The sequence below is a fragment of the Panthera onca genome, chromosome B1 (assembly GCF_046562875.1).
Source record: "Panthera onca isolate mPanOnc1 chromosome B1, mPanOnc1 haplotype 2, whole genome shotgun sequence".
Classification (NCBI taxonomy): Eukaryota; Metazoa; Chordata; class Mammalia; order Carnivora; family Felidae; genus Panthera; species Panthera onca.
Window position 1 is genome coordinate 675,397 of NC_138342.1, and position 67,996 is coordinate 743,392.

At 60.1% G+C, this 67,996-nt stretch overlaps 2 protein-coding genes and 1 long non-coding RNA gene across 5 annotated transcripts; 2 read left to right on the forward strand and 1 right to left on the reverse strand.

The window, feature by feature from the left end:
* The first annotated feature begins 4,487 nt into the window (after positions 1–4,487).
* UVSSA (UV stimulated scaffold protein A) lies at positions 4,488–39,008 on the forward strand. 3 transcript variants are annotated; one of them, XM_081795457.1, is made up of 15 exons: positions 4,488–4,651; positions 6,267–6,366; positions 7,342–7,672; positions 8,229–8,349; positions 9,029–9,403; positions 10,263–10,375; positions 10,509–10,637; positions 18,650–18,761; positions 24,556–24,694; positions 25,086–25,211; positions 25,828–26,011; positions 26,423–26,546; positions 29,346–29,520; positions 31,123–35,586; positions 35,830–39,008. In XM_081795457.1, exons 2-14 carry the CDS (start codon positions 6,269–6,271, stop codon positions 31,214–31,216), a joined length of 2,121 nt encoding a protein of 706 aa, XP_081651583.1. In that variant the 5' UTR covers positions 4,488–4,651; positions 6,267–6,268; the 3' UTR covers positions 31,217–35,586; positions 35,830–39,008. The 3 variants fall into 3 exon arrangements, with proteins under 3 accessions (XP_081651583.1, XP_081651584.1, XP_081651585.1); XM_081795458.1 differs by lacking the exon at positions 4,488–4,651 and adding an exon at positions 5,489–5,763; XM_081795459.1 differs by lacking the exon at positions 4,488–4,651 and adding an exon at positions 6,878–6,971 and having other exon boundaries at positions 6,266–6,366.
* Positions 39,009–44,516: 5,508 nt separating this feature from the next.
* NKX1-1 (NK1 homeobox 1) lies at positions 44,517–48,170 on the reverse strand. Its single transcript, XM_060655979.3, has 2 exons — positions 47,702–48,170; positions 44,517–45,566 (listed from the first exon to the last, which is right to left on the reverse strand). The coding sequence occupies exons 1-2, from the start codon at positions 48,168–48,170 to the stop codon at positions 44,677–44,679; spliced, it is 1,359 nt and encodes a 452-aa protein (XP_060511962.2). The 3' UTR covers positions 44,517–44,676.
* Positions 48,171–52,669: 4,499 nt separating this feature from the next.
* On the forward strand, positions 52,670–60,690 carry LOC132693366 (uncharacterized). The gene is made up of 4 exons (XR_009616763.2): positions 52,670–52,984; positions 55,552–55,622; positions 55,826–56,002; positions 60,018–60,690. It is a non-coding gene; the product is annotated as an uncharacterized LOC132693366 (long non-coding RNA).
* Positions 60,691–67,996: the final 7,306 nt, after the last annotated feature.

A 67,996-nucleotide genomic window follows, 5' to 3' on the forward strand; every position in this document is an offset into this window, starting at 1 on the left:
ACAGAACCCAATGTGGGGCTCGAGCTCATGAACCGTGAGATCATGACCTGAGCCAAACCCAGCTGCTCAACCAACTGAGCCACCCAGGTGCCCCTCTTTTTCTGGCTTAAGGGGAAGATTAGAGAACTGCTTTGGGCCTTTCATTTCTACTATAAACCTCCCGTACATTCTTATGTTGTTTTCATTTTCGTGCATTTCAAAATATTTTATAATTTCATTGTGATTTTTTTTTTCCTTTGACCCATGGATTACACAAGTCTGTTAGCTAATTTTCAAATACTTGGAGACTTTCCAAATCTTTTTGTTATTAAGTTCTAATGTAATTCTGTTAGAAAATCTACTGTGTATGGTTTCGACCCTCTTAAATTTGTAGCGATTTGTTTTATGTCTGCCCTGATAAATGTTCTGTGTGCACTTCTAAACAATATCGTCTGCCATCGGGTGGAGCGTCCTGCCAAGTGCAAACCAGGTCAAGTCCACGATGGGCGGTTAGTATCTCCTACCCTTCCTGATCTCCTCCCTGCTGGTTCTTAAAGCTTACAGATGAATTTGTCTACATCCCCTTTACGTCTGCAAGCCTTTGCTTCATTTATTTGTAACTTGTTATTAGGAGCAAGCACCCTAGCTGCCAATATCTCTTATAAAGTCCACTTTGTCTGATGAGGGTCCAGCCACTCTGGCCCTCATCTACTTAGTGTTAGTATGTTACATCTTTCTTGATTCTTTTGCCTCCAATCCAAGTCAAATTTGAAGTGAGTTTCTTGTAGACATTATACACTCGAGTCTTTTTTTTTTTTTTTTTTTTTTTTTTTTTTTTTTTTTTTTTTTTTTTATTTTTGGGACAGAGAGAGACAGAGCATGAACGGGGGAGGGGCAGAGAGAGAGAGGGAGACACAGAATCGGAAACAGGCTCCAGGCTCCGAGCCATCAGCCCAGAGCCTGACGCGGGGCTCGAACTCACGGACCGCGAGATCGTGACCTGGCTGAAGTCGGACGCTTAACCGACTGCGCCACCCAGGCGCCCCACACTCGAGTCTTTTTTAATTCAGTTGGACAACCACTGCCTTTCAATTGAGGTGTCTAGACCATTGACATTTAATGTAATTATTATTATTGCTGGATTTAAATCTGTGGCCTTTCTATTTGTCCAGTCTGTTTTCTGTTCCCTTTTTTGTCTTTATTTGACACCTCTAGACTATTTAAACATTATTCCTTTTTTTAAAAAAAATATTGTTTTAATGTTTATTTTTGAGAGAGTGAGACAGAGCTTGAGTGGGGGAGGGGCAGAGACAGAGGGAGACACAGAATCCAAAGCAGGCTCCAGGCTCCGAGCTGTCAGCACAGAGCCCGACGCGGGGCTCGAACTCACGGACCGCGAGATCATGGCCTGAGCCGAAGTCGGACGCTCAACTGACCCAGCCACCCAGGTGCCCCCACGTTGTTCCTTTTAATCTTTGACTTTTTAGCTACACCTCTGTAGTTCAGTGTACATCTTGAACTTCCCACAAGGGCCTTCAGATACTGTATAACTTCATGTAAACACAAGGATCTGAGAAACTGACTGCCTTTCTCCCTCCTCTGTCCTTTGCCCGCCCCAACTATGGCATATTTTCCCTCTACGGACATTCTGCACCCTATGATACACTGTTACGCTTTCAACGAGCAGCCAATGATTTAGAAAAGAAATTTAGAACAAGACAGATCTTCTATTTACCCATATTTGCCGATCCCAGTGCTCCCCCCAGCTTTTGTACGTGTAGGTTGGCGTCTGCGTTTGCCTTTCATCTGAAGAGCTTACTGTACCAACGCTCCCTCAGTCGACCTGCGGACGAGGAATTCACTCGGCCTTTCTTTGTCTGAAAGTGCTCTATTTCAGCTTAGTTCACGTTTGGAGGGGTATTTCGTGGCATACGCAGTTCTGGGGCGACAGTGTTTCTTTTCACTCTAGGTTTCATGCCATTCTCTTTATGCCTGTGGTGTTCTGGCCAAGAACCGCTGCTTGCTGTTTGTACCTTCGTACGAGGCCCCTTCTCTTCCACTGCTGTTCGTCGCTGCCTTCCCACACTTTGATCGTGACGGCCTTGGGTGGGCTCGCGTTCCTTCTGCTGGGGTTCGTCTCTGAAAGTCCCAGTTGGTTCTACAATATCTTCCAGGCCTCAACATATTCACCTGAGCTAATTCTATGTATTAGGCCTTCAATACTGGCGCCTGTTGGGTGCCTGATATCGTGAAACAAAACAAAGATGCCTGTTCTCGTGGAGCATGTTTTCAGAGCAGAGAAGGTACTAAGATTACAAACCTCGTGTGACAGGAAGTCTCAGTGCTTTGAGTGCTGCTAAAGCAGAGTTGCCTGAGGAAACGGCAGGAGGCTTGTTACACAGCCAGCGAGGGCCCCGGCTGGGAGCGGCCTTCCAGGCAGAGGGGCTGGCCCCCCAGAAGCCGGCCCCCTGGAGCAAAGCAGCCAGCTGGGGGCAGCACTGAGCTCCACCCTGGCTGGGCGAGGTGAGTGGACTCGAGGGGTGTGAGGACAGAAGTGGGGGGACAGGAGGCGGCTGCCGGGCCGCGGAAGCAGAAGGACTGACATCCCATCAGCTAAGACGAGGGCGGTGGGCAGGAGACGGGACCGGGCCGTGCAAACATCACAGGGCACTGGGGTGGACGCGGGTGTCGCAGGAAGAGGATGGGGCGCGGGGCAAAGCACAGATAGCTGTCTCCAGGAGTCCTGCTGCAAGAGAGCCCCAAACCCGGAACGGCTGGGGGAGGGGCGGCATGCACACAAGGCTTTGGTTAGTTAGGACAGGAGAAACTGCTCTCCTGCCGCTGAGAACAGTCTAGTGGTGCAGGAACACCAAACCACAGCAGACACGGAGGGAGGCTTGCTCGGAGTGGACCGCGGGCCGGGGTCAGGCGCCCCGGGAGGGCCGGCGTGCTTTCCGCTTTCCTTTTCTCTTCCGACGGCCGCTTTTTTGAGAGAGAATTCATGTACCATAAATGCCACCGTTTGAAAACATACAACTCAGTGTTTTGTAACAGTCACGCGCCCCCGTCTCCACGCATCTGCCCTTTCTGGACGTTTTACGTAGGTGGCATCACAATATTTGGCCCTTTTGTCTGGCTTCTTTCAGTGCCCTGCTTTTAAGGTTCATCCACGTTGTGGTGTGAAGGACAGACCCTACCGTCTACTGATGGACATCTGAGCCGTTCCCACCTTTGCCACTGAGACCCCCACTGCTGTGGGCCTTCAGGTCCAGACGGTCCTGTTCCAGTGGGCCCTGTCTTTGGTGCTTTCCTCCCGTTCTGCAAGCACCGGAGAGCCTAGAAACATCCAACCAGCTCGCTGTGCACCGGTGGAGACCCCCTCAAAGAGCCCAAAGCACGGGGGTGGGGGCCCAGTACCTGGGGTGAGGCAGGCCTTCCTGAAGAAAGGGCGAGACAGGAGCCAAAAGGGGTGATGGCCCCTCAGCCCTGGGGTGGGGGACACACAGCGCGCAGGCTCTAAGCAGGGGCGAGTGAGGCCACCAGCCTGGCCCCTAGAGGACCCTGGGGTGCAGCAGGCCGCACAGGTGAGGAGGAAGCAGCTCACCAGGGCCGGGAACGTGTCAGGAGCAGACCCCCAGGGCCCTGGTCGGCCCGCTGGCCCCCGAGCCCACAGCCGCGGAGCCCGCGGAACCCCAGGTGCGCACAGGCCCGGCGGCTCCGGGCTCGGGCCGCGCGAGGAGCGAGTCGCAAACCCGAGGTGTCCCCAGACTGAGTGAGGGGCCCCCGCGAGGCCAGCCGCAGCCTGCACTGCTCAGGGACAGGGGCGAGGGGTGTCCTGGGGAAGGACGGAGCCCGGCAGGGGCCCAGGCCAGCGCCTCCACTAGGGGTGCGGGCACCTGCGCGGCGTCCGACCACAGGGCGGGGGACTAGGGACCCGTGCGCCGGCAGGTTGCCGGGGCCGGGTCGTGCCGCCCCTCCCGCGGCTGCACACGCTCCTCCGGGGACCGCCCCTTTCCACGCCGCCGACCCCCCACCTCAGCACCAGGAAAAGCCCCGGCCGGACCCCGGCCCCGGGGGACCCCCCGCCCCTCGACCCCTCTGGGCAGCACGTGGGAAGCGGGGGCGGGGGGGGGGTAGTCTCCGGCGCCCCCGGGAGAAACGTGCACCGGCTCCCACCCGGGCCATCCCGTCGCGATGGCAAGGACTGGTTATCGCAAACCCCTAGGCTACCGCGGCATGGAGACCGAGCTCGCACCCCTCGGGCCCGCTCCGCGTCGCCCTGGCAGCCGGGCACACGGCCCCTTTAAGGACTTGCTGCGCCCGCCCGCTTCCTTTTTCTCTCTCTCCTAAGCCGTCCCGACCTGCCGGGAGCGCGCCTGCGTCACCGCGCAGGCCTCGGCCCCTCCCTGGCGCTCGCGCCTCCAGGGTCAGGGAGAGCCATTGGCTGCCGAGCTCGGGGGCACGTGACAGGAGGCGGGTTGGGCCTCCGCCGGAAGGGGCGGGCTAAGGTGACTGGTCCGCTGGCGCTGTAGGTGCGGTCGTCGCGGCGCTGACCTTCGTCCCCGCGCCGCCTGTGCCAGGGCGAGCCAATGACTGTGGTGATCTGCGGCACGTGACAGGGGCGGGTTCTCCGCCGGAAGGGGAGGAGCGAGGCGAGCGGCCTGGTTTCGCGGTACGTGTCGCGGTCGTCGCAATGCCGGCGAGGGGCTGCGGCCCAGCCGGGGTTCGGAGGGCAGGCCCATTTCCCCCCCGCCACAGACCTCCACGCCCCGCCGGGCGTTTTCCCTCCTTCTCCCCGGGACATGCCCTTCCACCCCGGGACTCCCCGTCCCCCTGCTTTCTTCCCGGGACACCGTCCTCTCCTCTTTCTCTTCTTCCTCCCTGGGACGCCCTTCCCTCTCCCTCCTCCCCTGGACCTCCTCCGGCCTCCCCGTCTGCGTCCTCCCCCGCCTCCCCGCCCCGCCCGCCTTCTCCCTGGGACACCGTCCTTTCCTCTTTCTCTCCTTCTTCTCTGGGACGCCCTTCCCAACCCGTCCTCGTGATGCCATCTCCTCCTTCTCTCCCCTCCCTCCTCCTCCCGGGGACACCATTCCCTCCTCCCCGCACACCGTCCTCTTCTCTTCCTCCCTCCCAGGGTCGCCCTTTTCTCCTCCCCGCACACCAATCCCTCCTCTTCCCCTTCCTTCTCCACGGACACCCTTCCCTCCTCTTCCTCGTCGGGATGGGGATGCCATGCCTTCCTCCTCCCCGCACACCATTTCCTCCTCCTCTTCCCCTCCCCTGGAACACCTTCCCGTGGTCCTCCTCCTCCCTGGGACTCCATTCCCCCCCCGCCCCCCCTTTTCCTTCCAGGACATTCCCTCTTCCTCCCTGAACACTGCTCTCTTCTGGGATGCCCCCTCTTCTGTCCTTGGCTGTGGTGCGCTGGGCTTAGAAACACTGGCAAAGTCCCCCCGGAGGGATCCATGATCAGTGGGAGGTGCTGGGAGGGCGCTCAGGTGAGCGACTCCTTGCTCCTGCCAAGTGTGCATTGAGTGGAGTCAGTGTCCCTGACAAACGTTACTTTTCGAGAGCTCCTCCTGGCTCCCTGTACACCTGCTGGCCTCCCCCCTCTGAATTAAACAGCCTGGGGCAAGCCTGGCATCCTTGCTGCCCCCAGTCTCTGTCCACGCTTAGTGGCTGCCTTCCCCAGGCCTTCCTCCTCCCAGCCCGCATTCTCCCCTCACCCCCACCCTTCCCTCTTCTTTGTGCACACCTGCTAGGTGCTTAGTATTGGAGTGCTAGGTAGGTGCACCTCTGCTGGCTTGCTCCTAGCCATTAGGCTGGCCCCTGAGTGGGTTACCGAAGTCTGTAGCGAGAGGCTGCCTCGTGGCTTGGGAGTGAATAGTTGGAAAGGGAAAAAACGCCTGTCACGTTTGGGAAAAGCTAATCTAAATTTTATTTGCACGGTTATGTTCTGTCGCTAACACGTGTTGCTGAGCATCCATCGCTGAGCTCTGATCTGTGTGACTGTAGAGCTCCAGAATTAGTATTTTGTTGTTGCGCTTTTCCTAATTTACCATCGAAGAGGTCTCGTTGGCCGTGCCCGGAATATCACCTCGAATTGTTACGTTTCAGTATCGAGGCCATGTACCAGAGGCAAGGGCGTGGGGAGCCCAGCCTTGCAGCCCCCCCCCCCCCCCCCCCGGAATGCCCAGGAACCGGTGGAGCCCAGTAAACGTTTAATGACCTAGAGAACCGTGAAGTGCTAGGGGGTCATTTCTCGCCTCTCCCGTACCTATTTCTAGACATGGATCAAACACTTTCAAAGTTGGTAGAAGAGCTCACGACTTCAGGAGAACCCCAACCGAGTCCTGAGAAAATGAAGGAACTGAAGAAAATTTGCAAGTATGTCTTTAGGCTCAGGATGTCGTGCCGATCGATTGCTGGCTCCTGCAGCCTGTGACACCCGGGGGATCGTGGGGCTTCCCCTGGGTCGGTCAGGCCTTCCGCCACCCGCGCGTCTCAGCCCTTCCCTGCCCCCCACCATCACCTCTCCGGAGGCTGTGTCCCCAGGACCCTGCAGCGTCCAGGTCTGGCAGGCGGTCACTTTGTGGGGCAGCGGCCCCAGGGTGGGGGAGTGCGGCACGAACGCTTTCTAAAGACTGCCGGTTGGGATCCGCTGAGAGCTTAAGTCAAAACTCGCCCATCGTCCTTATCTTGTATTTACAAAACGGGAAAGTTGAAGTGGCTTTAAGTAGCGAAGTCTTTGCACGTTGACAGGATTTTCGGCTCAGGTCTCGCTGTACGTCCCACAAAACTCCAAAACGGCAGTGGGTTTTTCTGCAGGGGAACTAACTGGGAAGAGCGACAGGAGGGCGGGCCCCAGAAGCCCCGTGACCTTTCCCTTTTGTTCCAGTCACGTGGCTGCACCTGCAGGGGAGGCTGGGGGCGGTGGTGTCCCCTGGAGATGTCAGCTCGGACTTTGTGTAACGGGCCAGGTGGTGAATACGGTAGGCTCTGCGGCCCATAAAGTCTCTGCCGTGACCACTCAGCTGTGGGCGGTAGCGGCGAATGAGGTGAAGGTGCGGCCGCGGTCGTGTCCCAGTAAAACTTTATGGGCACTGACGCTGGATCTTGTGATTTTCACATGTCATCAAGTATTATTCTTTTGATTTGTTTCAGCCGTTAAGTAGCGTAAAAACCGTTCTTGGCTCGTGGGGCCCGCAGAAACAGGCAGAGGCCCGAGGCAGCATCCGTCCGCCCTGCTGTGGACGGAGGGGGGGGGGGGGGTCGGGAGAGGGTGTGTCCCCACGCAGAGCACTTAGCGAAGCGTCCCCGGGGAGTGGGCGCCCGGCAGGCCAGCACGGCTGCTCTCCCCAGGTCTTCGGAGGAGCAGCTCCGCCGCGCCTACCACCTGCTCATGGCCCAGCTGAGCCGAGAGCACGCCGAGGTCCGCCTCTCCGCCTTCCAGGTCATAGATCAGCTCTTCGCCCGGTCTCATCAGTTCCGGGTGCTGGTCGTCTCCGACTTCCAGGAGTTTCTGGAGCTCACGCTGGGCACCGACCACGAGCAGCCCCTGCCGCCCCCCAGGGAGGCGGCCCAGAGGCTGAGGCAGGCGGCCGCCAGGGCTGTCCAAGGATGGAACGGGAAGTACGGCGCGGCCTACAAGAAGCTCGCCTTGGGCTACCACTTCCTGAGACACAGCAAACAGGTGGGGCGGCCTGCCTGGCGTCTCCTGCCGGCCAGCGTGGTGGAGGGGCTCCCGGGAGGGGACGGCAGCTCTAAGAGGGGGACGTGTGGACGGAGCGGAGCCTCCGGTCCTGACTTCCACAGGAAGCGGAAACGAGGGAAACGGGTCGGCTTCTCGGACGCGGCCCTGTTCTGTGGCCCCGAGCTTGAGTCCCGCCTGGGTCTGCTGTGGGCTCTGGCGGTCCTGGCTGCGTGAAACCCGCCCTCCTCCCCGGCAGCTCCCGCCTCGGCCAGCGCCGCTGGCCAGTCCCCCTGCAGCCTGAACGTGCTGCTGCTCGTCCGGGGCCCCGGGGGCCATGCTGCTTTCCCACGTGGCATGTGCTTCGCCGGAAGTGCTGCTGGCCCTGATCCCGTCGGGGGCCAGTCGTTGCTGATGAGCGCTGAAGTGCTGAGACACGGGGCCCCAGGGGCACGGAGGGTCGTGTGCCGGTGCCGACACGCCTCCTTCTGGGCTTCTGTCTGACTTACTGTGTTTTCCACGTGTCTCGTGTAGTCCAGCCTAACCTCTAATTCCTCAGGTGGATTTTGAGGACGTGAGCGCTCGGACCCTGGCAGAAAGAAAGCGGGAGGAGGAGAAGCAGAAACGCTTGGACAGAATCTACAGGGAGAGGTGTGAGCGGGCCGTCAGGGACATGGAGGGTGAGTTCTCCCCACCCCGTGGGGCTGCAGGTGGGTAGACCGCCGGCCTGACCTTGGCGGCAGCCCCCGGCCCCTCCCCAGGAAGCTCCGGGTGGGCCCGCCTCTCCTGCGCCCCCTGGTGGTGTTGTCTGAGAACGATGCTCCCCATAAAGGTCCCTTAGGTGGGGCAGGGGACAGCTCTTGCTGGCACCCCTACTTCTGAAACCTGACCCTTTTCTGTGCAGCTGGCCCTTTCCACGAGGGGCAGCCAGGGTGAGAGGAGCTCGAGAGGAAGGCCCCAGCTGGAGGCACTTCTGGGCCCCAAGGCAGGTGCTGGCTGGAGTGCCGTCCGGCTGGAGGGCTGGGAAGGGTGTGCGTCCCCACGGCTCTCAGCTGGCCGCTCTCTTCCGGAAGTTCCGCCCACGGTGGTCTACCCCGCTTGGTACTCACGGGGCGCCCGTGAGCCTCCCAGAAGTCCAGGCGTGAGGGTGTTACTGAGGACGTCACGGGGCGGGTGGTGGGGTGCCGCACAGTCGGGTGGTTTCTAAGAGACGACAGAGCCTCCGTACGCCCAGGGCTGGCCTCTGTCTGGGGCAGGAAGGAGGGGCGGGTGGCCCTCCCTCTGACCCTGGGCTCTGCCTGAGGGGAGGTGCTGCTGCTTGTCATCGCGACCCAACAGGCAGTTCCCGCATCTTTGCAGAAACGTCTGAGGAGATCCGGTGCTGCCTCACGGAGGTGGAGAGCTGCTTCAGGCTGCTGGTGCCGCTGGACTTGGCCGAGAGCCCGGGAGCCGCCTTGCCCACCGTGGCCTTCGGTGCGTCTGAAGGGGGCGCCCCTTGCCTGGCTGGTGCCGTGAGGCCTGGGGACGAGGAGCCCTGTTGCAGCAAGAGCCTGCTCGCCTGTGCCCGCCTTCCGTCTCCCCCTCCCTGGACCGCAGGGGACTCAGGGGAGGAGGACGAGGACGACGAGGATGACGAGGACCGGCATGAGGACAGCGACGGTGACGAGGAAGGGTTTGTGCGGCGCCACGGACTGGGCTCCCACAAGTACACGCTAGACGTGGAGCTCTCCTCAGGTAACCACCGGCTCCCTTGGGCTGGCCGTGGGCCCTAGGGGTGCTGGCAAGAGCTCAGACTTCTCGGGACGTGGCAGGGCCGGTCCTCCAAGGTTGGGGTCCCGGGTGACTTGAGGCTCTGGGTCCCACGCTCCACCCGGGGTGCTCCTCGAGAGGGGCTGATGCGGCGGCAAGGGCGGGGCTGCTGCCACAAGTGGCCTGGAGCCCTGCGGGAGGCTGTGGGGCCTGGTCCCGGGCCCGTCGGGATCAGAGGGTGGCTGTCCGCCCTGGTCTGGAGGAAACGTGTTTGCAGAGCGGCTTCTCGCCACGTTGGCGACGACACAGGTGTGCTGCACGGGACCCGCTGTGGCCTGGCCCCCTGTGCGGAGTGCTGGGTGGGTTGAGAGCCCCTCGGGGGTGTTTACAGAGGAAGGGCAGTCAGGGCACGGAGCTGTGTGAACACCCCACACGCCCAGGCATCTTGAGCCCCACCAGCCCCAAGGAGCTGCCTGCTGTCTGGCCGGGCCTGGGGGAGCACGAGGAGGGTACCCGGCCGCAGAAGGGCTAGGGGGCAGGACACGGAGGGAGGACCCTGGGGCCGAGCTGAGGCTGGGGCCTCCGTCCTGAGAGCTGTCAGGGGAGGGGCTTCAGGGCCGCCACGGGCAGGGCGCATGGGCTGGGGCGCGTGTGTCTATGAGGACACCGGGCCGGGCGTTGGGGTCGGGCTGAAATGATTTCCGCCAAAATCTTAAAGTAGTGAACGTCTTTCTGTGGCATCAGGCGTGGGGTCCTGGGCGACGCACAGAAGTGCGGGTGGTCCCTCCGTGGTGCTGGGTGACCTGCCCTGCTTCCTCCGGTGACCCCGTGTGCTTTGATCCAGACGGCCTGAGGGTGCGCGAGGACGAGGACAACCACGCCGTCATCCAGTCTGCCCGGGACGCGCTCAAGCTTATCCGAAACAAGTTCCTGCCGGCCGTGCGCTCCTGGGTACAGGTGAGGCCCGTCTCCACCGCGCACACGTGCTCAGGTGCAGGCCAGGGTCAGGGTTGACCTGCAGCGGCTGACCCCCGGGGTGGAAGGGGAGGGCGCCCTGGCCTGCCCCAGTGATGTGCCTCCTTGTCGGCAGCTGTTCACCCGCGCGGGGATTCGTGGCAGGCACTTGGAAGCCGCCATCAACCTGAAGGCGGAACTGGAAACTGCCCTGAGGAGATCTGGGGAGCTGGACATCGGACCTGAGGAGGGGCGCAGGGGGGAGGTGAGTGCTGCCCGCGGGCTGGGGCAGAGGCGACAACAAGGAGATCTCCTCTTTGGCCTGTGCTCGGTTATCTGAGCGGGAATGACTGGGGCTCAGAGATGTTCTGGTTCTCGCCTCATCGGGTGCTCAGTTCCCGAAATGGAAACTTTGGTTTGGAAGGTCAGAGGGCGCAGCTGAGGCCCCCTGGCCGCTGGAGGGCTGGGACGGGGTCTGGGGCAGGAGGGCGTGGCAGGCGAGCTCGGGGAACAGTCAGAAGGTTCTGGTCGGGAGGGAGGTCCCAGGGCCCCGGAAGAAGAGGAGGAGGAGGCCAAGGGCTGAGCTGAGACCTAGGCCAGCCCTGCTGTCCCCTGAACCTCCCCGAGCGCCCCAGCGGAGCCTCCCGTGAGCTGGTAACAACCTTCCAGGCTTCGGGGTCTCATCCTGTCGCCTGCGTCGTAGCCAAGAACACACAGAGTTAGGATGCCTGCGGCAAATAGAAAATCAGGACTTTTGCTCCAGGCTTGTGCAGAGGGCGGTGTCCCTGGTAGTGCCCCACGGAGGAGCTCCCTGGCCACAGGGCAGGCTGCACGTGCGGCTGGTGCCTAATTTGGGGAGGGTGGTCGAGGCCGGGTGTGGCTGGTCGTGGCGCCTCACAGATACTGTGTGGTTTGGGCGGGGGAAGCTGGTGCTCTTGAGCGCCGTGTCCCCAGGCAGCAGGGACAGGCCCGCACTTGGTGATGGTGCCCGAGTGAGGGCCGCCAGCCCCTGAGACAGCAGGCATCATGCAGCAACCCTGAGCCTTAAAGACCGTGACTTCCGGGCCCCCCTCCGGTGGGTCTGGGCCAGGACCTGGGACTTAACATCCGAGAGGGATTTGAGAGCCGTGTCCTCTGCGGGTGTCCTCAGAGACTGGCCGCGGGCCAGCAGGGAGAGGCAGCCGTAGCCAGACCACGGTGGGGCGAGCACAGCACCGCTATCTCAGAACCGAGAAGGCAGGCCCCAGAGTGTCCTTCTCCGCCGGGTGCCGGGACCCTGAACCTGGGCTCCAGCCTGGGAGCCGGACACCAGCTTCACCTGCAACCCCAGGACCCCGGAGGGAGGAGGGCGGGGCTGCGCTCCAGGGAGACACAGCTGTTGCTGGAGGAAGCTCTAGGGTGGGAAGAATGGCGTTGCCGGGCTGGGAACAGCCAAGTCCAGAGCCACCGAGACCTAGGACAGACAGTGGCCGACACCCCCGGTCTCAGCACCTAGTGACCTTGCCCCCTCCAGGGCCACTAGACGCCCTCCAGGCCGCCGCCCTTCGTGTGGGAGGGGCCCGGGAGGGGGGTGACTGCGCAGCGGCCCCCAGGGACCGGCAGAGGGCGATCTTGCCTTTCTCCCGCAAGGCCTCAAGAGGGTGAGGAAAGTTCCTGACCTGGCGCTGAGATCCCAGCCCGGCTTCTGTGGGTACAGCATTCCACGGAGGACCCTGCTCGGGTGTGTGCCCTGAGTAAGAAGTTAGTTTTGTGAAAAAAGATACTCTTCTTGCAACGAAAGAAGGTGGTTTTATGTTGTCGGGAAGGAGGTGATGTGGTCAGCTCGTTCCCACACGTGCAGAGGGATTTCTTTTTGAACGTGAGGTGACCCGGGGTCACGGTGCCAGAGCGCAGGCTGGCCTGAGAGCAGGGAGGGGTGCGGGGGCCGTGGGGCTTCCCCGCGTGCCCCCTTCGCGGTGCTCTGGGGCCCGCCTCTTTCCTGCCGGAGGCCCAGCTGGGCTGGCTCCCCGCTTTCCCTGTAGCAGGTGCCCTCGCCCGCCCTCGGGGGCAGCGGAGCCTGGCGGGGCGGGCAGAGCCACCCAGGTGCCTGAAACTGGCAGGCACCACCCTCGCCTCGAGGCTCTAGGGCCCCCAGGGGAGGAGAGGCCGGCTGCTCCGTCCGCGCGGCTGCTGCAGCCCCGCCTCCTGGGGGCCCACGGGGCTCAAATCTGAGGGCAGGCTGCGGACAGCAGCCAGGACGGGTCCTTTCTCCAGCAGAGGCCCCAGGCCGGTGGAGACTGAAGGGCTCAGGCTCCCCGTGTGGAAGGAGCCCTGCCCTGGGTGCCCTGTGGGTGCTGGGCTGGGGCTGTGCCCCCTCCCCCCACCCGCGATCCAGTCAGAGCCTTGATGGTTCCCTCGCTCAGGCAGGACTCACACCCTCGCTGATGTAGCCCCCCCATCCCGGGCACTGTCCCCAGGCAATCCGAGGGAGTGTCTGGTGGGGGCAGGTACGCCGCTTGTGGCCCAGCAGGTTGGGGGATGGGAGGCCCTCAGTCAGAGGCGCCGGCTTCCGTTCTGAAGGCTGGGGGGCCGGCGAGGTGGGGGACCCGCCGGAGGAGGGGCTGTGGGTGTCCTCCGAACAGGACACTGTTCCTCCGGCGGGGGGACAGCAGGGCGCCGAGGCTCAGGATGGCCCCGGAGGGTGGAGCTGAGTGTGGGAAGGTGACTTCGGAGGCAAGGGAGCTTCACCGCCTCTGTCAGCCGGAAGGACACTTGGCAGACGCTTCTCCACGAACTGATGTCAAAAAGGCACCGCTCCGGGAATCCTCGGGGATGGTCGTCCGCGCCGGCTGGTGGGCCGTGGCGCCCGGAGGCTGAAGCGCTCGGGGCTGGGGGGGGTGGGGGCTGAGTGGCAGCGCCCCGCTCAGGTGAGCGCCGCTTCCCGGAGTAGCCGCGGCCGTATCTGCACATCTGCTCCCGCAGCGGCGCCGGCCTCCGGGGAATTAGGAGCCAGGCGCGCTCCGCCCGGTCCCAAGTAAAACGTCTGAGACTTTGAGTCACTGGCCTGGGCCGTCCCCCACGTCCCCCACTCAGCCGGGGCTCGCCCTGGCGACCGCCTGCACAGTGGCCGAGCCGGGGACGCCGATTCGGTGACAGGGATCTGAGTGTCTCCGAACTAACGACCGGTGTGTGGGAGGCCAGGATGGACGCTAGAGCGAGCGAGCGAGCGAGCCGGCCAGGAGCCTGTGACTGCGGAAGCCCGACCGGGAAGCCCGGCGGAGGTTCTGCATGTCAGAAGCCATCCTCCGGTTGTTTTTTGTGTTGCTGTTGGTTCTACAGACTGTTTTCCTTTTGACGTAGTTCCACCTTTAATACGTGTAAGTGTTTGTTCTATAGAGCGTATCTCCGTCCTGCGGGAAGCAGGCCGGGGATAAATCCTGAACGGATCAATGTGGAGCGTCGTCGGGTAGATTTAGTCTCCGGCTCTGCTGTCGTAGGAGAGGTGTAATAATCCGTGGCTGCTACATTTGTTAAACTGATAAAAATCCTTTATAAACTTTTAAATTGCCTGCGGTTTAATTATGTGGCCGAGATCACCAATTATTCTGTTGTGTAATTAACAAAATATTAATTTCCCACCAACCGATATGTCTGAAAAAATGAATTTCAAGCACCCGTTTATACAGACTATCCGCGGTATGGTTTTTAAGAATGCCTGGGTTATGTTTTCTCACCGCTCACCAGTGGCAGCCACATGGTCTGAGCGGCGGGCGCATCGTCACTCGTTCTAAAAGCAGATGGGGCCCCGTGGCTCTGTGCCAGCGTCCCCAGCAGACCTGTCTGAGGGAGGAGGCCCCTCGGCCTGGGGCTCCTGCTGCTCTGGTGTCGGATAGGTTTTCTCTGCTGCTGGAGGCACGTGAGTGCTGGCTTCCTGTAGGTGAAAAGGACAGAGCAGGGAACCCAGGGAATGAAATGTTGAACGAGTCAGGCACCCCAGGGAGGCAGGGAAACTAAATCAGCTGGCGGTGGGGACCTTGTGCTCGGCAGGGCCGGTAAACAGCCTTCCTGGTGACGCGGTCCCCTCCATCACGCTGAAGGCCGAGCCACCGCAGCAAGGGGCTGCAGGCCGGGGGAGGGATCTGGACGCCTCCTGCCTTTCTCACGAGGACTGGAGCTCCCGCTCAAGCGCCCCCCTGCTCAGGGCCAGCCGTCTCCTGGGGGCCCTGGGGCCCAGCCCCGCGGTGCCTGGCCCCTCCTGTGTGTCTACACCGCACACCCCTTCCTCCGGAACACCTTCAGGTACCAGCCCTTGAGTCCCCGAGCACGCTCTGAGGTAGATGATGGTACCGCCCCATTTCACAGATGAGAAGACGGAGTCTGGGGGGAGTTGCGTGAGCCTCGGCCTTTGAGGGTGCCGGCCGCCTGCCGTTTTGCCTGCGAAGTTTGGGCTGAGGGAGGAGGGCGCGCGCTGAAGGTTCTCCTCTTCCCGTGTGGACACGGCTCCTTCGGGCGGTGGGAACTGCCCGGTCTAACCAGCAAGCTGCACCCTCCGCCAGATGTGCTGTCAGGTAGCCCAGGGGAGCGCATCTCGCGGCCTGCTGAGTCCAGCGGCGAGCCCCAGCGTGGCGGCCGAGGGGAGGGTGCCCACGTGGACCGTGGCACAGACCCGAGTTACCCACCCGGGTCTCCTGGTGACCCTGCAGGGCCTCGCGCCCCAGCCTCGCCCTGGCAGCGGGCCTGCCCGTGTCCTGTGGACCCGCGGCGCGGTTTCTTGCACTGCCAGCAGGCTGGACGCAGGGCTGGATCAGACCAGACGGGGGGGCGGGCCCGTGGCCGTCCTAGAACCCGGTGACGCACTTCACCAGCTCTGCTCTCGCTGAGCGGGGACCGTGCGCTCTGCGGCCCGAGTGGTGTCGCCGAGGGTCCCTGTGTCCTCACTCTTGCCCTGGCCAGTCCCACGCCCCGCTGTCCTCTGCCCTGTGAGCGTGCGTCCCCAGCAGCTGGAGATGTGCATGAGATATTGGCCTGGCTGGGCAATTTGCACGGCCTTCCAGGGAGGGCATTAGCATATAAATAGCAGATGCGATGACGGCCATCACAGCTGAGCACGTTTAATTTTTAGTTTATAAGATAGAATGGGGTTTTAAATGCATGGCCATCAAGCCGCCGAAAGACAAATGCAGGTTGGAGCTCACTTGTCTGACGAGGCCTTACATCATTTTTTTTTTAAAAAGGGAAACAGACACACATAAAACTGAACAAAAGTGATTTCTTGGGTGAAAAGTAATTGAGATTGCGCACCAAGTTAATTAGATCGTACAAAATTTATTTAACGGTCCCAGCTGCATCTCGGGCGCGCGTTTGGCGGGCAGACCCGCTCCCGGAGCCAGGTCGCTCGTTCTGTTCCTCCTCAAATAATCAGTAACCCCGATACCCCCACTGCTGTAAGCTGATTGCGTTGTATATTTTAGCCGTTTTATTGCTTGTTTAATTACGATCCCAGAGGCTCATTTTTCTAAATCCTTTTAACTGTGGGTGCGAATCCATTTGTATAAGACCCGCGGAAGGCCCGAGGCCCTCCTCTGCGCCTCCCCGTGGCTGCGGACAGGCTGTGCCCGGGAGGTGTCTATCCCCCATCCCTCGTCCCTCGGGTCTGGCCTTTCCCCAAAAGGGCGACGCGGTGTGGGAGGGGGCGTCCCAGGGGCCGCAGGGCTCTGTCCACCTGCCCAGGGGTTCTCCGTTAGGGAAGGTGGGGGGGACGCGGGGGCTGGTTTCTCGAGAGTGTTCGTGGGGTTTATTGCGACAGGGAAACTCAGCTTCTGGCAAACACAGAACAGCTTATGAGCCCACTCGGTTTTGAGGACCACCCACTTTCAACTGGATGCCTCCTTACAGGACGATCCCAGCGGGCTCCCCTCCTCTGCCTCCTGCTCCCAGTGCCTCCCCTTGCCTCATCCAGTGCTGGTTTCTTACCAGCCTGTGACCTTTGACTTTGAGGGGAAGTCCTGTCCCGGGACTGGCTCCCATGGGCTCCTGCCTGCCGGCCTCAGTTACCCCAAGCCGTGCTGTTTCGCCAGCGTCTCGTGGAGAGGGTTTTCTGGCCTGCCTGGTGGCGGTGCTCCTGCTCTCTGAACAGGCGTTTGTGTGAGGCCCCTGGGCAGGTCACACAGGTGTCACAGCCGCAGTGACTGTCCTGGATGTGGCGCCCCCTCCACCTCTGGACACCAGATGTCACTGCCCTTTGCTGATGTGCTCAGGGCCCGACATCCAGGGTCACTCTGAGCTCCAGGGGGTTCAGACAGCCGAGCGAACACCGCGAATCAAAAGGAAGTGGAAGCTTTCAAGCGTGGCTTCGATATTGGCGGCAAAGTCCGTGTCTGACTCTGCGTCGCTGTGGTTTGAGTGGGCCACCCGCCACCAGCGGACCGGAGGTGAGCACCCTGCGGTCGAGTCAGCCGCGTTCTTCCGGGGGACCTGGCTGCACAGACCCAGGGGGCGGCGTTCTGGAGGTGGTGTGTGTGCTGCCTGGTGCGACCTGATCAGTGCTAATTTAAGAACAAAGAGCAGCTCAGGGCTCCGTGTTTCTTCACAGGAATAAACAATTTTAGTTGGGGAGAAAGAGGGCATAATTCCTAATAGTTAGCTAAGCAGCCGAATATTTTTTAAGAAATGAAAATTTAATAAAAGCCCCTGGTGAAATTCAAGGGTGTGAACAATAAGCATAATATTTTATGAAAATGACCCCGTATTTAAAACCCAGCACTATATGTTATGCATTGTAGCACCCAGTGCACATCTACCTTTTAGAAAATTAAAACACATAAATTCTGTTTAGTGTTTGATACGCACTGCACTAGCCGAGAACCGTAATGCCCTAAAACCTTGGGCTGCTTTCCACCTTTCATAAATTCCTGGGTAGATTCTATACAAAAATAATTTTCAGGTCCGCGGCTCATTGTTATTCAAACGTGATTGATCGTCGTCATTTGCCCAGCTCGGGAGTTAAGTGCCCCTGTCATTTCCAAAGAGCATAATTGGGACGTTTCACAGGTCAGTGGTGGAGACAGGCTTCCCTTTTGATCAGTGTTAGACTGATAACAAAAATTACAGTTTCCAGTGATTAATGTCTCCCGTGCTTCCCAGATGCACAGCCGTGGGTTGTACCTAAACAAAGTGCATTTGCATCTGATTATGCCTCTCCGGGCGGGCGGTGGCTCCTGCATGGGCGTCCCGGGCCCTCAGGTACGGCCGGGTCACCGGGTCGCTGCTGGGGCCGCCACCAGGCCCAGCTGTGCGGGCAGGCGGGCGCTGCCGGCGTCTGTGACTTGGCCGGGCCTGGTGTGGGGCCAGCCCGAGGCCTCCTGTCCCCTGGGTCACTCAGGCTCTCCGTCCCCTGCTCAGGCCTCCGCTGTGCCTCTGAGGTGTGCTATTGAGAGAGGTTTTGGTGGTGCAGGCGTGTGTCACAGGGCCGTTCTTCCAAGGCTGCTGCTTTGTACCTTCAGAGGCCTGGCAGTCTGCATTCGCGCGACGGGGGCCTCCGTTCTGGAAGTCTCCTCCACTTGGTCTGAAATCGGCTGCGGCCGTGGTGCAGAGTAGGCCGGGCTCCTGCTGGGATCCTCTCCCTCGCGTCCTGTCCTAGGGCCACAGGGGTCACTGAGAAGGGGGGCGAGGAGGGGGCTGCACAGGACCAGCCTCAGAAGCCCGATTCCTGGGTGTGCGGCAGCCTCCGCCTCTGCTCTGCCACGGACTGGGTGCTGCAGAGGGTCCCGGTGCCCCAGGAGCGAAGCAGGCCCTCCGGGCGGGCTAGGGAGCAGGTGGCCCCGCCCAAAGGGAATGGGCTCTTCGGTGGCTCTGTCATGAGTGACTCTTAAGGGCAGGTTATTCCAGCAGCACAGGCACACCACTGTCCCCGGGGGGCCTGGCTTGAGCTGGACGCCACCCTCAGCTCGGCCCGGAACCGGGGGCATCTTGCCTCTCGCTGGGGGAGACGTGTCTCACGGGGCCCTGGGAGCACGTCTGTTCCGTGAGACCTTGAAGCCGGGTTTCTTGCATGAGTTTCAAAGGGAACGAGATAGTGGGGCAGGTTTACGTGTGGCTGGACGTGGACCCCAGGTGGCTGGCCGGTGGAGGAGCCACGGGGCTGGCCTGAGCTGAGGCGCAGGGCCTGGAGGCCATCTTTGGTGTTTGGTGCTGCCTCGAGCCCGTCGCCGAAACCCAGCCCGGAGCGAGGTCTCCCCCGGCAGGATCGGGAGCCTCCGGGCCTCTGGGCTGTTCTCACACACAGGTGTGTTTCCACAGACGGGCCCAGCGGTCAGGGACGAGGACGAGGACGAGGACGACGACTTCATAGAGGTCCCAGAGAAGGAGGGCTATGAGGCTTGCGTCCCCGAGCACCTGCAGCCCGAGTGTGGTGAGTGCGGCCGGCGGTGGGGTGGCAGGAGCCAAGGATGCTGGGCCTCGGGCATGACCTCTCGTCTGGGGTCTGGGGCCCCCTGAGCAGGGGAGCCAGCCCTGGTGTGCGCCCTGCCTGGTGACGCTGCAGATCTGTCACCAAAAATCACACCATCTTCCCCCTTGTGCCCAGGGCCCCTCTCCCAGGCCGGCCCTGTGCTGGGCTCCTGCCGTCCCCGAGTCGGGCAGGTGCCACCGCCCCTTCTGGGGGCACAGTCAGGCCGGCTCCGCACGAGGGGCAGCCCTGCTGGGGACACACGAATCCGGGGTGGGGGGGGGGGCGGCTCCCACGTCCAGGGGCTCGATTCCCGCTTGCGGCAGGGGCACCGGGCGACAGAGACTGCTGCCTCCTCCCTGGTCCCCGGGCCCCGCGTGGCGGAGCGCCCTTCCCTCCTTCCTGACTGTGGAGCCGCGGACGGTGGCGGCACGTCAGGCCCAGGACACCTGTTTGCCGTGGGGCAGAGCAAGGTTGCTCCTGGGCAGTGTCGCCCTGTGGTTTCCTTGCCAGCGGCCCAGGGTGGTGGCGCACGGGGCCGACCCCTCACGTCCAGAGGAGCCAAATAACCGCAAAACAGGTGGATGTCTGCCCGAGGCTGTGAGGCAAAGCGCAGGTGTGTGAAGAGTGTGGGTGGTTGGCAGCCGCTCAGGGGTGGTGCTGTGGCCCGTTAGGGGCCTCACGACCCGAGCAGCACAGCCAGACCCGACGCCTGCCGTCTGCCAGCCAGGTGACCTCTCCCCAGGCGCCGGCCTGCACATGCGTCCCGCTCTCTGCTCTGGCCGTGCTGACCTTCCGTTCGTGGCTTTTTGGGCCCCCCCCACCGACCACTGGGGGGCCCTCCTGCCCTTTGGTCTTGTGTGTTCTTCTGCCGTCCCTGGGTTCTGCTGTCCTCCCACCGGAGCGGGGGCTCCCCGTGGCCAAAGGCCTCACCCGTGGCCAGGCCAGAGCCCAGCAGAGGCCCGGCCGCACTGGAGGCCGCTCGTGCCCGGGCTGGGACGGTGGGCGGTAGCGACGGGACCCCCGGGGAACGCCCCCCCCCCCCCCCCCCAAGTCCGGTCACTTCTCCGGGCCTCTGCAGCCCATGCCCGAGCGCCTCCTGGGGCGTGCCCGCCACCCTGTTCTTGCTTCCCATGCCTGGGCAGGGTGCCCGGCAGTGGTCGGGCCGCGAGCCCCTTGGCCCTGCCTCTGGGGCCTGGGAGCCCACGCTGACCCTCGGCTCGTCCTCCGCTGAGCTCTTAGTGCCGCAGCTGCTTGTCCTGGGCCCTCTGCAGTCTCGCTTTGAGGGCCCTGAGCCCTTCCCGCAGGAGGGAGAGCTTCCCTCTGGCCTGTGGCTTGTGCTTGGTGGACGGTTGTGAGGAGAGCAGTGACCACAGCCGTGGCCCGTGGATCTGCCTTACCACCGAGGGGCTGGCACGTGGTCTGGCCTTGGCAGCCTCCGGCGGGGGTGGGGGAGCTCCCGCCACTCCCACTGGCCGGGTGGTGAGCCTCCCTGTTATCCTGCTAATCAAGAGTGGCAGAGGGGGGGACTGGGTGTCACGGTGCCGCTCACAGGACACTCGATGGGATCCTGCCCTGCCGCTGTGTGACAAGAAAGCCCCGGCCCCACCGGCAAGAGCAGTTGAGCACCGAGCCCAGCTGAGTCCTGCTCCCGGGTTCCCCAGGTGACCACAGAGGGCGAGCGCACCTCCAGGGGTTCTGTCCGCTCGTCTCCCCGGCCGAGGCCCCGGCAAGACAGATCAGCTGTTCCCACTGAAGTATTTCTGGCCCAGAAAAACCCACAGGCCTACAGCGTGCCCCGTCCCTCCGCTGAGCCCCGGAGCGTTTGCCCTGCAGGAGGAGCAGGTTAGCAGAATGCCGCCTCCTGTCACCTGCACCTGACACCCGCTTCCTCGTGAGGCCCGCGGGGCCCGTGTTGGGAGAGACCCCGCCGGTCTTGCCGCCACTGGCTCACCCCTTTTCTGTGGAAGGCTCACGACATGCTGTCTGTGACCCGGAAGGGAATGCTAATGGCCGACGCGGGTCAGGGCCCGGTGCTGTCCGTCCACCTGTGTTTGCTAAACTGAGTCCCTTCCCGGACAGGTGGGCTGCCGAGGGCCTGGCCGGCGATGGAGCAGGGGCCCCGGGGACGAGGCCAGCCCCATACAGCCCAGCTGGGGCGGGGGGGGGGGGGGGGGGGGCGCGGGCACAGGGTCCCAGGGGCGGTGAGAGTCCCAGTGAGCTTGGGGCTGGGGCGGGGGCGCTCGTGACCTGGGATCGGCTGCCAAGACGGCTGTGCGCCCGGGCGACCCCGCCCTCAAGCACGCGGCGAGCCCTTGCGGGCCTCCAGGGCCCTGGGGGTTTCCAGACAGAAGTGTGCCAGGGCGCGGCAGTTCATAACGCTGCTTTATATTCCGTCACTGTTTTTTCAATTAAACGCAGGCGAACCCTGCAGTAGATTCGTCTAAATCCACACGGCTGAGGACGCTGGCGCTCTTTCTTTCTCAGTCCTCTCTCTGAATTTTCACCAAGGGGCTTTTATCTTCCCCTTAATCCTACCATTTCTGTCAGGACATAATCTCTTTCTCAAATTTACATTTTAATTACAAGGCCAGCTGAACCAGGTAAAATCAATAGTGTCAAGCTCGGCGGCCTAACTCCGCGCGAAGCCGCAGCCTCTCCATTTCCTGCTATCGATTCATCTCTCCCGCCCTGTCTGCCTTCGCGCTCCAGGCAAATGGGTGCCACTTGGTCAATTTAAACAAAAACGGGGATTTGGGCGTTTTTCTGACGCTTTCTGAAGGCGACCGTGGGAGTACCTTTGAGCCACGCTCCCGCTCCCGTACTCGAGTCGCACGCCCCTGGGACGGGCGGGTGCAGCTGGCGGGGCGGGGCGGCCGCGGCCTCGCTCTCCTGGCAGATGCGCGCTCCCGGGCCTGAGGAATGCCGTCTGCTTTTTGGGGTTTTCCTTTGAAAGTGTGTCAGCAAGATTGATTTTCTACAACGACGTGAAAGTGGTAGTGTTTTTTTTCGTGCCCTGAGTATTTACTCTGCCTTAACACGCTTACCCATCTTTTTAATGGTTTAAAACAACAAATCAATGAAAAATATATTTCATTCTTGTAACTCTTAGGAATTCTCGTATCGATCCTTGGGCTGTGATTGTATCCATCTAAATGCCACAGTGCCCACTTACCGGTCTTGCCCACCGCCACCCCCCTGCACCAGGCGTGCGCGTGTGTTGCGGGCACGCTCGCCGGGCCACCGCGACGGGCCCTGCGGCGGTTAGCGGTCCACCTCGTCCACGTCCCGAGTGGGGGCGCTGGGGGGGTTTGGGGAGCTGGAGCTAGGGTGTCGTGGTGATGAGGGAGCCTGCTTGGGGTCCCCAGCCTCGGGGGACCCAGCACGCCCGAACGGCTCTGTCCTTTGCTCTCAGCCACGGGAGCCTGAGAAAGGGCAGCGGGCGGGCTCGCTGGTCTTCTGGAGCGAGCGCGGGCAGATGTTTCCCGCGAAGGGCCTGCGGCCTCCGGGGGCCCCCGAGAAACCAGCCGTGCAACGGCCAAAGCCGTCTGCCGCCGCCCACCAAGCTGCAGAGGGCGGGCAGCCGCCTCCGGGCCGAGTCCGTCGGATCCTGCCGCAGAGAGCCCGAGGCCACCTGAGGCGGGCGCGGCCCCTCCTGGTGGTGCTGCGAGGCCCTTCCTGGCGCCCTCCCCAGGGGCCCTGGCTCCCTAGCAGAGTGGCTGGGCTGAGTCGGTAGTCGTGAGTTCGTGGGGGAGGGGGCGGTGCGGAGTGGAGTGTTCAGTGGGACTGTCTACACCACCAGTCTGTGCGCTCGGGAAGTGCGCACGCCTGCGCGCTAAATACCTCGCGTCCGTGTCCGTTTCTGACGTCTGGGGTCTCCACTGCCCGTTGCTCTGCACCCTCTGACCGCTCCGTGGCCCCGGGACGTGGTCTGGGGACGCTGCTCCTGTCCGGGGCCCGTGTGCCCGGAAGGGCCCCTGGGATACAGCGTCCCGCCGGCCCGCCGCGTGGGCCCTTTTGGTCTGCCCTGCGAGGGTCCGCAGAGCCCCCGTGCCGACTGTCAGCGGTCCGCGCTCCTTGCCGCCTGCAGAGTGAGTCCTCCCTCACGTCCTCGTTCCCGCTTTCTGCTGACCGGTGGTTTTAGGTGGGTCTGGTGTAGACAGCAGGTCACTCCGTGTTTTAAGGCCGATCGGTCTGCCTCTCGGCTGATGGTGATCCGTTTAGCGAGTTGTTACCACTTTGCTGCCTGTGCCCAGTTTCTGTTTTCTTTCTTCCACCTTTTATGCGGTAGGATGACGTGTCTTCTGGTTTTGGAAGTATTCGTTAAATGTTAGTGAAATGGTAAGGATGTTAATTTTTCTGAGGGCCGTTTTGAAAGATTCATCCTCTGTCCCATGCACTGCCCTCGTCACCACGCTCGAACGTCTGTCCTGGGCCTTGGTCTGCTGGCCAGCCCCGTGGTCCCCTGACTTTTACAGAGCCAGTCACATCCCCCCCCCCCCCCCCCCACTCTCTCCTGGCCGATTGGCTGCTGCTTCCGGAGTGTTTTCAAGGCAGACCTTCCTGTGTGCTCCCCCCCACCCCCACCCTGCCAAGGGGTCTTGGTGGGAGGCTGCCCCTCAGGCTGGCTGCAAAAGCTAATAGGAGAAAACGCTGGAAGTGTGATTGGCTTTTCCTTCAGTCTCCTGAGGCCTCGCCCCTGCCTGCTCGCTGTCACGTCACAGGGAGCGTGGGTCTTCGAGTAGGTCTTTCCGAGCACCCGCCTCTTCTGTTCAGAAGCTTTGTGGGTCTCCTGCAGTCCCTGTAACTCTAACAGCTGGGTTTCCCCCACTCTCTCCTTCCTGACACCCGGCAGGCCCTTCCGATCTTTCCCACGTTTTCCAGCAAAATAGCGCTGCCTCCTTCTCGGGTCTCTCACCCTCCAGTTGTCTTTCTGTCCTCCTGGGTCCAGGAGCGAGGGTGCTGGTGTCCGTGCGTCTGCTCTCCCCACCTGGGAGAGCCCCCCCCCCCCCCCCCCCGCCACCCCGGCTTCATGCCCGCGTGCCGCCTGGGGGTGCCCGCCGCTCACGTGTGCCCCTCCAAGTCCCGAGCTCCTCGGCCCCGGAGGACTGTGCAGCCTGCTCGACCTCTCGTCCTCTGCCTGGGACACATCACTCAGCTCGTTTCCTTCCTTTGCTGGCAGCTCACGGTCCTCACGGTGTGAGCCATGCTCGGCCCGCGGGCCCTCAGCCCCTTGGCGGGGAGAGTGCTCAGTCCAGGCCCCTGGCTCCCACAGCGAGTTAGGGGGGGTGCGATGTGCTTGGGGTGGAGCGCCCCTGGTGTCCGAATCCACACTCCGCCCCGTGCGCCCTGGGGCGCCGGCCCGCACGGCGACTGGGAAGGGTGGCCTCTGCACCCAGCGGAGAGGGGCAGCAGGGGTCAAGGCAGGGCTCGGTAGCGTTGAGGAATCTCTCACCCTGCCCTGGGGACTTGGGGGATCTGGGGATGGATGCCGGCCCGCAGAGGTCGGTGGCCTATTAGCCTCTCTTCTGCCCGCGTCCCGTTGAGGTGTCGGGAGACCCCAGCGCGGCGGCCTCATCCTGCTGGCGGCAGACCAGGCTGTCTGTGGAACGTGGCCGAGGGTTTGGCAGTTGGAGGGTTTGGCACTAACACGTGCGGTCACTAGCGTGTTGTCACCGTGAGATGGGGGCGTGGTGGCCCCAGGGGTCTGTCCGGGGTCGTGGGAAGGGTGGTGGGGAACAACACCTCTCTGTTCCAGGGCTGGAGAGGGACCCGGCGGCACGGGGCTCACAGGCCCGGAAGAGCATGAGGAGGGATGAGGAGGCGCAGGACCCCACCTGTGCTGCCGCCCAGCTGCATGCGCTGCACGGACGCTTGCCCCCGCCCCCGAGCCCCAGGTGACCCCCGGGTGCCCCGCCTCTCCCCAGAGCGCGGGCCGTTGTCCTCGAGCTGTTGAGGCCCCTTTGGCCCCTGGGAGGCGGTCCCCGGCGTGCGCCCGGGCCAGGGGTCATGAGGTGTACAGGGGCTCGCGGAGGGCCGTACCATAGCCACCTTGTGGCCGTGGGGCGCTCAGCTCCCTGCACAGCTCCCCGGGGACGGCTGGGGCCCGATGCTGGGCTTCCCGCAGGCCCAGGTGTCCGCCCGGGAGCCCGGGCCCGAGTGTGCTGACGTGGGGGCCCGTGTCTGTGCCCGGGGGGGGGGGGGTGGAGGACACGAGGGAGAGGCGGGTGGCTGTGGCCGGCTCCAGGCGTGCACCGTCGGTGTGTCCTGTTCTCGGGGCCTCTCCAGGGCACCTGTGGGACCAGAGGAGGCTGGGAAGCTGGCCGCAGAGAGGGCCCGGGCGCCTGTCGTGCCCTTTGGGGTGGATCTGTGCTACTGGGGCCAGGAGCAGCCGCCGGCCGGGAAGATCTTCAAGTGAGTGAGTGTGTGTGTGTCGGGCACCCACCCCACCGCCCTCGCCCGGCCGCAACGCTCGCTCCCTTGCCCCGCAGTCCCTGTGGATGCCAGGAGGGCGTGGGGACGCCCACCACATGGCACGGGTGTGTGGCGGCCGTGGAACCGTGTGCAGTGCGCGTCTGCACTCTGAGGTGCCCTGTCGCTCGTCGTGCTGCGTGGTCTGGCATCACCCCGGGAACGAAGGATGGGCTGCCGGGCCCTTTGTGACCCCTCGCGCTCCTTCAGTGCTTCTGCACCCCAGCCCCTTGTCACGGCCACCCCACCCACCCCCCCACGGGCCAGGCCTGGGGTTCTGCCAGGAATTTCTGGGAAGCTGCCCCCTGGCCGTGCTGGCCTTCACTTTCCATCTGGGGGCTGCCGACGGGAAGGGGCACGATTTCCATCTGCGTGTTCCCCGGGCTAGTCCCACTCCTGCCGGGCCGGGATCGCCCCTGAGGTCTCTGCTCTGCCTCAGGGCTGCTGGCCTTCAGCTTGTGGCACCTGTGGTCGGGTCCCAGGGTCTCTGCGGCGTGCCCTCGCCAGCCGGGCCGTCCGACGGCCTCCCTGCGGCAGCGCTGAGAGTCTGGTGTTGCAGGTGTCCCTCTGAGCACCGCTTCTGGAAGCCCAGTGAATCGCACGTGGAAGTGGACAACGCCAACGTCTCAGAGATGCTCCGGAGCCGCTACATCACCTTCGCGGGGAAGTTTGAGCCCGTGCGGCACCGCTGCCGCGCCCCGAGGCCCGACGGCCGGCTCTGCGAGCGCCAGGACCGGCTGAAGGCGAGGCGGGGGCCGAGGCCGGGAGGGGCGGGGCAGGGCGGGGGGGCGGGGGAGGGGGTGCAGTGCCCGGCTCCAGCCTCCCACTGCCGCGCTGGCCGCTGCCGCCCCAGGGAGGGCTTGCCTGTGGCTGTCACGCGTCGCTCAGGTGGGGACTTGTGCCGGGGTTGGGAGCTGGGGCGCTCCGCACTTTTTCCGGCGCCCTCGCTTGCTTAACACCGCACCTCCTGAGCCCGGTCCATACGGAACACGCCGGGCGGGCGGCGGGTGCCGGACTGCCGTGGGCCCCAGCCTCCCCCCTCCCTCGGCCCACCCGCCTTCACAGACGTACCCCAAGAGCCCCTCCTTTTCGGGGTGTGCGAAGGAAGGGGCATTCCTGTCCCGCCATCCGAACTGCTCTGTTCTCTGCCACAGTGTCCTTTCCACGGGAAGATCGTCCCGAGAGATGACGCGGGGCGGCCCCTCCGCCCGGAGGACAGGGCCTGGGAGCAGAGGCGGCTGCAGCAGCAGCAGCAGCAGCAGCAGGCAGGGCGCCCGGGTAGGTCTGGGGGCTGCGTGGGGACGGCCGGGACCCTCCCCATGGGGTCTTTGTGGCCACCTGCCACCAGCGTGGTCCCGGCTCACGGCGGCGCAACTGGGACACAGCGGGGTGGTGCTTTCGCACAGCTGCCACCTGGAGACGTGGATGTGCTCACGGCCGGAGAAGGCCGCGTTGTTGGCTGGTCGGTTGTTTGGCTTCTGGGCTCTGAATCAGTTTTTTTGTTTTGTTTTTTTAAAATATTTTTTAACGTTTATTTATTTTTGAGACAATGCGAGAGAGAGTGCAGGCAGTGGAGGGGCAGACAGAGGGAGACACAGAATCCGAAGCAGGCTCCAGGCTCCGAGCCGTCAGCCCAGAGCCGGACGCGGGGCTCGAACTCACGAACCGTGAGATGGTGACCTGAGCCGAAGTCGGGCGCTTGACCGACTGAGCCACCCAGGCGCCCCTGAATCAGTTTTAAGGAGGTGAAGAAATGGAGGCAAGAAGAGTTAATTGGCTGAAGCCCGGGCTCCAGGGAGGAGAGCAGTTTGCTTCCCGCCAGGCAGACGCACTTGCCCACGTCCCCTTGCCCACGTGTCCCCCGTGCGGACCTTGTGCCCCCTGCCACCCCGCACGACCGGCTCTCTCTCTGCATCGGGGCGAGCTGCGGGCACGTGCAGGTGCGTGCGTCTGTGCCCGTCTGGGCAGGAGCGAGTGGGTCCCGGGCGGGTCCTGAGGCCTCAGGCCTCGGGAGGCTAGGTCTCCACAGAGGCCGTCTCAGGGTCCCGTCCCGTAGGCTAGATTCAGACAGGACGGTGGACTTGAGCCACGTAGGCACCGTTTTCAGGACAACCCAGGGAACTTGTCTCATCCCAGTACGGGTGTCCATGCCCTGTGCTGGGCACGTGCCATGTGCTGGCTGCCTCCCGGCTTCCCAGGACCCCTGAGGAGCAGGGCCAGGGGGCATCACCAGAAGTGGCCGTCACGGGGCAGCGCACGGGCACACTCCCCAGGCCCCTGATCTGTCTCCGTGTCTCCGTGGTTTGTCCAGCCCGGGCCAGTGTCTGGAGGCCCCGGGACTGCCTGGGGCTCTCGCTCACCTGAGAAAGCCCTGTCGCAGACCCAGAGCCCCGACGAAGGGAAGGCGGCCGCGTGCGTGGGGGGCAGCGCTGGCCTGCACGTGAGGGTCCCAGTCAGGCTGTGTTTGTCGTCATTAGTGGGGTTTCTCCCTTTGACAGATGTTAGATTTCAGGCTGACACCCGGGGCAGTGGATGGCGGCGGGGAGGGGCCCCTGACCTGCTAATCCGCAGGGTGAGGCCTTCCCTGGTGGCTCACACTCAGGAGCAAATTAAGTGCCTATTTTTTGTGTCAGCCCCGAAGAGCGGGTGGTTCTCCAGCCCTCGGCGACTTGTTAACAACAGGTATCGGGGCTGCGGCCGCGGGCCGGCGCTGGCCAGTCAGATGTGAAATAGCATCTCTTTACTAACTACAGTATCGATCCCCGCCTCCCTCGCACGCGGGGCAATTTTCTTTTCCCTGGCGCTAACCTTGGTGACAATGCGCGCCGAGCTCCAGGGCCCGTCAGCGCACAGGAAGGCCGCGCGGCCCCGGCTTCTATTGATTTTCTTCAAAGGCTTTTAAATTGGTCCTTCATTTTACTGAGATGCTCATTCCATCTCCACCGGGCGCCGGCATTTTCTGTTGTGTTTAAACAATTGCTCCATTCACCGGGCTCCTAAACTGTGGCGCCTTCTTATTACGGGAGATAAACTGTTTAGACACTTTTCCTTAATCTCGGATTAATCGTTCCTGGGCCTGAATTGTGCGGCCCTGTATTCCTTCACTTCAAAAAATCAACTTGGGGAGGCCTGGCCATCTGTCTGTCTGGGGCGCACAGCCCAGCCCTCTGACCCTGGGCCCTGGGGTTCCCGTCGGCTCTGTGGGCAGGGCGTCCGGCACCCTCCTGCGGGCCAGGGTCGGCGGCCACAGGTCTGGGCACAGGAGGGACATCGTGCCGTCCCGCTCCTGCCCGGGATGGCCTTCCTGGGACGGCCAGCATGGGCAGAGCAGCCCCCACTGGGACCGGGAAGCCGAGAGTGAGGTGGGCGGTAGCCGGGCCTTTGGAAGCCGAGGCCGGGAGCCCCCACCATCGGACAGCAAAAGCTCCCCTCGGTTCTGGCAGGTGAGCGCGCCGACCTGGCCTCGGTGCAGCTCGGGGCTGGTGAGGCTGGGCTCTGGGACCGGGTGACGCGTGTTTCCCCTCGGAGCGCTGTCCCCCACCTCATTGTGTGGCTGGGCCGTGCCAGAAGGCACGTGGCAGGAAACTCAGAGCTGTCTGGGTGAACTGACCCCCGTGTTGCTGAAGCCCGCGTCCGGTTCTTTTTGGACCGATAAGAAAGAAGGCTGTGCCCGCGCTGACCCCTTGGCTGTGGCCACCGCTGCCGCACGCCCCCACCAGCCAGCAGACGGGCCTGGCAGCCATATTTGGGGGCCTGGCGGGGCACAGTCCAGCTGGAGGCTGGGAAGCAGCCTGCAGATGGCACTGTCCCCCAGCCACCAGCCTCAGCTGCCTTCCTGCCTGAGGGGTCAGTGGATGCACCCGGAGAGGCTGCTGGGTCCTGTCCCAGCCCCCTCCTGGCCTCTGTGGGCACAGGGGCCTGCGGGGCACAGGACGGTGGCGGGGGGAGGGTCTGCCTTGCCCCCCGCCCCGCTATCCCCAGCCGAGCCGGCCCCTACAGCAGGGAGGGATCGGGACTTGAGTAGGGACGCTCTGGTTAGTGTCGGGAGTTCTCCTAAATCTCGAGGCCTCTTTGCAGAGTGGCAGGACCCCGAGTTTATGAGAGACGTGGAGGCCGCCACGGGAGTAGACCTTGGCTCGTCTGGGTCCAGCGGGAGAGGCAGAGGAAAGAGGAGGAGACGCTGTGGCCTCACCGACCTGAAGCAGCAGGCCGACACTGCCCGTGCGCGCATCGCGAAGAAGGTGTTTGCTAAGTAAGAGCTTCTGGCGGCTTCCTTGCCCCCACCCCCTGCGTCTGGGGGTGCCGGAGGGGGGTGACTGGACTCCAAGACACTGGCAAGCCTGGGGCCCCGACTCCGCTCTACCACGCGTTTCTCCCGCTGACCACCACGCCCCTGGGTGGGACAGGTGCTCCTAGCCAGCAGGGGCAGGGCCTGGAGCCGGTCACCCCGAGGGTCACCGGTCAGCCGTTCCCCTAGGGGTGGGGCTTCGCGGACCGGCCGGCCAGCACATCCTCATTTCCCAGTGAGGGGCTGAGGCCTCAGCGGGGGCTGCTGGCACAGAGCCGGCCCTGTGTCTCCTTGCCCAGCTGACCTAGAAGGGCCGGGCGCTGGCCGGGCTGGGCTCTCTCGAGGTCAGTGCCCGGGGACGTCCACCTAGTGACCGTGGGCAGGGGAGTCGCTCCCAAGGCCGGTGGGACCTGCCACGCAGGTCTCCGCCCCAGCACTTGGCCGGTGCCACGGGGAAGCGGGTCAGGGCCTCGAGCCAGCGCTGTCATTGCCTGCTCGCCACTGTGGCTCGCCAGAGCCACCGTGCTTATACAGGTGCCGCCAGAAGGAATTGGGGGGCTTGTTCAGGAAGCCTGTGAGGCCGTCACTTCCTGGGTCAGACTTAGGCACAGGTCTTAACAGGCACCTCAGACCGTGCCTGCGGGGCAGCCTCCTCCAGTAGACCCTGGAGGGCATTTGGCTCAGTGTCCTGGGCAAGGGAGGCCCTTCTTGCTCTCCTGGCCAGCGTCGCCGTGTACTTGGCCTGAGGGGACGGGAGCACGGCTTCCTCGGCGCCCTCACGGAGCCCCGAGGGGCAGGGGGGGTGCAGCACCTCCTCACTGCTGGCGCGTCGTAGGAGTCGGCGTCCTGAGGAGGGCTTGGCCCCCAGCCTCCGGGCACGAAGCTGGCTTCTGGTGGATCAGCCGCGGGTAAAGGGCACCCTGGGTGCTGATGCCCAGAGGAGTGCCGGCCAAGGGGCCTCTGCGCCCGGCACCCTCCCACCACGCTCAGAAGAGCCTTCGGGCTGGCTCCTTGCAGCAGCTTGGTGGCCTAGGGCTCGTCTTGCTGGAGGGCCGGGGTGGCAGCGCCCCTGGGGCCGCGCCCAAAAGTCACGTGGGCACCGGGCACAGGCCCTCGGCCTCACAGCAGCCGGGCTGGGCAGCGAGACACGCCCGATCCGCCACTCCGCGTCTTCCTGCCGCACGTTTGCGGTGTTCTCCTGCGGCCCCACCTGAGGTGGGGGCTGGCTGGGCGGGGAGGGGGCTCGGGGCGGGGGGGAAGCAGGCCGGGCGGGGGGCTGGCTCTGGCGCTTGGTTCTGGCGCTTGGTTCCGGGGTGCAGCCTGGCTCTGGCGAGATTCGGGATCCCGGGAGGTGCTTTGGGGGTTCAGGGAGCCCACAGGGGTGGTGCCGAGGTCGTCGTTAGGCTCTACACGGGTAGGGCCCAGCTGCTTCGAGCTGCAGGGAGCCTGGGTGGCCGGAGTGTGGCAGCCACCTGCAACCGGTGCCTCAGCCCAGCCAGACCGCAGTCGGAGCCCAGAGCCCTAGCCGGGGCTCCCTGATCACGCCCCGCTTTGCTTTCCCCACAGGGCAGCCGTGCAGAGGGTCGTCACGGCCATGAACCAGATGGACCGCAAGAAACACGAGAAGTTTGCAAACCAGTTTAACTACGCGCTGAATTAGAGGGCCAGACTGGGCGTGTGTGGTCCCCTCTGGCCGCAGCTCCTCTTCGCCCTGTGCCAGCGCTCGAGGACGGGCGAGCGGGCACGGGACCGGGTCGCCACCACAGCCACCGTTCCTGTGTGTGCTTCGTGTGAGGAGTTAGCGCGTATTCTAATTAAAGTGCCCCAGAACTATGGACTGTCCCTCCCGCGGGGGTGCCACTGTCCTCTGGGCTCCGTCTGGCCCGAGAGCCTGGAGGACACACGGGCAGCTGTGTCTCAGTGGGGCCTCTTACAAAGCCTGTACGTCTTACGACGTGGCTCGGAGTCGATGGGCCACGTGTGACCCCCGGCCCCCGCTTCCCGGCCTCTTCCCTGGGCGGTGATGGCTCGGAGGGGCTCCAGGAAACCCACACTTCTACGCGCACACCGTTTCTAAGACGAACACGCCGGAAGTGAAGCGCTCACGGCGCTGTGCCTTGTGCCTCCGACGCACACGTGTGGGGTGGTGGCTCTGCGTTAGAATGCCCACAGCTACCTCACTGCGCTTGTTCTTCCAAGGACCGCGTCACTGAGACAGAACCCACGTACCATAGCATTCACCCTTTCAGGACGTACAACTTAGTGTCACTAAGCGCGTTGACAGTGTTGTGCGACCCACACCACCTGATTCCAGAACTTTGCGTCACCGCAGAAGCAGCCCTGTCCCCGTGGGCAGGCGCGTGCAGCACCTCTGGATTTGTCTGCGGGTTTGCGCCCTTTCTGGACGTTTCACGGCAATGCCTCTCGCGTCCGGCTTCGTCCGCTTAGCCCCATGTTTCCAGGGTTGTTCCGTGTGATAGAATATGCCAGAACTCCAGCCCCTTTTGTGGCCTAGTGATGATACCCCATTGAGTGGATGCCACACCCTATTTATCTGTTCATCACGGACACGTGGGTCGTTCCACATCGCTCGTCTATTACAAATAATGCTTCCGTGAACGTTTGTGTACAGGTTTTTGTGTGAACATGTATTTTCATTTCTTTTGGGTTTACACCTAGAAACGGAATTGCCGGGTCATATGGCGACTCTGTCTGACTTTTGGATGAACTGCTGAACTGTTCCAACTCAGAGTTGGACCATTTTAACTCAGCCGGACCATTTTACTTACATTCCCACCACAGCGCGTGAAGGTTCCAATTTCTTGTCTGCGCTTGTCCACACTTGTTATTGTCTGTAATTGGCGTAAAGTGGTGTCTTGATTTGTATTTTAGTCTGTATTTTCCTAATGACCAGCGGTATCATTTTTTCGTGTGTTTGTTGGCCATGGAAATACCCGTACAGATCCTTTGACCGTTTTCAGTCGGATTGTCTGTTTTGAATTGTAAAAATTCTTTATCTATTCTGGATGCCGGATCCTTATATCGTGTGCCAATATCTTCTCCCATTCTGTCTCACTTCCTCAATAGTGCCCTTGGAAGCACTAAGTTGTTACTTTTGATAACATCCAGGATCTGTTTTTTCTTTTGTTTCTTGTGCTTCTGGTGTGCTAAGCAGCATGGTCTGATCCAAGGTCATGATATACCCCTATGTTTTCTTCTAAGTGTCCTTATCGGGTTAGCTCTTAAATTCAGGTCAGTTTTGTTTTGAGTTCGTTTTGTATATGGCGTGAGGTAGGGGCCCAACTTTGTCCTTTTGTGTGTGGAGAAGATTATTCTTTCCGACCCACTGAATTATCTTAACACCTTTGCTGATTGTCGGTTGGCCATAAATGTATGAATTTATTTCCGGATTCTCAGTTCTGTTCCACTGACCTATATGTCCTTATGCCAGTGCTGCAGTGTCTTGATTAATGTAGCTTGGTGGTAAGTTTTGAAACCTGAAAGTGAGTCCTCCCTCCAGCTTTGTTCTTTTTCAAGACTGTTTGGCTGGCCTGGGTCCCTTGCATTTCCAAATGCGTTTTAGGGTCAGCTTGTTAGTTTCTGCCAAAAAAAAAAGGCAGCTGAGATTTTGATAGAGGTTTTGTTGGATGTAGGGGTCACTAAATACTTAATACCTAGCTGTGTGGCTTATGCACTCGGGGTCTCATGATCGTCAGACTCTTCCCCAGCTTCTTTTAGCAACGTTTTGTCGGTGTCCACATTTTGCACTCATTTTGTTAAATGTGTTCTCAAGTATTTTATTCTTTTTTTTTTTTTTTTTTTTAACATTTATTTATTTTTGAGACAGAGAGAGACAGAGTGTGAACAGGGGAGGGTCAGAGAAAGAGGGAGACACAGAATCTGAAACAGGCTCCAGGCTCTGAGCTGTCAGCACAGAGCCCGACGTGGGGCTCAAACCCACGAACCATGAGATCATGACCTGAGCCGAAGTCGGACGCTTAACCGACTGAGCCACCCAGGCGCCCTATTTTATTCTTTTTAATGCTGTTGCAAATGTAACTTTTTCTGAATTTCATTTTAGATTGTTCTCAATTTATAGAAACTCAACTGATTTTTGTATGGTTTTGTAGCCTGAAACTTTGCTTAACTCGGTTAATTCCAATACATTAGCACGTGCGTGCAGACTTCTTAGGATTTTCTCAACACGCAGTCACATCATCTGCAAACAATGCTTCCTTTTCAGTTCGGATGCCTTCGTTTTTTTTCTTTTGCCTAACTGCTTTGGCAAAGTAGAAGCCTCGAGTACAGTGTCGACAGTGGACATCCTCACCTTGTTCCTGGGCTTGGGGAGAAAGTTTTCAGAGTCTCACCCCATGGTACGGTGTGGGCTATGGGCTTTTGAAGATGGTTTTCGCCAGGCTGAGAAAGTGACCTTCTAATTCTACTCTGTTGAGTGTTTTTGTCTTGAAAAAATGTTGCATCTGTCCGATGTCCATCCATCTGTCTCTACTGAAACGATCATGTGGTTTTTGTCCTTTATTCTGATGATATGGTTTATTATGTTAATTGGTTTTTGTACGTTGAACCACTCTTGGCTTTCATGGGATAAATCCCACTTGGTCGTGATAATTCTTTTTATGTATTGCTGCATTTGGTTTGCTAGTGTTCTGTGATTCCATTGACCTGGTGTGTAGTACTTTGTTAAGGACTTTTGTGTCTGTATTCATAAGAGATATCAGTGTGTATTTCTTCTTGTGCTGTCTTTGTCTGGCTTTCGTACCAGAGTACTACTCACCTCATAGGTTGAATTGGGAAGTGTTCCTTCCTCTCTTGCTTTTTTTGGGAACAATTTATGGAAGATTTGTGTTAATTCGTTAAGCATTTGGTAGAATTCGCCAGTAAAGTCATTTGGTCCTGGACTTTTCCTTGTGAGAAGCTGTTTTTTCTTAATTAACTGATTATCTTCATTTATTATAGATCTGTTTAGATTTTCTGTTCTTCCTTGAGTCAGTTTCAGTAGCTTTTTTTTTTTTTTTCCTTAACGTTTGTTTTTGAGAGACAGCGAGAGACAGAGCATGAGCAGGGGAGGGGCAGAGAGAGGGAGAGACAGAATCTGAAGCAGACTCCAGGCTCTGAGCTGTCAGCACAGAGCCCGACGCGGGGCTCGAACCCGGGAACCGTGAGATCGTGACCTGAACCAGAGTCAGACGCTTAACCGACTGAGCCACCCAGGCTCCCCGGTTTTAGTAGCTTCTGTATTCGTAGGAATGTGTCCATTTCATATAGGTTTTTTATTGTAATTTGTTGACCTCAGTGGTTCATACTATTCCTTTACAGCCCTTTTTATTTCTGTAAGTTTGGTGGTAACATCTATTCTTTCATTCCTGATTTTAGAAAATTGTCCTCTCTCTCTCTAAAATTTTCTTGGCCAGTCTAGCTAAAGGCTTACCAATTTTACTATCTGTTCAAAACCCAGCTTTTGGTTTTGTTGATTTTTTTTCTTATTTTTTCATTGTTTCATTATTTTCTACTCTATTATTTATTTCGGGTTGCTTTGGGCTTAGTTTTCTCTCTAGTTACTTGAGATAGGTGATTAGCTTACTGATTTGAGGTCTAGCTTCTTTTTCATTAGGTGTCTACATCTGGAAGTTTCCATCTAAGTGCTGCTTTAGCTTCATCGTGTAAGTTGTGTGTGCTCTGCCTCATCTTTATCTCCAAGTATTTTCTCATTTTTCTTGTGATTTAAGAGTTGGCTTAATTTCCACATACTTGTTAATTTCCCAGTGTTTTTCTGTTACTTAATTTCTGATTTCATTCCACGTAGCCAAAGAACACATCATGTATGGTTTCAGTCCTCTAAGACTTATTTTGTGTATGCGCTATCCTGGAGAATGTTCCACATGCACTTGAGAAACTATTCTGTTGTTGGGTGTCGTGTAGACACACGTTAGGTTGAGTTGGTTCGTAGCGTTGCTTACCTCCTCTCTCTCCTTGTTGGCCTTCAGCCCAGTTGTTCTACCCATATTGAGAGTGGGGGAAAGGGGCGCCTGGGTGGCGCAGTCGGTTGAGCGTCCGACTTCAGCCAGGTCACGATCTCGCGGTCCGTGAGTTCGAGCCCCGCGTCGGGCTCTGGGCTGATGGCTCGGAGCCTGGAGCCTGTTTCCAATTCTGTGTCTCCCTCTCTCTCTGCCCCTCCCCCGTTCATGCTCTGTCTCTCTCTGTCCCAAAAATAAATAAAAAACGTTGAAAAAAAAAAAAAAAAAAAAAAAAGAGAGTGGGGGATTGCGGGCTCCGGCCATTCCTGTCCAGTCGTTTCTCCTTTCATTTCTGTTGGTTTTGCTTCATGTGTTTTGGGGCTGTGTTGTTAAGTGCACATATGCTTATACTATTATTTCTTCCTGATATACCGACCCTTTTGTAACACAGCCTTCTCTGTCTCTAACAGCTTGTCTCTAAGTCTCTTTTTGCGTGATACCGTACGCCTTCTGGTGGTTGTTTGCGTGGTACATCTTTATCTGATTCTCACGTGCTCCTTATAGGTGGCATGTAGCTGATTGTGGCTTTTCATCTGTTCTGCCGATCTCTGCACTTACAGTGCAGTTTACTCCATTTACCTTTAATGTAATTACGAAAAGAAAGATTTACATGTGTCACCTTTCAGCTTTTCTACACATCTTTTTATCTCTCTTTTCCCCATTGTCCTTTTCTTGTATGTTGGATGGACGTTCACTTAATCCCCCTGTGCCTTTCACTGGGTGTTTGTTTTTGTTTTGGGGGCAATTTTTTAGTGGTTGCTCTGGAACCTGCAGAGTGAACGACTGAATATGGTCTAGTTTGGATTCGCACCAACTTGATTTCAGGAGCATTTGCTCTAACATAAGTCTGTTCCCTCCCAGCTTCTTTGTGCCGTTTTTTGTCATACAGATTACGTGTTAATAGATTGTGAGCCCGTCAACATAGTTTTGTGATTATCGCTTTATGCAGCTCTTTTGACTCAGATGGGAAAAGAAAACGTTTACAATCAAAAATACATTTATTCTGTCTGCTCTTTGGCTGCGTGGTTGCCTTTACCAGCACTCTGTGTTTCTTCTTGTGGATTTGACTAGTGTCTCTCACTTTAGCCTGAAGGGCTCCCTGCAGTTATTTCCTGTAGGAGAAGTCTGCTAGCAGTGAATTCTCCCCATTTTTGTTTATCTGGAATGTTTTCTTCTTCGCTTCTGAAGAATGGCTTTGCCGGATTTTGAAATCTTGGTAATAGTCTTTCTCTTCTAACACTTTGACTGTGTCTTCTCACTGCCTTCTGGCACCCATGGTTTCTCACAAGAAGCCAGTGTTCACCTTCTAGAAGATGCCATGTACACAACAGGTTGGGGCTTCTCCCTGTTGTTTCCAAGGTACTCCTTGTTGTTGACTTTTGACAGTTTGATTGTGTGTCTTTGCTTGTGTCGTCTTTGAGATTTGTTGAGCTTCTTGGATTTAGAGGTGGTTTTTCATCAAATTTGGGAGGTGTGGGGCCATTTTTTCTTCTCCTGCCTCTTTCTCTCTCACCTGTCATTGGACTCCCATTATGTGTATGTCAGCTGGTTGATGATGTCTCTCTGGTCCCTGAGGCCCTGTTCATTTCTCTTCATTCTTTTTTCTGCTCCTCAGAATGAACCTACTGATCTGTTTTCAAGATCACAGATTCTTTTTCCAACAAAAATCTAATGTTTAGTTGCTCTAATGAATTTTTCATTTCATCTATATTTTCTGAGCCCAGAATTTCCATTTGGTTTTTCTATAATGTCTTTCTTTTTACCAATATTCTCTATTTGGTGAAACACCATTCTCATTTTCATTCTTTATACGTGTCTTCCTTTAATTCTTTGAACATATTTATCATAACCGATTTACAACATTTGTCTAGTAAGTTCCACATCTGGGCTTATTCAGGGACAGTTTCCATTGAGTGCTTCTGTCCCTGTGTATGGGCCACATTTTCCCGATGCCTTATGTGTCATAATTTTTCTGTTGAAAATTAGACAGATAATACAACATGACAACTCTGCAAATCGGATCCTCCCCCCTCCCCCCAAATTTGTTGTCGCTGTTTGTTTCATGTCCTTTCTGGACTAATTATGTAAATCTGTATTCTTTGTTATGCTTGGTCACTGGAGTCTCTGTGGTTAGCTTAGTGATCAGCTAATGATGGAACAGAGACTTCCTTAAATGCTTTGACCCAAGAAGTCTTGTGGTTTTGCAGACAAGCTGTGTGTGCATGTGGGGCTCACTTTGCTCAGCCAGTGAGTTCTCACCGAGAACTCACACTTCTGCTTGCACAGGGCCTCGAGTTCAGCCGGAGGTGAGAGCTAGGTACTCCTCAGGTCTTCTGAGGTTTTTGGCCAGCCTCTCGTTTGCCCAAGCGCATGTTGCCTCTGTGGGCGGCCGCATCATTAAACAGTGCCACTGATTGTTTGCAACAAACCCACACTCGGCCACTTGAGTCAGGCCAGAAAAAGACCAGCCTGGCGAATGGATTTTTTCCAGGCAGCAGCCAGACAGGTCAAATGGTGCCAGTTCTCTGAGGGGAGGGCTTCGGGGGGCTCCACAGCTCGTCTTCACCTCCCAGTGACTGCCGGACTGATTTCCACAGCCGCTGTGGCTGTGAGGCTGCTGGGTTTCAAGGTCACGCTGCAAAGCAGGAGAGGGACTGGGAATCGCCAACCTCCCACCATGACTCAGCCTATCGGTCCAGGTCTCTGGTTAATTTCCAGAGTCTTGAAAATGTTAGTTTTGGCCGTTTCCCTCGGGTTCTGTGGCATTTTGGGCAGGAAGGCCCTTCCTAGCCCTTGACCGTTCCCCGAGGTCCAGCACACGGCTTGCACACACGCATCCACGACAGCCACGGGTGCCCGTCTGGGTCCCCGGGATCGCAAGCGCGGAGCCCAGTGGTTGTGCAGCTGCCACTGTGCTAGTTGCCGCGGGACCGCTCCATTCGCTTTCCCAGTGGCAGCAGCCTGCGAGGACGCGGACTCCCGGAGCCCTGGGCGCTCAGCGGTGGCGGCGCCGGGTGCTTGCCCCGTGGAGCAGTGGCACCTTGGAGTTCTGGTTGATGTGCCTCTTAGGGGGGTGAGCTACTGGGCATTTCTCCTGTGGCAAAGTCCTGGTCGTTTCTCCTTTTCTGGGAGCCGGATGTCCATATCCTTTGCTCGTTTTCCTGTTGACTTACTAACTTGTGTGAGTTGTAGGAGCTCTTTACTGGTTAAGACAAGTAGCTCAGGGGCGCCTGGGTGGCTCAGTCAGTTAAGCGTCCGACTTCGGCTCAGGTCGTGATCTCACGGTCCGTGAGTTCGAGCCCCGCGTCGGGCTCTGTGCTGACAGCTCGGAGCCTGGACCCTGCTTTGGATTCTGTGTCTCGCTCTCTCTCTTCTCTTCCTCCACTCATGCTCTGTCTCTCTCTCTCTCTCTCTCTCTCTCTCTCTCTCTCTCTCTCAAAAATATATAAACATTTAAAAAAATTTAAAACGAAAACATGACTGCTGGGGCACCTGGAGGGCTCAGTCAGTTGAACGTCCGACTTCAGCCCAGGTCATGATCTCACGGTTTGTGGGTTCAAGCCATTCATTGCTTCGGGCTCTGTACTGACAGCTCAGAGCCTGGAGCCTGTTTCCGATTCTGTGCCTCCCTCTCTCTCTGGCCCTCCCCCGTTCATGCTCTGTCTCTCTCTGTCTCAAAAATAAATAAACATTTTTAAACAAAAGTAGCTCAGTGTGATGAGCCTCGAGTATTTGCCATCTGCCGATTCTGCGATCGCCATTCGGCGAGGTGGATTTTGTGTGCCTTGCATCTTCCCGACCTCTCCTGCCTCTTGTGTTTTGTGTCCCTTCCCCACTCAAGGATTACGTTAAAAAATGTTCCCACATTTCCCGGTACTTTTTTGGGCTTCATTTTCACATTTTGCTCACTGATCTATCATTGGTTTTGATACAAAATATGAGCCCGGAAACCCAGTTTTCATTCCCGATAGGTGGCTGCTTGTGTCATCCATTTCTAACAAGCTGTCTCTTCTGCAGACGTGGAACACCGCCTTTCTCTTAGGTCGACACCCAGGGAAGACAGAACTTTCTTCTGTCCCGTCAGCCCGCCCGTCTCAAAATACATGCTGTTTTGATTACTGTAGCTTGGTCCTGCGTTTTTACGTCAGAGATGTCTTTCTGTCCGCTCTGAGGCAGTTAGAAAAGGAGGGGTGCGCTGAGGGAGGAGGAGGGATTTTGTAAGACTTAACTCAGGCCTGAGTGCCTCTGTGTCTCATCTGGTGCTGCCTCTGCCGGAGTTTCCTGAAGGACAGGCCTGCGCGCTCGTGTGTTTCTAGCTGGTGGGAGAGCAGGCCCGCTGGCCTGGTGCAGCGCGGACGCCCATGGCCGGCTTGGAGCCGGCCTGTGGTGACAGGCCCCGCGAAGGGGCTCCCAGCCCAGAGGAGCGAGGGTGGGGCCGTGGCACCTGCATACCTCAGCCCAGGAACGTGATCCTGAAGGGCACTGCTGCCCCCGCCCGGGCAGGCCGGCGGAACAGCAGAGGGATGGCAGGAGGGACGACCGGCAGGGCCCAGGGAGCATCATTGCAGGGTCGCAGCCTCAGGACTGGGGTTGGACGGAGCTTACAGAAACGGTGTGTCACAGAACCGGCTGCGCAGAATGGGAAACCCCCGAGTGGCCCTGGCTTGTATGTGTGCCTCTCAGGTGAGCGCCCCAAGCTGGTGAGAAGCCACCCACGGTGCCATTGGAGCCTCGTCTCTTCCCAGCACCAGTGCGTAGGACTTCCATTCCCCAGGCTACCTCTTGGCCCAAGATGGCCGCTGGGGCTCCAGCCATCACAGGGTCTGGAGAAGGAAGGAGGCACGGTGGGGTGTGCCTCCATTTTCTGTGAAGGGCCTTTCCGGGAACCCCTCTTGGGAAGGGAAGACACACACTGCTTGCATGGCCTTGGCCAGACTTGATCATATGGCAGCACCTAGCTGCCCAGAAAGCAAGAAATGGGGATAAGCCTCCAGCTACCATTGGCCCGTGTCCGGCAAGGGGGAGAATCTGCCCTCAGTAGGGCTGCTCTGAAGGGGCCATCAACAGGTGTGGGTGGGACATGCCATCCTGTGGTTGTTACCTGCCTGTGGGGGGTGGGGCCCTGGAATGGACCCGTGTCCCTCCACGTGACAGTGCCTACGTCCCTGAGAGTGACCTGCTTGACCCTCCCCTCCCTCCCCCCTCCCCCAGCTGGTGCCCCTGGTGCCCAGGCTGTCTGTCAGCCTTCCCTCCCCCCCCCCCCCCATCCCTCGAATAGCCTAGGGAGGCCCCTCTGAGCTGAGTGACACTTCACAGAGCCCTGTGAACCTCAAGTGACCCAGGGCAGAGACCTGGGGGGGGACTCCACATTGGGCCCTCAGGGGGCCACTTTGGGACGGGCCATGTGACAGATGAGGCTGGCTGATTGGGAGCGGGGGCGTGTGGTCACACGTGACTAACCGCGGGCAAGGGAGGAAGGGCGGGAGGGGCACTGCGACTGGTCCGGTGACAGCGCTAGACACACCGGGGAGGCCTGTGAGGCTGAAGACATGGCCCCTCTGCTGCGGGGCTGCGGTGTGGGGAGGGGACCACGTGGACGAGGGCACCACGGCCCCACGGCCGGGCCGGCAGGGTGGGGAGTGAGGTGGGTCAGGGTGCAGGGCCACCAGGGTTTGCTGGAAGACGGTGGGGGGGCGGAGCGGGCACGGTCCCAGAGGGGGGGCGGAGCTGCGCTCAGGGTCGCCTCTGTGGGACTGCAGGTGGGGCACCAGGGGTGCGTGGGGCCCGGGGTCCAGCAGAAGAACTGGCAGGCAGTGGGGCCAGGGCCGCGCGGGGCTGAAGGGGAGACGCGGACGGAGACACCGAATCGGACAGCGAGTGGAGACAGCTCTTTGGGTAACTCTGGCTTTGGGAGGGCAGCTGGACGCAATACAGGGTCGGCTCGAAGGAGGGTGCGGACCCTAGAGCAGGTTTGGACACCGCCTAGCAGAAAGAGTGGGTGAGGAGGGAGGGCGCAGGGGTCAGTCCGAGGTGGGCGGGGAGGGCACATGCCGGGATGGGTGGGTGGCCCGAGCCAGCAGTGGGGGTGAGGGGGCGGTGGGGGGTCACGGACAGAGGGAAGTGAACACACTGGGGTGTGCCCGCTGGAGGGTGTGGCCAACAGCTGGGTGAGCCCATGGCCCCCGCGTGCCCAGCTGCCGGCGGGGGGGGGTGGGGGGGTGGGGGGGACGGAACAAAGCTGGGCAAAGGGGCTGGGCAGGCAGGCAAGGAATCGGGCAACGCTAGAGGGTGCTATGCGGCGGTGGCCGGTCGGCTAGCGGCCCCCTATCCACTCTCCCCTTTTCACTAGGAGTTGCCACCGGCTCTAAAAAACTACATTTCCCAGCCTCCCGTGGCAAGGAGCGGTCATGTGACCAAGCTCTGACCAATGAGTTGTGAGCAGCCGTGTTACATAGGCTTCTGGGAAAGCGCCTTAAAAGGAAAAGGGGTGTGCCCCTCTGCTCCTTTCCTTCCCGTTTGCTGCCTGGAATGGGGATGTGATGGCTGGAGCGTCACCCTCCATATGGATCTCTGAGGATGAGGACCCAGCCCAGGGAAGCTGTAGCAGATAGCGGGATGGAATAGGGTTTCCAAGGGCTCTTTGTAGGTGTCATGGCTGCCTGGGGCTGCCAGCGGCCAGATTTTCCTCACACAAAACAAAATAATCTTTTGACTTGTGTTCTTTGGATTTTCTCTTTCATGCAGCCAAAGCCAATCCCACTAGCAGGGGACCACAGAGCACCAGCTGTGGGCTGGGCACGGAGGGAGACGAGGAGGGCTGGGTGGGTGGGGAGCGGCCTCATGGGGAGGGAGCTCTGTGTCTGCCTGGGCTCGGCAGTTCCTGGGCCGGAGCCTGGGGGTCAGTGTGGTGAGCAGAGCCTCCCCAGCAAGGCCCTCAGGGAGGCCTGTATTCGTCTGGGCTCATACTTGCAGGGCCTGTGCCTTGCTGGACAGGAGACTCCTCCCAGGTGATGGAAACCACGTGGGTGTGTTCTGGGATTACAGATGGATGCGACTGCAGCCAGGACTGGCCCTCGGAGCTCGAGGAGGGGCCATCCCTCGGTGCACTCGGATCCCAGGACTGAGACAGCCCTTCCTGGCACTAACAGCGAGGTCGGCCCCCCGTGGGGCAGGGGCAGTGCTGAGGAATCCGGAAAACCACCACTCCCCTCTGCCTCTAGCTCAGTCTGGGCGTGCTGGAGACCGGGCACCTGGGAGTCTGCCTCGTCCTCTCCCTCTGAGGGCGGTGGAGCAGCAGACTCCCCTGGGCTCAGCAGGTGGGCTTAGGGGACACAGGGGCTCCCTGGAGCACAGACCCCACACCCTCTCGGTTGATAGGCTTGCCTCCTCTGGCCTGTCCTCCCGGCTCGGGAGAAGCGGAGGCTGTGGCTTCCTGCTTTGGCAGCCCCTGAGCCCACTTGGGCTAAGTTCACCGCAATGCTGTGATTTGATTTTAGGCCAAGAGCCTTCTGGAACTTTCTGGAGCTCTGGGTCTCCTCTGTCAGCTGCCTACACTCTGGGTACCCAGGCCTCAGTGGTGAGACCAGGGGTGTCCCCACGTCCTCTCCCCTCTCCCGTTAGATTCAGCAGATTTGAGCCCCACTCCTGGGGCATGCTGAGCTCCGCCAGTGGGAGAGCCCCCCTCTCGGGGCGGACGGAGTCAGTCAGCAGGGTTACTTAGCAGAAAATCTCCTGGTGCCGGCGCTGTGCGGGTGGGGAGCAGGGGCGGGGGGGGGGGGGGGTGGCAGGTGGGGTGGAGCCTGGGGCGTGGTGGGCAGGGTGGTCCCAGCTGCCCCTCGGCCGCCCTTTACCCACTAGTGACGGTGAAGCCAGTGGGGGGGGGGCGCTCTCCTCACTCCTACCCAGGCAGGTGGGGGATCGCTGCCGCCCACCCCCACAGCGCCTTCTGGCTCGCAGCTCCAGCCTCAGCCCCCAGCCCTACCCAAAGTGGACGGTGGCGGGCTGCCTGGCGCGGGGAAAAGTTGCAAGCGCTCAGCCGACTCCTCGCACGCGCAGGGGGGTGCTCGCCTAGACACGCGGCCGCGGCGCCCCGGCTCCCTCTGCGGCGCTGGGCTCCGCGCGGACCAGCCCCACGGGCCCCACGGCGCCCCGGGTCCTGCCGCCCCTGCGAGCTCTTTCGGAGTCCAGGCGGGCCGGCGGCCTGCGGCCCCGTAGCCTCGGCTCTCGCGTCGGGCAGCCACCCGCCCCGGGGGCCGCCGCCTCTAGCCTCCCCGCGTCTCCGGGGCTCCAGGAACCCGCGTGGGGACCGCGACCGGAGGGGAACCCGCCAGTCGGTGGAGGAGAGGTGGCCGCGCCGGGCTGGAGCGCTGGACTCGTGCGGGCCGGGCTTGCGGTCCAGCTCGGCGCTCTCGGGCAGGCGTCTGGAGCCCGGCGCGCCCCGGCTTTCCTCCGCTGGGAAGCGACGGGAGCTCGTCCCTGCGGGGCCGGGGGAGGATGCGCCCAACACCCGCGGCCCCCGCCCCGCCCGGCTCCGTGGCGCCGGGCTTCCCGCACCCCTAAGGGCCCCCCAAGGCTCCACGGAGGTGGAAGGGGGGCGTCCCTGAAGCTAGAGGATCCGGGGTGGGGGAAGGGGAGACGCGGGGACGCGGGACTCTTGGACAGTAGCCTCAGTGGGCCAGCACCAAGCGCGCGCGTGTGGCGGAACCCAGACGCCATCCGACCGCAGACTTTGGCCACGGGACACCACGCCCGCGGGGAAACCGAGGCCTGAACCCAGCGCCTGGTGCAACAGCCCCCGAGGCGCCTCGGTCGCGCCAAGTACGCACCGACGGGACCGGACGGGACCGGACGGGACCGGCGCAAGGCAGCGCGGGAGCCTGAGGGACGCGGGTTCGGCCTCCTGCGGTTTATTGATTGAGTCAAGTTCAGCAAAGTGCTTCCGAGCGGGCCGAGCCCGGCCCCGACGCGAACAGTCGTTTATAAATTTAAAACTCTCCTGTAGCAACGGGCTATGTACAGAGTCCACGACCGAGGCCTTGCACGAGCGCGGCGGCGGGCGCCTCCGGGTCCCCGTCCGCCGCCGCGCTCACAGGTGCGGCGCGTAGAAGGCGGGCGCGCCGTAGGTCTGCGAGCCCAGCACGAAGGGCGACAGCACCGCCGGGCTCGACAGGAAGGGCAGCTGCGCGGCGCACACCAGGCCGCCGGGGCCGTGCGCCGGGTACCCGGCCGGGCCGTGCATGGCGAGCGGCGCGCCCATGGGCGGCGACGGGCTGAGCGGGCTGAGGCCGCCCGGCAGCCCCGCGCCCGGCCCCGCGCCCGGCCCCGCGCCCGGCCCCGCGGCCCCGCCGCCGCCGGTCGGCGCGCTCGTGTCGGCGCCGGGGTTCTGCTTCTTCCACTTGGTGCGGCGGTTCTGGAACCAGATCTTCACCTGCGTCTCGGTGAGGCTCAGCGACAGCGCCAGGTTGAGGCGCTCGCACACCGACAGGTAGCGCGTCGCCTTGAATTTGTTCTCCAGAGCCACGAGCTGCTCGTAGGTGAAGGCGGTGCGCGCGCGCCTCGGCTTCCCGGACTTGGAGTCCGAGCCCGTGCGCTTCCGCTTGGGCTTGGCCGCGGCCGCGCCCTGCGGGGTCGTCCCCGCGCCCCCCGCCGCCGCCGCCGCCGCGACCCCCGGCGGGCCCGGGGCTCCGGGCGAGGTCCCGCGGGGGCCGGGGGCTGCAGCCTCGTCCACCGCGCCGGGGGGCGCCTCGGCCTCGGCCGCGCCCGGGCAGCCCGACCCGCGGGCCGCGAGGCCGCCCCCGCCGCCTCCCCGCGCCTCCTCCGCGCCGCGCGCAGTCCCGGCCTCGGGCGCCCCGTCGTCGTCGTCGTCGTCGTCGTCGGGCGCCTCGTCCCCGCTGTCCGCGCTCGGGCTGCGGCCGCCGCCGCCGCTGCTGTAGCCGCTGGCCTCGGCCTCGTCCGCCTTGTAGGGGTCGCCGGCGTCTGCGGGCGGGCGGGGAGCACAGCACAGTCAGGACGCGGCGCCCTCCCTCCCGCTCCCGCCCCGGGGAGGGTCCCCTTCTCTCCGCTCCCCCCCCCTCCTCTTCCCCTGGGCGCTTTCGTTCTCCCCCCTCTCCCCTCCCGCGCGCCCGGGGCGCCTCGCTATCCCTTCCTCGCTTGCTTCTCTCGAAGCTTCCCCTGCGCCGAACCTCCCGGGCTGGGCCCGGCCGGGCCGGCCGGGCCGGTGCCGAGCGCGGGGTTTACAGCGGAGTGAAGGCTCCGATCGATCCGCGGGGCAGATACAAACTTAATTAAACTCATTTTGTGTAATGTACAAACTAGTTAACGGCCATTTAATTTATTTCGGCGTAGATTACCCTCCAATTACGGAGAGGCGAGGGCCAGCCAATTACCCAGCATTTTAGAGCCAGCGGGCCAGAGGCGGTGGTGGGGTTGGGGCCGCCTGCAAGGAGTGGGGGGGGCTCCTGGGGACCAGAACCGGCCGCCCTGGCCCCGATTCCACCTCAAGCCTCCCGGGCCTGGAACTTGGCAGCAGCCCTCCCCGCCGCCGAAACCCGGGGGGGTCTGGGTCCTGACCAGGAGGTCCGGTCCTGGGCGGTGGGGGTCCGGAGCGGGTGCTAAGTCGGGGGTGTGTCCCCGCTAGGCCCAGTCTGCGCAGCAGCAGAGGCCTCCCAGTCTGCCTCCCAGCAGAGGCCCCTGAGGTGGCTGCATTTTGAGTCGGGGAAATTTGCAAGAAAGGGTCTGTCCTGGGCAGGCCCTGGGAGGGCATCCGCGCAGACTCCACCCCCACAGGTGGTGGTACCACCGACCGGCCGACCGTGAGAAAAGCCAGGCAGGTGCCCTACACAGTGCGGCCCAGTCGGCACCGAGGCCCCAGCTGTTGAGTCAGGTTGACATGGAGAACCTGGGAGACGAACGTCAAATTCGGTACCAGCAGACTCCTCCAGGGCAACTGCAGAGGTTAGGTGGAAGTCGGCAGGGCAGGTGGCCTGACCCCCCAGCCACACCCCTTGGCGGGAGCAGGGGCTATCCCCTAGGGGACCCTGAGAGCACCTGGCCATACAGCCCTGCCTTGTCCCGGGGAGATCTGAGGAGGGAGAGGGCCTGGCCTGGCTCCCTCCCTGAAGCCGCGATAGCCAGGGCCTTCCGCTGGGATGGGCTCCCGATGCGGGTGCAGGCTCGGGGTGGAGACTCCCAGAACCCAGGCTAGGCCCAAAGCCCAGAGGGTTTCCCTCCGGCCGGCCTGGGCTTGCTCCGCCTCCATCTAGACCCCACCTGGAACCGGCAAAGCCAAGTACCTGAGGCCCCCATGCCCCAAGGCTGCGGCCCCAGCCCCGGCTGCCCTGCGCTCGCTCCCGTCCCTGCTCGGCGAGGGGCTGGGAAGTTGGAGGGAGAAAGGGCCGAGGAGGGGGAACCAAAAGCAATCAGGAGCCGGTCGAATGCAATTCTCGATCAATAGCGGCCCCTAATAAGTGTAATAGGTTTTAATCGAGTAATTATCCGAATTTTGACCCTATAATTTAGATGTTCGGGGGGAGTTTGCAAGGTGCTTGAAAGAGATATGCATGCTGCCGTAATGGGATATCGACCGGGCCGGGGGCGCGGGCCGCCCCATTACCGGCCGCTTTCCGCCGCTAAGCACATTTCCCCTTAACTGTAATCGAAGGGATTTAATTGTTTTTCCAGAGATAACCAGCGTTTTGTCACAATTAGTCTGATTTGTCCCAAAAAAAAAAAAAAAGGAGGAGGAGGAGGAGGAGGAAAGGGGGAGGAAGGGAGGCCTCCGGGCGGCCGTGGTGGGGGCGGGGAGGTCACGGGCCCGCAGCCTCGCAGGCGCCCTCCTCCTCCGGCACCAACTACCTTCCGAGGCCGGCTCCGCGGCCCCGCGGCCCCGCAGCCCCGGGACCCGCTGGCGGAGCCATCCCGGGAGGCGCGGGGCGGCGCGGGCCCCGGAGTCCGGGTCGGACGGAGCCCCGCGCGCTGCGAACTTCGCACACCGCCCCGGCACCCGGCCGGCCAGGCGCGCCGAGGGGCCCAGGAGCGTGAACGCGTAGATGCGGCCCGTCCCCCCGCCCCCCCCCCCTCCCCGCACCCGGAGCGGGCCGCGTCCTACTCACGCGGCGGCTCAGCTCCGGTGGCGGCCCCAGCTCCTCCGGCGGCGGCGAGGGCGCGGCGCTCCAGGTCCTCTGAGCGCGGCGGGCGCCCCGGGGCGGAGGGGGCCGGGGCGGAGGGGGCCGGGGCGCACGGGGCGCACGCGGCGGGGCCCAGAAGCACACAGCGGCGTCTCCTGCTGTTGAACTTGTTGGGGTCCAGAATGTCCAGCACCGAGAAGGACGTGGGGCGCGGCGGCGGGCCGGGCCGGGCCGCCCCAGCCCCTTCGGGCGCCGCGGGCACCGTGTCGCTGGCGGCGAGCGGCGGGGGTCCCGCTCGGGCGAAGGCGGGCAGTTCGGCGCGCCCGTCCATGGCGTCCCGGGCGGTGGCGGCGGCGGTGGCGGCGGGCGGTGCGGGCCCCGGGCCGGGCCCGGGCGGCGGCGGCGGCGGCGGCGCCTGGCCGTCCCCGGGAGCCGCCGGGCCGCTCGCGCTCATGCCGGCCTCCCGCCGCTCCGGCCGCTCGGGCCCCGCCGGCTACTGGGCTCCCATCCCCGGCGGCCCCGGGCGCCGCCGCACGGCCCGGCGCAGGCGGCCTCGGCTCGGCTGGCTCTCGGCCGCTGCCGCCCGGCGCTGCCTCCGCCGCCGCCTCAGGCGCCCGCCGCGCCCGGCCCGCGCATTTATGGCGACCCCGCCGGCGGCGCCCACGCGCCCACACGCCGCACACACGTGCGCCCGCAGGCGGCCGCGGGGCGCCGCCGCCCTCGTTAGCGCGCGCGCCTAATTGGCTGCGAACGGCCCCGGGCGGAGGAGGCGGGCCCCGCGCGGGACACACGGACGGAGCCCCGGGCCCGACCGACAGACGCGCAGCCCGGAGCCCGAGTGCGGGCCGCGAGCGGCTGTCGCGGTCAGCGGCGCGTCGCCGCGCCTCCGCTCGTCCAGAAACGGTGCGCCTGCCTCCTGGGCGAAGGGGGAGGAGCCGCCCTGGCTTTTAAATAATTGCGGGATCGGTCGGCGGAGGGGCCGCGGAGGCCCCGGGGCGCGCGGGCGGGCGAGCGCGAAGACTCGGCCGGGACATCCCGGCGCGGGACGCGGCGGGCAGGCGGCCTCTCGTCCGGCTCCGGGGCGCGCAGTCCCGGCGCAACCGCGGTCCCCGAGGCCCCGGCGTCCCTCCGCGGCTGGGGCAGGGGGTGGGGTCGTGGCGGGGGGGGGGTGGGGGGTGGGGGGTGTCCCCGGAGGGAGACTCTCGGCGTCTTCCGCGCGTCTCCAGCCCCCTCCCTCTCCTTCGGTGGACCTCGGTCCCGCCTCTCCCGGCCGCTCGTCTCGGGGTCGCCTCTCGAGTCTCTGGGTCTCCCTGGCTCAGGGTCTCTGTCCCTCCGGCCCCTCCCGCTCCCGCCCCCTTCGCGTCGTCAAACTAGGGCCCGGCCTCGTGTCCCCGCGAGGGGCGGGGCCGGCGGCCCCTGGGTCGCTCATTAGAAGTGGGATCGAAAATGAGGGAGGCCGGACGGCTCTCCCGCCCCCGCCCCCGCCAAATGGGGACGGAAGAATCGTACAAACGGCAGGCGGCCTACATAAGAATCGATACCCTTCAAGTAAGGGGGCATCGTGCGGCAAACTCCGCCACCCCCGCGCCCGGAGAAACCAGAAGCCCCGCGGGCCGGGGCTGTATTTGCGCGTATTCACCCACAGCTGCCACGTGTGCACCACCGGGCCCCGCGGCCCTCGGAAGGACCGGCCAGCGTCGGCGTCCGAGGGTAAGACCGCTGCTGCCCCTCGGCGGCGCCCTCCCCCCTCCTCCCGCCGCAGAGCCCGCGAGCTCCTCGGCCGCCGTCGCGTCGCCGGTGGGACCCAGGTGGGAGCGGGCGGTGGGAGCGCGCGTGCGAGGGTCTGCAGGGTGTGAGGCTGTGTGTGACGGGCGTGAGTGTGCGCGCGGGCGTGTGCACGAGCGGTGTGCGCGCCACCTCACACTGCGGTCCCCGGAGCCTGCTCCGCGCACAAGGACGGGTCCTTTGCAATTACCGCGGGCAATGATCCTTTGGAAGCAGAAATTAAAAGTTGGGAGAAATAATGGGGGACCAATCGGCTGTAATTTGGGCCCAGCTCGGACATGCTGAGCCTCAGGGAGGCTGGGACTGGGGGGGGAGGCAAGGGCTCCCCCCTCCCCTCCCTCCCCTCCCCTCCCCCGCGTGCTGGTCCATCCCGAGATTCTAATCAGACCCACAACACTGTGTCCTTCCTTGCCAGGACTTGATTATTCTTTATCTTTAAATTATAAATCACCTCTGGGGGAAGGAGGGTGGATAATCTCTCATCACAGGGAGGTAATTATTTCCTTCCCGCCCCCACCTTCCTGGTGGGACTCTTAGGCTCTCTCTACCCCTCCCCCAGCTAAGTTTGAATATAGATGTGCACACCCCATTCACACACACACACACACACACACACACACACACACACTCATTCAGCAGCAGGCACCATATACAGTCGCAGATTCATTCATGAGCACCTGGGCACACCATCTCAGGCGCATGACCCACTAATGCACTCGCGTCCCTGCAGCCAGCCTCACCAGTGCCCACCAGCTCTGCACTGGTCTCGGTCCCCTCTTTGACGCTTTCCGTGAGGAGGGCACACAGGGCCTCTGCCTGGCCAGTCCCTGAGCTGCCACTGCTCCCGCCACGCCCCCCGCCCCCCCCCCCCCTCGGCACAGCATGAGGTGCCCTAGGGGCGGGTCCCAACTACAGACCTCTGACCTGGCTCTACCCCTCATGTGCGGGCTCACACTCCATGCCACACAGCACCTGTCCCCTAGCTACTGCAGGTCACCAGGGAGGCACAAACATGGCTGTCACAACCCCCACACCCTGCCGGGTGGGCAGGGTGTGGACGTGGGTCTGCTCTCACCCCCGTTATACACACTGCACACCTGCAGGTGAGGAAGAGAGATGTGAGGCGTCTCGCTACGGCGTTCATTCAACACAAACACACGTAAGATGACGTTTTATGTCCTGGAGATGCAGTACAATGTATGGTGAGTATCACTAAAGCATAGTAGAGGGAACACAGTATATGAAATATGCTATGTAATAGGCATAATCAAATAACATATTGTAATATACAACCAAGCACATCCACACACTCAGCACAGCAGGAAGTGCTCCCTGCCCAGAGGCGAGGGCTGGCTCAGGGCTGAGTGTTCCTGGGACAAAAGTGCTGTGAGTGTCCTGGAGTCTGGAGGTGCCAAGACTCCCTCCTTGGTCCTCCTCTCCCTCTCTCTTCCGTGCTGTCAACAGTCTAATGGGAGCTGCAGTGGTCTGAGTAATGAACTGCAAAGTCTGGCCCAGGGGAGCAGGGGGAGGGCGATGGGGTGTGAGGGGAGGCCTCCAGAGCTCCGTAGGCAACCTCGGGTCACGTTCCCATGCGAAGGGGGCTGCTGTGTGAGGACAAGGCTCAGGGAGATCCTAGCATCCTCTCTTGCCCTCCCCCTCCCCCGTCTCTTAAGAAATAACCCCGTTCACGGGGATGCACAGCACCCACCCACCCTACTCTCTCAGATACCCGGAACAACCCTCCCCTCCCCCCAGCTTCAACTCGGAGCGTCTAGGGCTAGCTATAAAGACGTCCTTTTGCTCCTAATCACAATTGATTGTCAATTAGACCCTCATTTGTGCAATCTTTGCCCATCTGCCATATCGGGTTATCTCCAAGCCACCAGCTTCCCTTGCAGGGCCCCAGGTGGGCACTGACAGGTGAAATCAGTGCCTGAGATAGGGATGCCTCTGCCTACCCGGTGGACAGGAGACACCCCTTCGTTGCTAAGCCTCCACTCACCGCACATCAGTCAGGACCAGATGGGGTCATTGGCAGGCTGGGGTGGGGGGTGTGCACCAAGACAGTGACCGACACGGAACAAGTGTAGAAATCTGGGGGAGGGACTGGGGCTGAAAGGTTTTAGAAGTGGCCCAGGGAACAGTAGTGGGTGGGGACTGAGGTTATGCAGAAGAGGAAGGGGAGGTGTTGGAGGGAGAGGTACAGGGAGGGCTGAGCTTCCAGCCGTACCCTCTCCCCAACACCGGAGTTTTGGGGACTTTGGGGTGCACAAGAGCAGGTGGGACACCCCACCACTAACATATGTGCCTATGAACCCCCTACTCAGTGTCTCCACCTGTCATTTGTAGGGGGTTGGATTCTATGTGATTTGTATACCTTCCCCTTGGGAATCGAGTAACAACACAATCACAGCCTTCGTGTACATGGGGGTGGGGGGGTCCTCCCTTCTCTTGCTGGAGAAGCTTTATCGGGCAGGATGGAGGGGCAGCAACGTTCAGGGGTCTACAGGGGCACATGGATGGATAACCCCCGCTTTGTACAATGTTTCATGCAAAGCATACCCCCACCCCAGACTGCCCAGGGCCCTCCCAACATCGCTGTGAAATATGCAGGGAAGGCATTATCACCTCCATCTACACATTAGTGTTCTGACTCCTCGAGTCCATGCCGAGTCCCGCTGATGAGCTGGTGTCTCTGAATAGGCCAACCTCCTGTGCGCCTGTGGGGAGGATGCAGGAGGCAGAGGAGGAGGATGAGAACAGGAGGCTTTTAAGCTCCCTCCTCGTGGAGAGGCGAGAGGTAAGAGGATTCTCCACCCCCTCTGCTCCTCGGGGAACAATTTTGCTCACCCCGAGTTTGAAAAACGAGAGGGGAACTTTCTAGTTATTGATTTCTTTATTCATCTTCTTTAAGATATACCTCTCCTGGGGTCTCCTGACTTCTCGAGCAAGGGTACGCCACACTCAACAGCAGAGAAGAGATGGAAACACGGGCGTTTGCCTGCGCCCTACGGACCGCGCAGCCGCGGCACCAAGGGCGTCTTCAGACCCACAGACAGAGCCAAAGCACGTCAGCACCACGGACAGCGCACCCGCCGCCGGGCGGCCCCCCCCCCACCCCGCGCGCTCGAGCGTTCAGCACCGCGGACAGCGCAAAGTGCCACCCACCGCTAAGCTCTCCTCGGTTGTCCACCTGCTGTAACATCTGTGCCCCGAGCTTGGCTCGCTTCCCTGGACTCTAGGATATCCCACCGGAGGACGAGGGCGGCAGGCTGTGTGTGTGGTGTGGCGTCCGGGCACAGTGCGTGCTACCCCCCAGCCCATTCACATTGGCCAAGCCAGGGCCAACCAAAGGGTAGGGATTTTTACAAGGTTTTCACTGTCCAGGTTTGAATGCTTCTATTTCTAAGCTGCATGAGTTCAAAGATGAAAAGCACGTAGCACTGGGCCTGGATCATGGCAAGGAGTCAGTCAAACGCAAAGGTGAGGTTTAAACCCTTTAAAACAAAGACAAAATCCTGAATCATCAAAACTGAAAGTGGCTCTCGGGCTGTGCAGTCAAGGGTGCTGGGGGGGGGGGGCCGGGGGGGCAGGGCACCCAACTCCCACATCAGCACTGAGGAGGTGGTGGCCAGCTTCCTCCCTTGGCCACGGAGGACATCCTAGCTCCGGAGAGTTTTCCGACCAGAAGGTAGGGCAGCAGTGGGGATTACCACCTCACACATGGGCAAACTGAGGATGAAGACAACTGATCACATGCTCCAATGTCACCCAGCCGGTACGTGGTGGAACTTTGATGTGGATGCGAGTCCTACTGATGCAAAGTGACATAATCAGCTACCAGATGCCAAAGGGAAGGTAGTCCAGGTGGGGCGCCCCGAGGGGTCCTTGCCACTGCAGGCTCTCTCTAGAATGGCCCTTTTTGCCCTTGGTCTTTCCAGCTGCTTTGCTTGCCTGCCACTGGTCCACCTCACAAGGGCGACAAGGATGTCCAGGTTCAGTCCTGCCCAGAACAGCCACCTTGTGTCCCTGACCTACAGAGTTCTGTTAGTACCCAGGGCTCCAAGCGCAGGCATTCTCGCCATCAGTAATCACCACAGCAGTTTGGGCTTTCTATAGATTTTTTACCTGGGGGAATGCTCTAAGCCTCCCTGTTTGAGGTGGGCGGTCAGAAGACCCCTTGTGAGCAGGGGGTCTGGGGATGCCTTGGGTGTGTGGTGTCAGAGTCTCCCGCTGATGAATGCCCTCACCCCTCACTGCCCTTGCCACAGCCTAGCCCTCCGGTCTGTTCTCCATCATCCTGAAGCACAAATCAAATCACATGCCTCTTCCAGAAATACCCGAAGGCTGCCAGGGTCTAGGGCTGGCCTCTGGGCTCTGCAGCCCGGCATTAAGGACTTCCTCCCTGGACCCTGTAGGCTGTCCTGCACAGTCCCTAAACCTGTGCCCTGTGCCCAGAGCTCCTGAGCCCAGTGGTCAACCTGGCATGTGCCTACATCTGCAGTTCCCTCTTTGAGCAGTGCCCTTGGCCACTTGGCCACGTGCATCATTCCCACTTACCTTAGTGGCAGCACCCCTGGGAGCTGTCTGATTTCCCTGTGTGGAGGCAGACACCTTCCTGAGTGTCCTTCCAAAACCCGAGCTCCACTCTGTCGTGTTTTAACACATCACGGGGTCTTTATCTGTTCACATGTGGCTCTGGCTTCAGACTGTGGGCTCCCGGACACTGTGTGTGTCTCATTCAGCTCTGTGTCCCCCATCAAAGTAAAGGCGGAATGCAAAATGCAAAAAGTGACGAGGAAAATCGGAAGGCACGGTGCTGAGGGGGTGGGGCAAGCACTTCAGCCCACACACTCTACTTTCAGCCCCGCCGTGGTCTGACTTCCCGGTCTATCTCTGGCCCCTGTGAGTAGGGAGATGGCCCTGGCTGGGGAGTCAGGGCCCTGGCCGCCTTGGCTCTGTCCTCCACCAACAGACGGGTCTGGTGCTGATTAACTTTCTCCTTGGTGTAGTGGATGAAGGTGGTGTCCCCCGCCAGACCCCTGACCAGATCCCCACTCAGATCCCTGCTTAGATCTTTTTCCAGATCCTTGTCCAGATCTCTGCCCAGATTCCCACCTGGATCCCTGCCCCTGCTGCTGGGAGTGTAAGGAGTTCCAGCTCAGACCCATGAGCTACTCAGAACTGTCCGTGGCTGATAAGAGACTCATTCCTAGAGACACCTGGGGGGACACTGTCCCTCCTTCAAGGCTAGACAGCTGTCGGGATTTACACTCCAGGGCTCCCTGCAGATCAGGCCAAGACGAGGCTTCTCCAGAAGGCATCCTTGCTGTGTTCTGTCCCTGCCTTTCCTACGCTGCCTCCTGGATTTCTCCTGCCTCAGTAAATCCCAGGTGCCCGAATCCATGCTTCCCGGGCTCTGCTTGGGTCTCACCAGGGGTGACAGGTTGGGATGGCATGGAGACCGACACGGGAAGTCCCTGCCCAGGGAAGGAATTGTTACCCCTGCTGTGCTGTGTGTCTCAGTGCACAGCTTACTTCTGGACCCAAGATGCGTCTGTGCACATGGGCGCCTCACAGTAATGGTTCTTGCCCCTCCCCCCTGCCCCCAGCCCCATCCAATGGGAAAAACTCTAACTAAATCAGAAATATCACAGACTGGATAATTTTTAAAAGTTCATTTTTTTTTTATTTTGAGAGAGAAAGAGAGAGAGAGAGAGAGAGAGAGAGAGAATCCCAAGCAGGCTCTGCACTGTCAGCACAGAGCCTGACATGGGGCTCGAAATCACAAACCGTGAGATCATGACCTGAGCCAAAATCGAGAGTCAGACACTTAAGCGACTGAGCCACCCAGGTGCCCCTGGATAATTTAACCAGTTTTTCTTTCCCTTCATCGCCTTACTCGGTCACGGCCTTTCAATGGGGAAAGTATACCTCCCACCCACTGAAATAAATTATACTTTGGCCACATGACCCGCAGTGGGTAGAAGGGACCAGGAGCCTGCTCTGAGCTCAGGCTTTAAGAGCATCTGTGCTTCTGCCCCTTGCAGCATCCACTGTCCTCTGTGAAGAGATCATGCTCTGGACACTGTTGTTCCCTCAGCTGGGACCAGGAATCAAGGTCTGGAGCCCACCCAAACCCCCACCTGATGAGCCCGGTGGGGGGGGGGGCACCCAATGGCAGCTGATCATGGTCCACAGGCAGGAAATGGGGATAACGGCTGTGGGCCACCGAGAGCTTTGGGGCTGTTTGTTACACGGCAGTGTTGTAGCAGAAACCGGACTGATACAAGTGGGGCCCTTAACCCACCCATGGCACCCTAGAGTGGAGAAGATGTGGCCTGAGGAGTACCCGCCCACTTGTCTGCTCAGTTCCCATCTCGCCTGGCCTACCTGCCTCAGTTTCTGTGACCAGACCTCCATATGTCCACCAGCTGACCTATCCACTGCTCGCCTATCCCACGAGCACGGGGCGACATCTCTCCAGTCACCCAGACCCAGGTACCAGTGTTTCTCCCCCCTCCCCACATCCTATGGGGGGCTCATTCCTTCACCCACCATGCATTGGGCTACTCTCCATGCCACACCTCTGACAGGGTGAGTCCGGGGGTGGGCATGGGGGCGGAAATGGGCAAGGTAGGCAGGTCCGCCTCAAGGAGGGTAGGCAGTTATCCAGTTACCGTGGAGAGCGGGCTGCCACCAGCGGTCCTTCAATTTCCACCTGATAGGCCTTGAGAGGGGGCGGGAGGTCGTGACGGTGGGTGGGAAGGTCAGGCACTTCCCTGGTCAGGAAGAGTGGACAGTGTCCTGGGAGCCGGGTCGTCCAGGGAGGAAGAAGGGAGAGGGCACCGGGAACTGGGGTGCGAGGAGAGGGCCAGGCAAGGTAAACAGAAAGAGTTCAATAAATGCCTGCAGTGAAACTTCCTGCCCAGCACGTATATGCCACAGTCACCCCCGCAGGACGCACTGGGGTCGGGAGGGCATGTGGTGGGGGCAGTCACGCCGCGTAATGAGCTTAATTGAGGTTAATGCCTCTTGCACGGCTCCCTGATTATTAAATTATTATCACATGCGTGAATCCTAATTAGAAGTTTGAGTAACACTCCAAGGGAAGCCTCCGAGGAGCGATTCTGGAGCTCCGCTGCCCCGGCGCCCTCCCCGCTCCAGGGGGTGCTCCCCCCCCCCCCCCCCGCAGGGGGAGTGGGGAGTGGGGGAGGGGCGAGTAGGGTGAGGGCGGGGTGAGCACGCCCCGAGGTGGGGTGTTGAGCGCGCTCCCGGTGCCGGTGAGCCGCTGGACTGCATGGGACCCGGATGGGGAGGATTGGGGGGAGACTCAGGCACGCCCCAACTGCTCCCCCCCACCGAACCCCGCCCCTTGGGGGTCTTTTGCGTGTGAGAGGGTCCCTGCGGCCTGCCTGCTGGCAGTTGCCCTCCTTCCCCAAGCGAAGTTGGTGATGGGTTTGCAGCGGTGGGGGGGGGGGGGGCGATGGGCGGGAGGGGCTCGCGGTTCCACTTTCCCTCTTCTCCGGAGGCCCCCCCTCGCCGACGCCGTTTGGTAGTGCGGCACCCCAGGCCCCCTCTCCAAGGTCACTCCACGGGGTCCTGGCTCCTCGTGGGCACCCCCGCGCATTCCGAGCCCCCGGACCTAACCCGGCCCCCGGGAGGCCCTCAGTGAGTGCACGCGCCGGTGGACGGTGTGCGCGCTCCACACGCATGTGCCCGTGTGTTCATGCGCACGTGTGGCCCTGCATGAGTCTGCTCCGTGGGGGGGTGTGGGGGGGTGTCCACGTGACTCCGCGTGCGTGTGCCCACTCGTGTGTGGGTCTGTGCGCCGCGTGTGCCCGGCGAGGGGCTGACTCTGTGGCCTGAGCGCCCTGTGCCCGCGGGTGGGTCTCGGGGGTCGCCGGGGCGCAGCCCGGGGTGGGGGTGGGGGGTGGGGGCCACGCTGCCGGCAAAGTCAGGGCTTTGGGATCCGGGCCGAGCTGCAGCGCGCGTGGATCTTCTCCGCAGCCTCCCCGGCGCTGGACGGTCTCCGGGAAAGAGGGGTGGGGGTGGGGGGCTGCGGTGCGAGTGCAGGGTCCCCAGGGAGAGAGACAAATCAGTCGTTCCTCCCCTCCCCTTGAGAGCGGACTCGCCCCCTCCCCCCGCCTTTCCCCCTCCACTTCTCTATTTATTTTCCTCTCTGTTGCTGAAACATATTGAAGGGGAGAAAAAGGAACATTAAGATCCACTGTGAGCCGTGCGGCGGTTTAACGATTTCAAATGAGCCCCGGCTTGGGTGAGGCCCTGACAATTCCCCGTCAGGATGGCAGATGACGGCTAAAATTACCCGGAATCAATATTCTCACCGGGTGTCCCGGGCTGATAAGCGCGGCCAAGACAATGTTGACTATTAAAGTCGACAGCTTGAGATATTACACTATTAGTTATGCTATTTTTAATAATCTATAATATTTGGGCTATAATTAATTAATTATACGGGTCAGATAATATCTAGGGCTGGAATGAGGTCTGAAGGACCTATTACCGCGGTAATGAGAAAAGAGAAATCTAATCTGGGGACAGGTGCTAGGAGGGCCGGGCGGGCCTGGGACGCGTGCCTGTCCTGCTGGCCTTGCCCCCCGCCAGCCGGCTCCCTCAGAACCAGGGGTCCTCGGGGTCACACGCAGTGGGGCTGTTGGAGGATGGGGTCTCTGACCCCAGGGCCCAGCAGCTGAGGGGTGTTTGCCCGTCCTGCTGGAGGCGGGCACCCTGGTCCCCGCGCCCCCCCCCCCCGCCTTCCCATCTTTCTCTGCAGTGAGGGCCCCCCGCTTCCCGACACCCAGGGCGTGCATGCCAAGGCTCACCTCACCCGCTCCAGCGTCTTCCAGACGACGCACAGAGAACAAAACCCAAACCCGTGGCCTCGGTCACAGAGGCTCGGCCCGCGTCCCCCTCCTCGCTGGGCTCGGCACACCCCCGTCAGGCCGCCGGCCGCTGCTGGGCCCCGAGCCGAGCTTGCCACGGCCTCCGCACCGGAGGTCGCCTGGTTCCGACCGCCCGGCTTCGCACCGACACTCCTTTCTGCTCCGGCAGCACCCCCTAAAGGCCCCGGCTCAGCTCTTCCCCGAGACCGCCCAAAGGGCTTGATGTATTTGTTTGCTGGCGGAACGGAGGTATGACAGACACCGGTTCTGCTGCTCCGGAGGGGAGTGACCTTCGGGGAAAAGCCAAGACAGAGGCAGTCGCCTGGAGTGAGCTCCAGCAGGGTGACGGCAGGCCCCGTGCCTGGGTGCGTCCCCCACAGCAGCTGCTGGCCGATGTGCTGCTTCTCCTTGGCCTTCTGGTGCTGCGGGGAGCCTTGCTCTGGGCGGTCAGCCCTGGGGGACACGGCCCTCCCCCACCGGGCTGCTCCACTAAAACCACAGAGTGAGCTGGTTCTCGGGCATCGGGCCCTGAGAGGGTGGCCCCGGGAGGCGTGCGGCTGGGTGCCCACACGTGTCCCAGAAACAGGGTCAGGCTGTGGCTCGGAGCCCGGTGTTCTCTGTCCAGCGGCCTCGGACCCACAAGGAGTCTGGGTACCTTGGCCCTCCGTGAACTTCCTGACCTCTGCAGGGCTGTTGCCTTTGCAAGTCGGTGTCTCCCCTTTGCGGTCAGTTGGCCCCTTGGCTTTGCCCAGATGGCCCCGCTCCTGTCCCCCACCGGCCGCCCACTTTACTGGGCACGGGCGGAGGCCGCACCGTTTGCGGGACATTCAAAGGTCCCGCCTCCCCAGAGCCACACAGCCCCAGGGCCTGGTGAGCACGGGAGCTCAGGCGGCACCTGGCATAGGCCAGCCGGGGTGGCAGGGGGCAGGAGCCCTGGCGTGGGGGCTGTGGCCCCGGCCGTGGGAGGGATGCCACGTGGGCTCCCTGCGGACCCAGACCCGCCCCGCCCGGGGGCCCGGGAAGGATCCTGCTGCCCTTGTGTTCTTTTCTGCTGACAAAAGTAAGCCGCGCTGCTGGAGAAGGCGCAGGGAGCCAGAGCATGTTCCGGAACCCGCAGCACAGCAGGACCTCGGCGTGCATCCCGCCGCTTCCCTTTTACCGTGTTTCCTGCTCTTTGAAGACGTGCTCGTGGGCGCTGCGCGTGCAGCTTTGGTCTCGGCTGCCTGCCCCCACTTCGCACACCGTCCCTACTTGCCGTGGCTGCTCACCTCGAGGGGCCCGGGCTGGCCACCCCTCAGTTAGCTTCCTGCTACTCTAAACACGTGGCTGCGTGGACCCGTGTTTGGACTTTCCTCCCCTCTTTAGGGGAAAACAGACGTGAGTCCCTGGGTTCACGGGCAGGAGCGACTCAACGAGCCGGGACACACATCGTTTCGAGCCAACCCTTCCACACACACAGGGGGCAAACCCGCTCGCCGGAATGTGCTGGTGAGGATGCCAGTTTTCCTTGATGAAATGCTGGTCGTGTGTGTGTTTAATGGCCTTTGTCCCTTTCCCATTCGTCCAAGTGTTGGGGTTGTTGTAATAGATTAAAAAACCCTTTATTATAGACTATGTCGAGTCTACGCAGAAGCGCAGAGAAGAGCCAGAGGCACCCAGCGCTCGCGCCCAGCAGGCGTCACGAGACCCCACTTCTCTCTCTGGGACGTTTTAAAGCGCATCTCCGCACACCAAGTGTCTTCGCCTGTAACCATTTCAGTCGATGAAAGGAGATGAAGCGCGTACAGGTTGGAAAGGAAAAACTCAAACCGCCCCTGCCTTGTGCAGACCTAGGAGCCGTTCCCAGGGCCACCTGGGGAGGTCAGATGACCTACAAAAGGTTGAATTCCTATGTACCAGCAATCGATCACTTGAGGCTGATATTAATTAATTTTTTTTTTTTTTTTTTACAATATCTCCAGGTTCAGGAAGTTCCTTCCTAATCCCGGTTTTCTGAGAGTTTTTATCACGAACAGATGATTTTATCAAGTGTTTTCTCTGCATCTCCTGAGTGTCCTGTGGTTTCCTTTCATCTGTTAGTGTGGCGGGCAGGGCGGTCAGTGACGCAATGCCAGGCCCCTCTTGCATTGTGGGAAGGAATGGTGCTTGGTCGTGATGTTTTTATTCTTTCTGTATGTTGCCGGATTCGATTTGCTAACATTTTACTGAAGATTTTTCATAGATGTTCATGGTTCGGTAGCTTCTTATCTTGTCCTATCTTTGTTTCTTGTTGGAGTTAGAGAACGCTGGCCTCATAAAATGGGAAAATATTATCTCCTCTGTTTTAGTAAAACATTTTAAAAACCTTTTTTTAAGTTTATTTTTGAGAGACAGAGAGCGCGAGTGGGGGAGGGGTAGGGAGGGAGGGAGAGAGAGAATCCCAAGCAGGTTCTGCACTGTCAGCACAGAGCCTGATGTGGGGATCGAATTCACAAACCAAATCACGTCCTGAGCCGAAATCAAGAGTCGGAGGCTTAACCTACTGAGCCACCCAGGTGTCCCCCCCTCCCCGATTTTTAAAATGTTTATTTATTTATTAAAAAAAATTTTTTTTAACGTTTATTTATTTTTGAGACAGAGAGAGACAGAGTATGAACGGGGTAGGGTCAGAGAGAGAGTCAGAATCTGAAACAGGCGCCAGGCTCTGAGCGGTCAGCACAGACCCCAACGCGGGGCTCGAACTCACAGACCACGAGATCATGACCTGAGCCGAAGTCGGCCGCTTAACCGACTGAGCCACCCAGGCGCCCCAATGTTTATTTATTTTTCAGAGAGAGAGAGAGAGTGCAAGCAGGGGAGGGGCAGAGAGGGAGACACAGAATCCAAAGCAGGCTCCAGGCTCGAGCTGTCAGGACAGAGCCCGACGTGGGGCTCAAGCCCGTGCATCGTGAGATAGTGACCTGAGGCAAAGTTGGACGCTTAACTGACTGAACCACCAAGGGGCCCCTCTTCTACTTTCTTGGAAAGATTATGTAGAGTTGTTGTTGTTGTTGTTGTCTAATTATTAGCTATTTTTTACAATTTGCCAGTGAAACGCTCTGGGTTTGGAGTTTTCTTCCTTGAAAGGTTGTTTACCGTGAACTCAATTGCTTTTGTAGATAGAGGGTTGTCGGGTTGTTAGTTCTTCTTGGGCAAGTTTTGATAGCTTGTGGATTTCAGGGACTTGGCCGATCCGTTGAGATTGCGGAATCTGAATCTGTGTAGATCCTACTCTTCCTTTTAATGTCCATGGGCTCTGTCGTGATAACCTTGTCTTTACTCCTGTTGTTGGTAATTTGCGTCTTCTCTTTTTTCTTCATCAGCCTGGCTGCAGGTTTATCTTTGTAATAGACTTTTCCAAAAAGCCATCTCTTACTTCATTGATTTTGTGTAAATTTTTTCTGTTTTTAATTTTACTGATTTGGGCTTCATCCTTATGATTTACTTTTTTTCTGGTTGTTTTGGGTTTCTTCTTTTTCTAGTTCACTCAGGAGGAAGCTTGGATTATTCTCTTCCCGTATAAACATTTAATGCTATGAATTTCCCTCTAAACCCTGCTTTAACTGCATTCCACAAATAATTTTGATACTGAAACTTTTCATTTACTTCAAATGTTTTCTAATTTCCCCGGAGGCATTTTCTTTGATCCCTGTGTGATTTACAAGGGCATTAACATCTGAGCCTCTAGGGTTTTCAAGACACCCTTCTGTATTGATTTCTACTTTAATTCCACTGTGGTCAGGCACATACTTTGTGTACATTTAATTCTTTTAAGTTTGTTAGGTTGGTTTTATAACCCGGGATCTGATCTTTCTGGAGAATGTTCCGTGCACATGTGTAAAGGACAATATCATTTAGGACCAGTCCATTATTGGCGCTCAGTTCTACCTCCCGAGCTGATCTGCTTGTGCTTGTTCTGTTGACACAGAGGGAGAACGGTTGAGGTCACAACCATCATTGTGAATTTATCTCAACTTTCGGTTCTATCCGTTTTTGCTTCATGTATTGTGAAAGTCTGTTGTTTGGTGAATGCACATTTATGTGTGTTTTTCTTAAGTTTATTTATGTATTTTGAGAGAGAGAGAGAGGCGAAGCAGGGGAGGGGCAAAGAGAGAGGGAAGGAGAATCCCAAGCAGGCTCCACACTGTCAGCACAAAACCTGAGGTGGGGCTTGAACTCACAAACAGTGAGATCATGACCTGAGCCGAAATCCAGAGTCAGACGCTTAACCAACTGAGCCACCCAGACAGCCCACATTTAGGTTTCTGTCTACTTGGTGAATTGATCCTTTTATCATTATGTACTGTCCACTTACCCCTGGTCATTTTCCTTCATCTGATGGTAGTGTAGCCACTTCAGCTCTCTTCCGATTAGTGTTTCCACAGTCTATCCTTTTACACCCTTTAACTTTTAATTTACCTATACAGTTATATTTAAAGCAGATTTGTATAGACAGCATGTTGGATTTTTCTCAGTCCGGTGTAATGATCTCTGTCTTTTAATTGGTGGTTTAGATTATTGATATTTAATATAATTATTTATATGTTTGGATTTGGGTCTAACACTGTACTATCTTTGCCTGTTCATCTCATCTCTCTCTTTTTTATTATTTTAGAGAGACAGAATGCAAACGGGCACAGGGAGAGAGAGAGAGAGAGAGAGAGAGAGAGAGAGAGAGAATCTTTTTTTTTTTTTTTTTTTTTTTTTTTTTTTATTTTTGGGACAGAGAGAGACAGAGCATGAATGGGGGAGAGGCAGAGAGAGAGGGAGACACAGAATGGGAAACAGGCTCCAGGCTCCGAACCATCAGCCCAGAGCCTGACGCGGGGCTCAAACTCACGGACCGCGAGATCGTGACCTGGCTGAAGTCGGACGCTTAACCGACTGCGCCACCCAGGTGCCCCAGAGAGAGAGAATCTTAAGCACGCTCCACACTCAGTTTGGAGCCCAATGACGGGCTTGATCTTACGACCCTTATGACCCTTATGACTAAGAAACTACCACCAAATCTGAGATCATGAAAGTTTACCCCTATGTTTTTTCCTAAGAGTTTTATGGTTTTGGTTCTCGCGTGGTCTTTGATCCATCTGGAGTTAATTTTTGTGTATGGTCTGAAGGGAGGGTCAAGCTTCATTCTTTTGCATGTGGACACTGGTTTTCCCAGCAGCACTCGTTAAAAAGACCATCTTTTGCCCATCGAATGGTCTTGGGAACGCTTGTCAAAACTCAGTTGACCATAGACACGTGTTCTATTTCTGGACTCTGTCCTAGTCCATTGATCTCCATCAACCCTCACGCCAGTTCTGTACTGTCTTGATCACCATCGCTTTGTAGTGAGTTCTGAAATTTTACTCTTCTTTTTTCAGGATTGTTTTGGCCACTCTGGGTCTCTTGCAATTCCATGAGAATTTTAGAGTCAGCTTGTCAATTTGTGCAAAGAAGCCAGCTTGGATTCTGAAAGGGGTTGACTGAATCTGAGGATTAGTCTGGGGAGTATTATCATCTTAAAACAATATTTAGTCTTTGACTCCATGAACACAAGATATCTTTCCATTTATTTAGGTCTTTAATTTCAGTAAGTTTTTTTGTGGTGCTCAGTGTACCAGTGTTTCACCTCTTTGGTTAAATTTATTCCTAAGTATTGTATTCTCTTTGATGCTACTGTAAATGGAATTGTCTTCTTAACTTTATTTTTAGATGGTTTATTCAGATTACAGTTTTAAACCTTATTCCTTTGATTTGCAATTTCACCTCATTTTTCCTCTCATGCTAAAAATCTTGTTTCCTAAGGACCGTAACTTAATTACTCACATGCTTCCTACTATGATGTGTCTGCAATCATTTCAAAATAATAATGCCAGTGTTTCTGTTAGCAATAGGATCCCCAAGTGCCGTTCAAGATTTCTTTATGCAAGATTTATTTATTCTTTTTTGTTTGTCCTTAGAATAAGTCTTGCTTGGCATATCAATACAAATACTGTACATTAACTGTCACTAAAGGTAACTCTTTTTTCTGTGTGGTAAGTTCATTAGTTCCAATTTGCTTTCAATTTTTGTGGATTGGTTCTCTCCTTTTTTACATAAACTTTCTTCTTATTATTTAAAAAAATTTTTCTTTACATGTATTTATTTTTGAGAGACGGAGAGACAGAGCACAAATGGGGAGGGGCAGAGAGAGAGGGAGACAGAGAATCCGAAGCCGGCTCCAGGCTCCGAGCTGTCAGCCCAGAGCCTGACGCGGGGCTCGAACTCACCAACTGTGAGATTGTGACCTGAGCCAAAGTTGGACGCTCAACCGAATGAGCAACCCAGGCGCTCCTAAACTTTCTTAGTATTAAAGGCCTTGCAGGGCTCCGGCGCCACAATTACGTGACAGATTATACGACTTCACGGGTGTCCTCGTCCTACCCTCCTCCCTGTCCCGCACCGACCCGCGTCACATGGAGTGGCTCACCCTCACACCCTCTCCCTTCCCACAGCGAGGCCCCTGCTCAGCGGGGTCCCCCAGGGTCAGTGGGACAGCGCCCTTGTGTTTGGCTTTTACATGATGCCCCAGGCCCACTCACCCTGACCACAGGCCCACGCTTGAAGGCTACTGCCTCCCTCGGTCCTTGAAGTCGGTGATGGAAGCCACCAGGAAATCACAGAAAGGATGCCGATGTTACTACCATAGTAGCAGCCGCCACCCCTTGGCACGCGGGGCCGCCCCGTGGTGCCGTCCCGACTCCCTCTGTTCACACGATCGTACGGTTTCCTGGTCAGAAGTCCATCCTCAAGGCAGTGCTTTCAGGCCGTTCGCTCATCCCCTTGACGAACGTTCTGGACCCTGCTGGGCCTGGGCGCAGAGATGACTAGACCCCTGAGGGGCTCGGCCGAGGCCCGTGGCCTGTGCCCAACTCCCGCTGTCCTTCGTCCTGCGTCTGTGGGTTGGGGTCCAGCTGGAAAGCAGACTGTGGGGGACTCAAAGGGAGCGGAGGGGTCACCGCAGGGGGGCCTGGGACGGGTGGTCTGACATCCCAGGCCCGTCACCTCTCCCTCCTCCGGCGTCTTCTCCCTTGGCAGAGAGGCCCTGAGGCTGTGCCGGATTTCCGGGCGAGGCCTGGAAAGGAAGGGGCTTCCGCCCTGACCCAGCCACCTGGCCACCCACAGGGCGAGTGAGGGTTCTGGATCCACTTGAATGTTTCCGCCTCGTCTTTGAGGTGTTTCTGCTTGTAGAGCTGGCTGGGACCGGCAGCCCTTTAATGAGTGGGACCCGTGGTAATCAGTTTGCCAATCTAAAAGTCAGCGTGGGGCAACCTGTGTGCCGGGCGGTTGCAGAATGGGAAGCTTGGCTCTGGTGGGTTTTCCGGAAGCATTTGTGACATCACCTTGGACCTGCCTTCGGCTCCCTTCAATCCTGACGACCTTCGCTTCTAATGGGCCCGGTGGCCTCTTCTCAGCTCCGTCAGGCTAACCATGTGCTTCAGAGGGCCCGGAGCGGCTGGTGCGTGTGGGCATATTCCCAGTAAGGGCAAGACCAGGGTGCCCGCCCCTCATTGAGCAGCACTGGGCCAGAGGCCCAGCAGACCCTCCCGGAGGAGGGTGTGAATGGCTGTGATGTCGGCCTTGCTGTCCTTCTGGGTAGCCAGGGGCCTGGCAAGTCCTGGAGTGTCCATCTGTGGGGCCGCCCTGGTCACGTGTGCACACATGGTGCGGAACCTCTGGCCAAAGGCAGTCCCCAGTGTCCATCTACTGGCCTTGGAGCGGGGACCCGAGCCTGGCCTGTGTGGACCAGGGGGAGATGCTTGGGGAGGCTGCCAGTGAGTGGCCATGAGGGGAGGAGGGGCGCTGGTGCAGCTCATGGCCTGGGGGGCGGGGTGGGCCTGCTGGGTAGAAGCGGGGGGGGGGGGGGGCGGGGGGTGTCTGGCCACTCCCCCAGTCTCCCTTTCGGTAGGAAGCAGAGCCTCCTGCAGGGCCCAGCCCAGGGGAAGGGCCCTGTCTGAACTTGGGCGAGAGCCCGTGGAGGCCCCGGCCTTTTCCTGGGATAGGGAGGGGAGGAGGACACGAGGGGGTCTGTTGACAGTTGGATTTTGTCACATGCGCTGCTTTGCTCAGCCAGAGGACTCGCTGAGCAGGCAGCTGGATTCAGGGGCCCGGGTCGGGAGAGGACACGGGCTGAGACAGAAACGGGGTGTCGCAGTGCCGCGTCCCGAGGGGGCGGGTAGAGGGGCCACGGCACTAGAGGCCACGCCGTCCTGCCAGCTGCTGCGGCGAGGCCCTGACTCCCCCGGTGGCATGCTCGCCACGTGTCCACGGCATCCGGGGGCCCCCCTCTGAGCGCACACCCCGTGCTCCCTCACCGGCTTCACGGCCAGGCCCAGATTTAAGGTGGTGGCTGCTGAGCTTGGAGGGCTCCCGGGAGGTGACCGTTCTGGAACCCAGGGAAGGTGACTCAGGCCGGAGCTGGTGTCTGGCCGCGACGTGACGTAAGTGACACCTGCAGTCTGACCCCGGGGTCTGGGGAGGAGAGTCACTGATGACCTTGGACAATCCTGGGGTTGCGGGGGAAGACACCAAAGCCTGCCTTGCTGGCGCAGAAGGGAAGGAGAGGGTGGGCTGACGGCCTGGGGGTCTGCTGAGAAGGGGGCCCGGTGGCCTGGAGCACTGCCTGGTCGCTGCCCTGGGCCCTTGCGGCCCCCCGTTGGGGGCTGTTGTTTACAGCCTGTATCGGCCCCAGGCAAGTCCCCATGGGTCCTGTTCTCCCCTGCAACAACCCCTGTGCTCCCCCGCCCCCCCACCCCCAGGGAGCTCTGTCTGTGACGGCGGCTGGACGAGGAGGCACCTCAAGAACACACCTGCCCAGGTCCTGTCCTGCTGGTGTCACACACCCGCCCGGGTCCTGCTGGCATGTCCTTAGCGGGTGTTGTCACATCTGTCATCAGGGGACCTCAAGTAAAGGAGGTGGCCCCAGTATCATAGGGCTTCACGTCAGCAGTAAAAGGCCTGCAGAGCAAAACTGAGGCCCCCAGGGGGAAGGGGCCCCACCTGGAGACACCAGCCGGCCACCCGCCCTGTGGATCCCCAGCTTGTCCAGCTGACCCCACAGCACGCCGTGAAACGAACCTCATGACGCACAGATATATCCTGCTGGCCTGTTTCTTTGGAAGCCCTCTGACACGTGGTCCAGGGCATGTGGCAGCGGAACCCGTGGGTGCCGGAGGGTCTGCCCCTGGCAGTATGGGGCCCTCGGGTCGGAGGCCGCATGGCCTCAGGGTCCTCCCGGGCCAACTCAGTCCCCGGCAGAAGCCTACCGCCCCGAGAGCCTGTCTCTGGTGTTTGGGCGAGCACCGGGCCCTTGCCCCGGGCGCTGGTGAAGGATGCGTGACGGACGAGGGGCGACCCGGGGGCCTGTGTCCACATCGACGCTGAATGCCGCCTCGATGTTGCCGTCGCAGGAAGGACGATAAGTGGGCGGGGCAGTCAGCGCAAAGCCTCCGATTGATGGATGAGCTACCAGAGTCAGTTCTGAGTCGTCGACTCTCTGCGGGGAGTGGACCGCGGTCCGCGGGCAGTTGGCGTGTACTTCCTTTCG

Excerpts from the sequence above, each read along its gene's own strand:
- NKX1-1 (XM_060655979.3), bottom strand. The coding sequence starts at position 48,170 with ATGAGCGCGAGCGGCCCGGCGGCTCCCGGGGACGGCCAGGCGCCGCCG. Across the intron at positions 45,567-47,701 it reads CACCGGAGCTGAGCCGCCGC|ACGCCGGCGACCCCTACAAG; the intron begins GTGAGTAGGACG and ends GCCCGCCCGCAG.
- UVSSA (XM_081795457.1), top strand. The coding sequence starts at position 6,269 with ATGGATCAAACACTTTCAAAGTTGGTAGAAGAGCTCACGACTTCAGGA. Across the intron at positions 24,695-25,085 it reads CCCCCGCCCCCGAGCCCCAG|GGCACCTGTGGGACCAGAGG; the intron begins GTGACCCCCGGG and ends GGGCCTCTCCAG. Across the intron at positions 29,521-31,122 it reads GCGAAGAAGGTGTTTGCTAA|GGCAGCCGTGCAGAGGGTCG; the intron begins GTAAGAGCTTCT and ends CTTTCCCCACAG.